The following is a 60,948-nucleotide window of genomic DNA, read 5'->3' as shown; positions in this document are numbered from 1 at the left end:
CTTCGACACCTGCAATAAAATTTCTTAAGTTCTTTACTCTTGATATTACTATAAGGGTATTTTTGAGAGCCAAATCAAAAGAACACTACAGTGCAAATGTTATGGATCACTTTCATAATTAAAAATTAAAATCATAATAAAAAAATTCAGAATAGTAACATTTACATGTGGTTCACACTAAAAAACTGATTATGTGCATATTTATATAAATTACACACAATTCTATAGGAGTATGCAGTGAAATTGCCTTTTTACTTGTCCCTAAGCCACCAATTCCTCATACACACCAATGTTTTTAGCTTTTTGTTTAGCCTTCTAGTTACTTTGTGAACACACTAGTAAATACATATATTAACTTGTAATTTCCCCCACTCCTTTTTCAAACAACCACTTGAATATATTTAAGGTAAGACAAAACAATGAGCTTTTGGTAAATAAAATTTAATACAACCATAGTCAAGTAATAATGGTTAAAAGACATTTTTTATTAGATAGAACTTTTTAAAAATTAAAGACAACTATGCACAAAGTATATTTAAACAAGACATATAAGTATTAGTGTGCTGCAACTAAATTGAAAACAAAGAAATACAAAGTTTTTTTTTTTTCCCCCACTGTGAAGACTCTGGAGCATCTGAAAGCAAAAGACACTTGGCTGCCACAAGTCTGTACAAGCTGTAAAGCACATTATGCTTTTGTTCAACTCTATAATCGTGTTGTCTTAGATAGCTCCAGAAACTCTCAACAAGATTTAAATTAAGAAACCATAGGGAGGGGTGTTGGAGAAAGAAAGACTAAGAACTTTTTCAGGAAAGATAAATGAAAGAGCCTGTAGAAGGAAAAACAAAAGAAACAAAACAGTACATAAGAATGAAACAAAAATAAGTAGACTTACTTTTTTGACTTTAGATGCAGATATTGCAAATGATGTTTACAAGGGTTTAATCAACCTAAGATAGATGTTTTTCTTAATATCTTAAAAAGCACCTTGGCATCAAACAAAAAAAGTCCCCCCAATATAATAAAACTCCAAACACCCAACAACCTTTCTTAACATTTTCTTTCAAGCAACCACAAGGCTGGTGCTCATTAAAGAATTCAAGAAGGGAAATTCACTCTATAGGAAACAAGTATGAAACTTATCTAAGGTAAGCTTTATTTAGATTGAAAGAAAAGTTGAAATAGCACTAGAGAACTTAAGGCATATAAACAAATTCAGATGCAGTTATTTTGAAAACATTAAAACAAATTCTTTTCTTTGGGACAATACATAAAATAAGTTATAACTACTGGTATTCAAAACATTTTTTAATGATGATCTTTAGCACTACAAAAATTTAATATCTAAGGCAATCACACAAATGTAAAACACTCATAAAAAACATTTAAAAAAAGTCTGAAGTATGTTGAAACTGTCTCTGGAATTATCAATTCACACTCCTGGTCAAGTGGTTTCTGATGACTAGCATTAGATGTGACAGTAAGTATAACTAGCTAGTCAAACCTACTGCCTTAAAGGCCAACCAAATTGCCCCATTCTGGTTTCTTGGTATGGTGAATTTATTTAACTAAAAGGAATAATGGGGTGAGGTGATATAAACCTGGTTTTCAATATAATGCACAAGAAATTCTAAGAAAGGCCAAAATTATGTTGAGGTTAACTGGTGTCTTGAGTTTAGGAAAATAAAGGCAGTCCACAGGAAGCCTTTAAGAGACGTTATCTTATCACTTGGCACCACATAAAGAGCAATCTCTTCTCTTTGAAAATACAGTCTGGAGTAGAAGATATCTTTTCCACATATAAATCTCAAGAAACAAAAGGCACACACTGATGATTCAACCCTCTCTTTTCATGTATGGGTTCTCACAGCATTTCTTTTTAAAAAATCTATTGCCATATCCACACAACAGGAAAAAAAAAATACACCTGGTTTGTACACTGACAAAAGTAGTATAATTGAACCTTTATATTTTCCTGAGTTTCATTTCAAAAGGGTATGACAGTAGAGATACATAAACAATTCATATTCACTAAGAGAAAATGTATCAGTCCACAAAACATTTTCATCTTTCTAAATATAAAAAAATGAATGTTTAACCACCGCCATGTGTGAAGCCCCTTTACCAAACTGAATTTACTCTAGAATCATGAACTGCAAGTTACTTAGATATGGCACTTTAAACACTCCAATTAGGCAAAAATGACAAGTTAATACCCTCCCTGAGTATTTACATCATTTTTTTGTTAACAGCTGGTTTAAATGGAGTAAATACCTATATTTCAGTCATCTAGGGGAAAAAAAAAGGTTACTGAAGATACAATAGGCTACCATTTCATACCTGTGCAGTAAAGTCAGTGGGAAGATTAGAGTAGAAAAGGAAGAAGGCCTTTTTGTTGTAAAAACTAGACCACTTTATAGCTCATTCACATATAGGAACACATGAAAAATGATTAAAGTTCATGGAGAAAAAACTGTACATTTCTGTTGACCCACAAAAAATACTTTTGAATTCCTTCCCCACTGAGGTATATCAATGGCTAGGTTTAGCATACTTGTATCTCCCGTCAATTTGTTTTCTGATCTGGTAAAACTGTATGCATTATATAGATTCTGACTGTATATGAGTCATCATACTAATATTCATCATGTACTTTCATATGTAACAAAGTATTCTAGAAATGCCCAAATTAAAAAAATATACTTCTGGAATTGAATTTAATAAGATCAACTAATTTTTACTTTATGTGCCTTTTTCTGATCAGAAACTGATAAAATTCTTGATGTCTGTATGTATGTGTGTAGATGAGCATACCATCTATCTACATATATACACACATGTATTGAATATATACATACACACTAACCCAAAGGCTTATACGAGCATCACCCACCAAAAGAAAATATGTCAACTATGTGATGAGAGCATGAATATAATCTGATACCATTTTGGTTGATAAATCTCTTTTGATATACTAATTATACCCTAAAATTCTTTATTACTTTATCAATGCTAACATCATTATTTATCAAAAATCAGTAAATGAAAATAAATAATTTAAGAAAATTAAAGTATCAGTTGGGTAACTTTAAAAATTGTTACTTTAATTTCATAGGATTCAAACTAAGTTCTTGGTGGCTACTTAATTTATGTAGTTTTAAATTATGTAGAGAAAAAAATTAAGCAATATTGGCATGAGGTCCATGTTTAAACAAATTCTGTTTTATAGGATTTCCAATTTACTACAACAGACACCTGAACATTAAAAATAAATGTATAACAAAATACAAGTAAATAGTTAATACTTTTATAATAGACGAAAGTACTAAAATACAGGTTATGTTGAGAAAGTCTTCTTTGTGTGAAGTGTCTATTTATGGATGGGCATGATCTTACAAATACACATGAAAATAACAAGTATCATTTGTATAATTCTCAGCATTTACAAAACACTTTTCTCATATACCACAGAGAATTTCTGAACTAAATAGGTTCCATTATCTACAAAAGGTATGATGCAGAAGTAGAAGTTTACTCTAAAATTAAAACAAGTATCCCAATTGTATCTACTACTGTCTTTCAACTAAAATGGTAGAAAAGTGGTTTCTGAATTGCTCTGATAATTATCACAAAAAGGTATACATCATTTCAAATTATGATCTGAAAAATAAAAATTCCTTAAAGATTTGTTAAGTGTTTTAGAGTTTTCCTCAGAATTCAGACTCCAGCTAGGCATTAAAAGTTGACTCTGTATAGGTTTATTTCAAATCTTTGCATCATTCTAAAATGAGAAAGAAAGAGTAGTTTATCAATGTTAGGTTTTTGATTACTACCTTGTTTTTAACAGAAATCTGGTGACACTATAATCACATATTTGCATCATTTCTCCTATGGCAAATATATAATTATGATGTGAGACAACAATAGTGCCTGGGGAAGTCGAAATATAGCAGGCTACCTGAACATCCCTAAAATGTTTTAAATTATATCTGTCCACCCAGGAATATCAATAATCACGTACACTATAGTTCCTGCCATTTCATTTGCCTTAGAAAAAGTTTTACACTCTTCTCTGAAAACCAGTAAGCTTTATAAACTGGAGTTGAAACATCTAGACAAAGGCAATTTGATGTAGAGAAGCTTGAGAATATTGATCACTATTTTACACAATGGGTACCAAATGAAAGATTTATCTTAGAAGACTGCAACTACTGCTGTTAGTTTCTTCAGATAGCTAATTTTAAAAGAAATATGGACCCACTGAGACAGGTGGTCCCTGCTTTATCCTTTAAGGGCAGCTTAACAGTAGAGACTCCCAGGATTTTTAGCTGTTCACAAGAAAGTAGGATAACCAGGAAGAGGTCCTCACCCAAAGCACCATAGTAATGAGGTCAAACCCTACTGGGCTACGGAGAAAATCTGTCCCTGTTTTTCACAAGATAATATTGCAAAGTGGATTTCAACTCTTCTGCCATGTTCAAGAAAAGGCGCATCCCTTAGAGGATTTAGAGATGATATATAAATACTTTTGAGAGCCACAGTGGGTCATTTTCCCTTCAATGGTCTTAGATGATTTTTTTTTTAGGAACTAACATGTAATTTTAATCTCCATTTTAAGGGCACTTGCTTTTGTATCTCCTCCCCCCAAAATACCTTTAATATAAGAAAATAATTCTAAGAATGAAGTCATAATAATTCAGTATTTTATGATACTCAGATTGTCATCATTACATTTTTATCAATTACAGAAAAAAACCCACAATAAAATTAATCAACTTGGATGTATTTTTTAGTGACAAAGATTTTTAAAACTGGTTTTTCTACCTTAGAATGATTCTAAGTATTCTAAGCATTATATGAGTCAAACTAAATGAAAACTTGCCATGCAATTATATATATATATGTATGTGTGTATATATATATATATATACACACATACATATATATATATACACACACACACACACATATGTGACAAAGTAAGGAATATACAGTCTTGCAGATAAACATACATAAATGAAGAAACCATCACAAATTCCTAAAAGGTATGCAGGCAGACATTATTTCCTACTCCACATAGGTTTCTTACAAATACTCACAAAGGTACACTCTCAAAGCCCAAGCAAAGACCACTATTACCTTCAACAACAACAAATTTTTTTTTCCCAATTACAGAAAAGCCTTTATTACAGTTTGAAAGATTGATATTTTGGGAAGAAAGGCATGACAATTATTATTTTTACTTTTCTGTGCATATTGCAAAAAGGAGATATGTCAAGTTCCCACTCTGGAGTTTTTAAAACCTCTCATCTTGGATTGCTGTGGCTTCTTGGGTGAGGTATCCTGGTTTTAGAGCTTAAAGCATTTCTCATTGTATCTATGAATAGTCACACATCCATGATAGGACACTGGCCTGGGCATTGCAGCTACCCCTGTGATGATACTTGTTGCAGGATCATAACAGAGAATAGTGTCTGTGGCTTCTCCATTTTCCCGTCTTCCACCCAGGATATATATTTTACCATTACATACAGACATACCACAGTTTTCCTGTTCAACCAAATTAAAAAAAAAAAATTAACTGTTGACAGTAAGGGATTTGGCAGCAAACTGAAAAGTAAAATAAGACATGCTTTAACAAGTCAAAAAAGGAGACATGAAATAATAAGCTCCCTTTTGCCCAACTCCTATGTGTGAATACTAGGTAAATTTGCATGGGTGAAGGGAGTGTTAAGATAGAATACATGTCACTAATTGGGGTCAAGATATGGGAGGTGAAGTGGGGGTGGTGGACTGAGAGAAGGGTTTTAGTTAACTTAATGGTAGTTGAATGAAAACATCCTTGAAGACTTGCTTCTCCTATTACAGGAAGGTCCTTTATTATAGAAAGTGGCTATTACATGATCAAAGGGTAGGAACATTATTCATTATAGGGGATTACCCACAAGTTGAAAGAATGAATGAGAGTTATAACCAAATTAAAGAAGCACTGTTATTAGGGGCCTTGGATGGGGCACAGAAACTCCCCAGATAACATTTTATAGTTAACTTTCCATGCAATGAGACTCTTAGCTAAATTTTACTCTTCTCTGTCAGTAATACAATTATTATATAAAACAAATACTCTTGCAAGGATAAGAGTGATTCTTCAAAGAAAGAAATTATACTAAAATTGTCTCACTATTGCATGAATCTGGTTATGCTGCAGGTCAATTATTCTTCCATTTAAATTTCACTTTAATTCAGAAAGTTATTGTATATTATTATCCTGTTTCCACATAACCAACAATGAGATGGGTTCTACCAGTGAGTACAATAAACATTTTTACTTGATCAGATTTGCTATATATAAATTTCACTCTTGTAGAAAAAATTAAATCTTGGTGGATTTCTATAATAGAGGATAGTATCTTTGGGTCTAGAAGAATTAGTGAATATTTTAAAATGTCTACATTAGAGTTTATATATTATATATAATAATATATATTATATATAATATATATATTATATATTGACTTGGGGCCCATATATATATATATATATATATTATATATTGACTTGGGACCCATTATCATCAGTGAATGACAAACTTTTATGTAGAATACCACCCATGAATTGTACCAATTATGTACCAGACTATAACATTTTCCATTGAAAGCACAATGAGCTCTTTCTATAAATTCTGAAAGTTCTGAACACAATAAAAGACAACATCCTTAGTTTTCAAGTACAAGCTGGCTTGCACTATTGAACTTTACAGTCACTTTGATGATGATTCTTAAACTATATAATTATAGGATCTATCTTGTTATTAACATCATTTCATAAATAGTGCTCAGAATTAAATGAAGCAACCTTCAGAACAGATATTCATTCATATCAGGAAATTACTTGCATAGTAGTTTATTTCACTCTATGAGAGTCTCAAGGGTAATGGCAGCTAGTAAGAAAAATAATTCATCAATACATGAAGTTTTAATGTTATTTTTCATGACTTAAATGAAACACAATCTTAATATTGTAAAATATACCCCTCTCCTTAATTATTATTTTTTATAATGCTTAATGCTTAAATGTTAAAACGCCAATAAAGAAAAAGAATCAGATTTCTTTTCAATTATTATTCTAAACTTTAACGACATTTTAAATACCTAATCCGCTGAAGAAGGGTAAAAAAAAAAATCTTCGTCAGTAAAAAAAAAAAAGTTCCTGATGAAAGTTAAAAAGCAAAATATGTTTAAAATAGCAAGTTGTGGAATTTAGGAATTATGCAAAGTCAAAAGGCATGGAAATGGCGAGGTAAAAACAGAGAAAAAGGCTGGGTCCATTAGGACTGGGAAAAAAAAGCTCATTTTTTCAGTTCTTTTTTTGTCATTCAACATTCTAAGCATTTAAAAACACCACAACCTTTGACTCAAATAGCTGTCTACCATGAAATTACAGTTGATTTATCATTTTTCATTTGATTAGTATTAAAAGGGTAGGCAGGACTTCCCTGGTGGCGCAGTGGTTAAGAATCCGCCTGTCACTGTAGGGGATATGGGTTCAAGCCCTGGTCCGGGAGGATCCCACATGCCGGGGAGCAACTAAGCCCGTGCGCCACAACTACTGAGCCTGTGCTCTAGAGCCTGTGAGCCACAACTACTGAGCTCACATGCCACAACTACTGAAGCCCGTGTGCCTAGAGCCTGTGCTCTGCAACAGGAGAAGCCACCACGATGAGAAGCCCGCACACCGCAACAAAGACTGGCCCCTGCTCTCCACAACTAGAGAAAGCCCGAGCACAGCAGTGAAGACCCAATGCAGCCAAAAAAAAATTAAAAAAAAAAAAAATTTTACCGAGCACCAATCAATCAATGCAAGATACATGAGATGAGTTAGAAAACACAGTATCCTTAAGAAGACTGAATTCCAGTATAGAAATGAACATTTATAACTATAAGGAAATTTATCACTTGCATTATAGAGGTGTTAAGTGTAGTGACAGATCAGAAAAACAAGAGATTAATTCTGAACAGGGCAACCTCAGTTTGTTGTAACTGTGAAGTGGTACTTGAAAGATGAGTAGAATTACAAATAGAGAAGGTAGAAAAGGCATTAAAGGCTAAGAGGACAACATGAATCAAGGCAAGAACACATACCATCTGGATAGCAAATGCAAGCAACAGATACTTAATGTAATTTGGGTAAAGGTGAAGAAAGTGAAGCTAAAAGGCAAGAAAAGGTCAGACAACAGGAGACCTAGAATGAAGTGGGAAAACTTTTAGATTTTATTCAGTACATTTCCAGAGAAGAGACATAATTTGATTTGCTGAAAAATAACTGGTGGTAAAATGGGTTAGAAAAGCAAGACATTAGAGAAAGGAACACTACTTAGAAAATACTGTTTTAGTTTAGGTAAGAACTGATGAGAACCTGAACAAAAGCAAGAACCACAGGAATGGAAAAGAATAGGAGAAACTCTTGAGGACACAGAACTGATACGATGGATTGATTCAATTTAAGAGAAATCAAGAAAAATTTTAAAAATTAAGTTTCTAAGTGTGAAATAATAGAAAATACATATCAGCCTCTGCCCCCAGTTCCTGACACAGAGCTCCTAAATCCCTTGCAATTTCCTGGTTGATGGGAGTGTCTTTTGTTCCAAGGAGGGACTGTTGCTGGGCTCCTAGATGGGGGTTGGTCACTAGAGAAACCAAGCCATAATTAGAAACTTGTAAGTTTCACCCCACCCTCCCTTTTCTGGAGAGGGGAGCAGGGCTGGAAACTGAATTATAACTGATCATGTCTACATGATAAAGTCTCCATAAAAATCCCAAAAGTATAGGATTTGGAGAGCTTCTAGGCTGGTAAATGCATCTATGTCCCAGGAGGGTGGTGTACCTCAAATCCATGAGGACAGAAGGTTCCCTGCTTAGGACCCTTCCAGACCTGGCCTTAGGTACTTCTTTATCTGGCTGTTCATCTATGTCCTTTGTAATATACTTTATCATATAACAAACCTGTAAACATAAGTAAGTGTTTTCCTGAGCATTATTACTGAACCCAAGGCGGGGGGGCTGTGGAAACCTTGATTTATAGCTGATTTGTCAGAAGTACTGGTGAAAACCTGAGACTTGTGACTGGCATGTGAAGTGGTGGCAGTCTTGCGGGACTGAGTCCTTAACCTGTGGAACCTGAAGCAAATTTCAGGTCATGTCAGAACTGAATTGAATTGTAAGACACCAGCTGAAGACAGAGATCGGTTGGTGTGGGAATAAACCCACATACCTGGTGTCAGAAGTGCTGTCAGGGAGAAACAGAGTTTTTCCATTCACTAGGTTGTTTGGAAACAGAAGAAGTAAACTTGGGGAAGAAGGTGAATTCTGTTTTAAAGTCTTGGAATGCCACGGAAAACATCAAATAAGCAGTTGGAAATTTGAGTCTGGAGCACAGGAGAGAGGCTTTAATGGAGAATAAGATTTGAAGTCATCAGTACTGAGCAGTAAATGTGATCACTCAGGAACGGAGTATAATCTGGAAAAAGGGCAGGGAAAAGAGGCTCAAGGAATACCCATATTTAAGGGTTGGGTAGAAAAAAACAAGAGAACATGAATGAGACTCAGGAGATTATTAATGACCTTTGGGAGTACAATCTCTCTAGAGTGGTACAGGTAGAGCCAGATTTCCAGCATCAGAGCCATCAAGCATTTTGATGGTGGAAGGAAAGAGGGTAGAGCCACGAAACAAAAGGCCAAGGGGAGGCCTTTATGGGGCAGGGGTAAAGGCCATATAAGGGTACAAGTGCAGTGTGGATGAAAGAGACCCAAGTACAGCCATTTTCTTTATAGCAAAAACAACAAATTACCTAGTTTCTAACCGCAGAAGGAAAGAAACCAGTTTGAGAGAATTTCTTCTCTTTCAAAAATGTGCTAGAGAGAGGGATAAGAACTGGAGTAGGAGTCTCAAAAAGGTTAAGGGGAAAAAAACCCAACAGCCCAAGAGCAATACCTACTTTACCATGGGATGGTAAAAAGTAAGTTATTTCAGGGAAGGAAGTCCAAAAGGGAGGGGATACCTGTATGTGTATGGCTGATTCATTCTGTTGTGCAGTGGAGGCTAACACCGCATTGTAAACCAACCATACTCCAATAAAAATTAATTAAAAAATTAAAAACAAAAGTAAGTTATTTCAATAAATTCCTTGGAAGGAGTTCAAAACAAGAATACCATATGCTTTATGTGGAGTTTAAACAATTTTTGAGGGACTTCCCTGGTGGCTCAGTGGTTAAGAAACCATCTGCCAATGCAGGGGACATGGGTTTGAGCCCTGGTCCATGAAGATCGCACGTGACGCAGAGCAACTAAGCCCGTGCGCCACAACTACTGAGCCTGCACTCTGGAGCCCGCGTGCCACGACTACTAAAGCCTGCGCGCCTAGACCCCGCGCTCCACAACAGGAGAAGCCACCGCAATGAGAAGCCCGCGCACTGCAGCGAAGATTAGCCCCCGCTCTCCGCGCTAGAGAAAGCCCGGTGGGCAGCAACGAAGACCCGACGCAAACAAAAATAAATTTATTTATTAAAAAAAAATTTTTTTTTTTGGAAATAATCCAAGCATACATGAAACACATAAATAGTAAAGTTACTGTATATTCATACTGGTCCTGTACTTGGTCTCTCCTACATTGATTATTCTTTTGGACTGTTTTATGTTATTACCTGTCGGCTGAATGTATTCTGTACATGCATCCAGTAATCTTCAACGGGATCATAACAGTATATTGCCTTGGTCAGTCCACCAGCAACATATATCAGGTTGTTTAAGGATACGGCTGTTATACACCTCTTGGCAATTGGGATAGCTGCACGAAGTAGCCAAGAATTGGTTTCTGGATCATAAGATTGAACCTAATAATATATAGAAGTACTTAATTAAAATTTCTCAACAAAAATGCAAATTTACATAATAAATAGTCTGCCAATATACAGAAACATGATTAAAAATAAAATCCCATTAATTCACAGAATTAAGGGAGGTTGGCTTGAGAGTAAAATATCTGAATTATGAAATTCTCAAAAGAAATACAAATTTATTACTATCAAGCAGAATAGAGTAAGAAACACAGACCGTTTCCAAGATGAATGGCTAGCAGGTTTGCTTTTTTTTTTTCCATTAAAAATAACAGTCTTCAAAAAAAATAAAATAAAATAACAGTCTTATAAATTCTGTTATATAGGATAAGTATGCCTCAATTTGAATATAATTTCTTCACATGTTTAGGGAGTCCTTTCTTCAGAAGAACACCAGCGAACCTCAATTCAGTATACTTTGAATTATCACAAATTCTGAATTAATGAATTCTAAATATGTAACATTTGACATTATATTAAAATTTAATTTAGAAAAAGAATTTATTGATTGACAAAGTTCAGTAAACTATTGCTAAATGAATTAGGCATTAGACACGTTTGCAGAATAAACGGGGTATTTTCTGAGATGTCAGGATGGCACATGTTCTTTTGTCTCACGAATTCAATGAACTGCAGCAGCTTTGAGCCATCCTATATTTACATTAGAGAGGTTTTCTTTTCTTTGTTCTAAGAATATTTTCAAAGTATGCAGAAAATGACCCAGTTGGAAGCAGTACAGTATCTTACCCTTTGCTAATTCACTTCCCAATTGTTTTATGTGAATAATTTTTTGATTTTGTAAACTATACCAGTAAAAAGTTTTAAAATGGTTTATAGTATAATGCTGAGATCAGTTTCATCTCAAAAAAACTGGATCACACTTTTAACAGAAAATTGTTGGATATGTTATGATCTCACTTTATGATCTCACTTTAGTAACTTGAAACTCAATGTTTTCCTCCCTAAGTATAAAGTACCAGACAATTTTTAAAAGCCCCCTCACTCTAAGGGACCAAACTACCTACTTGATAGGCCTTCCATATTTCTCTTCTTGTGTATATCATTGGTAATTTCTATTTAAAAAAAAAAAGAGAGAGAGCATGGCTTACCTTATCAGAACAAGTATTATCATCAGGTCCTCCACCAATCACAAACAATTTGCCTATACAGCTAGTCACGGCAGGAGAACTCACTGCTTCCTTAAGGGGGGCAACTTCAGTCCATCGATTTGAAAAGGAATCATAACATTCTACACTGCTAAGTCTGTTTTGCCCATCATAGCCTCCAACAACATATACCTATATGTAAAATACATGGAGAAATCTTAATTATCAAAAGTTTGAATTTTTAACTAGTTGGCTAAAGAATTAAGGGATGGGGGCTTCCCTGGTGGCACAGTGGTTGAGAGTCCGCCTGCCGATGCAGGGGACACGGGTTCGTGCCCCAGTCCGGGAGGATCCCACATGCCGCGGAGCGGCTGGGCCGGTGAGTCATGGCCGCTGGGCCTGCGCGTCCCGAGCCTGTGCTCCGCAACGGGAGAGGCCTCAGCAGTGAGAGGCCCGTGTACCGCAAAAAAAAAAAAAAAAAAAAAAAGAAAGAATTAAGGGATCTCTCCCCTTTAAAAAGCCCTTGGTAACTGTAATTGCAATATATTTAGCTCAGTTTCTGGACCTTTAAAAAAAATTATCATTCTCTCACCACCACCAAAGAGCCTTTTTAGACATTTTTTTCATAGTAGCCCCCTCCAGTGAAATTTTTAATACCACAGATATATTGTATATCTGTTTATATATTGTATCTGTGCTTTATACACAAAACAGTATGATTTTTTTTCACCCGCCCAAGAACCAATCTTCATCCCCTTAGGAGCAATATTGCTTGCACTGAGAATTACAGGATTTAGCATAAATGCTCATACTCAGGGATGGTGAAAATACTTGAATATTATAAAGTAATAAAAGCTATGAAACTAAAGTATTAAGTAAGGATTACTAGACTGTGAGATCTTTGAAGGCAGGGCCTATCTTGTTCTTTAATTTAGTCCCTGCAGTACCTAGAAAAGTACCTGATACATTATGAACTCTAGAATGTGTATTTCAAAGGGCTTCCATGTACATTTTCTTTTCACAAATATGAGGAAGGTAGGGCAGATGAACTAATCAACAAGCCATTAATTAAATCAGTTACATGCAGAATAATCCATTAAGCATCACAAGATATACAAGAAACTTTTAACCTATAGAAGCTCTCCTAAAAAAGAAAAAAAAAAGCTCTCCTGTTTAACACCTATAATTCTTTTAATGAACAGTCATCATCAACTCTTTTCTGCATCCATATCTAATTAACTATTAAGTTCTACCAAGCGTTCTTTCACAGCATCTCTCACGTCTGTCCCTTCCTTTTGTTTCCCACTGCCACCATCCTTGGGGTCCATATCATTTCACACCTCTCAATCTCCTGGTCTCCACTCTTGTACTCTCTGAACCACAGATTAATCTTCCTAAAACACCTCATCAACTCCTTTTACTACTTTAACAATGAATGCCTAAGGGTCAAGGCCAAATTTTATACATTGTCATTCAAGTGTGTCCACAAATCTCTTTCTGTACTCTTCCAAATTTCCTCAGCAGCTAATGCTATTTCAATCTTGCATTTCTTACATTATGTGAAAATTATCTGTTGGTGGGTTTGTTCTCCCAACACCAGGCAGCCCAGAGAGGTTAAGTAACTTATTCAAGGTCATGCAGCTAGAAGGGGTATGGAAACTGTGGCACAATGTAGTACTTAAAGGTATGGGCTTTGAAATCAGGAGAGGTAGGTCCATCTTTAGCTCTGCCACTGCAAGTAAGACCTTGCTTGGGCAGTTCACCTATCTTCTCTGAGACTCCATCTTAATTTCCTCAATTTAAAAATGTAGACAATAATAGTACCTATCACATAATATAATTTTGAAGATTAAACTTTATTACTATTCCCCTACCTGCATAAACTAAAAATATATGCTGTGCGCCTTAAGATAAAAAGCCTCTAGATTAGGAAAATCTGAGCTTTTACCCCTGCTTTCTCACTTTCTGTGCAACCTTGGGCAAATGACTTGATCTCTCTGGATTCAGTTTCTTTGTAAACTAAAGAAGTTACATTAAATATTCTCTAAGATGCCTTCTTGCTCTAAGATTCTATATTCCAAATCATCCTAGGTTTCCTTAACAGAGTGCATTTACAACTTTAAATAACTTTCTGTGTTTGAATTCAGCCTATATTGTAGTTTTTGGGATAACTGTTTTCCATGAATTGAGTACTTGCTGTGTAAGGTAGGAAGGATTCCTTTTATTTCTTGATTTAGTGCTTCCAAGTTTTGGGCACCTTCAAGTCAAATATACTAATATTTGTCAAATAAATTTGTGTTCATCAATCCATATACGATATTTGAGACATCAATCTTTTTCACATGCCTCTGTATGTTCAGACTAAATAATTATAATGTTTTTAGTAAGACCTCATCTCTTTTCAACACCTTAATTATTTTAGCTGCCACTTTCCAGTAATATTTTGTCATCCTTGAGGTATAGCTACCAAAACTGTATATAATATAGTAGGTACTAACAAACCAGTGGTTTTAGAAAATACTCTATTAGTATTTTATTTCCATTACATCTACCTCAAAGTCCTCATTATTTCATTGCTCTTATAGACAGCAGCAACACAGTAGATCAATACCCTTAGGAATTAACAATACCTTTCAAACTGCGCTTTGAGAAGCTCTAGTATTCTATAGTATAGCGATTTCAAGACCTTTCTGTGGGGAGATAGGAGGAGGGAATCAGAACTGATGGGTGGCTGAGTAGGAAGGGTTCCTGGCATTATCTCTGTTCCAACTAGAGCAGTTCTGCTTTCTCACTGGTGGCTCTAAAATGTCTTCAAGAGAGGGCTTAAGAGGCAGCAATCTTTTTAGAAGAGAGTACTAGGGGACCAGACAAATATGTACGTGCAGTATATTCAATATCTTATGATAACCTATAATGGAATATAAGCTGCAAACAAACAAACAACACCCCTAAAACACGAATCACTATGCTGTACACTTGAACACAATATTGTAAATCATCTATACTTCAAAAAACAATGTGCGAGCAAGTACGCTGCTTTTATTTAGATTGCTCATTAATTTGAAGTGGCTTTGGAGGAGATGATAGAGACAGAGGCAGGGAAGGGCTACAGAGTCCAAGTTAGCCCTTGATACACAGCTGTATTTTTATCTGCTTTATGTAATAGCTTTTTATATTAGATTTAACTTCAAAAAAGTTACTAGTCTACTAGTGATTCAAAAATCACTAGTCTACAAGTGATTCTCAAGTTCCTAAGGACAGTAAATGGTCCAGAATCAAATTATATGTTTTTCATATTTATTAGCTGCAGCCAATAATAAGTTTGCTTTAAAATATGTTGGTGAGTTTATCTTAACACTTGTTTTGTCCCTACTTGTACAAATAAAAAAGATAAAATAATATCACTCTACATAAATATATCTTGGCCTGAATGCCAAAGTCAGTAAAAGGAAAAAGATTGCTTGGATTAGACATTGGCCTGTTTTTGTACTTGATGTAACTGCTTTATTTTCCAGTGCTTCTCAGTCATTTAGACCGCATTGGTGCCTGAGAAAAGAAATGTGCTGCACTGCTACAAATTCCTAGTTGGGAGAACAAAATATCCATTCAAAAGTACAGTGTCAAATTGTTTATATCTTCAGTTTATGTATTGAGGTTAGAAATGGAAGGAAATACAATCTGAGTTCAAAATACCCAGAGGGTGAGTAAAATCAAGGATTTTACTCATTCTGGAAACGTAACAGCAATAATAATAAAAAGTGGTTTCTCTTACTTTACCAAGGAGGACAGCCATTTTGTGACGCCATCTGCCTTTATTTAGAGAAGCAACTCTGATCCAAATATTCAACTGTGAGTTATAAATCCAGACATCACGGCCATTGATTCTTCCACCTTTAAATGCAAAACAATGCACACACACTAACATGTGTATCACCAAGGGATCTTTGCCAAAGGCATAGATAATGAAAACATTGAGTTATTCACCCAGTCCGAGAATTTGAGGATTCAGTTCAATAAATGAAACAAGGACCCTCTTAAAACTTAAAATGCAAATGGTTCTACAGAGCAGATTTAACTTTGTCAGTTGTTATCCTGAGAAATAATAACTATATGTCCCAAATAATAAAATGCAGAATATGAATTTACCAAATGTGTAAGACTGTTCATTTAAGAGTCAGACAACAGAAGCACCCAGACAAAAGAGTTACTCTAGAAAGATTTTTAAAAATCACCCGTTTTTTAAAAAGCATACCATTGTACAAAATAAAGTATGCGTTGTTATATTATTCAACGTGTAGTAATATAGTAACCTGCAAAGGTGGTAAAATTAAATTTAACTAACAAATTAATCAACAAACTTAATTAAACTTCAGATTATAGATCCTATAGCTATACTTTGTATATAAGTCTGTCACTTTATTGTCTGTTTGATTTTAGAGGTAACATATCACATATTATAATAAAAGTTCAAGTTAAGAATTTTAAGGAAAATCCTATTTCATAAACGTTGGGGAGAATTTCAGAAAACATGGGTGGATTAGAGATGATTAACTGAGTACTTTTCATTTTGCATACGTTACTGTGTTCCTTAAAACAAAGTAAACAGGTAAAAGTTTTAAAAATTGTACCATATTCTATATGCATTTGAGAGCATTTAAAATACGATATGGCCTATTGTTTAGTGCAGGGAACATAGTCAATATCCTGTGATAAACCAAAATGGAAAAGAATATGAAAAAGAATTTATATATGATAACTGAATCACTTTGTTATACAGTAGATATTAACACAACATTGTAAATCAATAAAATAAATTTAAAAAATATGATATAGTTGAAGGCATTTTCTGGGGAATCTTTTGTAAATCATTCTGCATCATCTTGTGCCTGTTTTTAAGAGCAAAAAGTCATTTTCAGTTTTATTTGTTGTATAATATGATCTGCCTAAGGTGGGCATATCTACTTTCACTGTTTTCTTTTGACACTTATGGTTTAAAATGGCCAAGCTGTGATTAAATTAAAAGTAGCTACTGTAATAATTCTTTATTTACCTGAAACAAGAATGTCATTCCTTAGAGCACAGACCGCATACTCTGATTTGGTAAATTCTGGAAGCTTAGCCAAAGACTTCCACTCTCCTGTCACAGGATCATAGCACTCAGTGTATGGAAGATTAAATCCTCCAACTCGTTCACAGCCTCCAACGACAACTATCACCTCAGAATAGCCAGTTGACCTAAAATAATTATTATAAGAATGCAAAATTAAAATACCCTCAAGATTGTTTAAAACCCTAAAAGCATACCATTGTCATAAAGAAAGTAGAACACTATTATAAAGTGAACTGTTTATTCTCTCAGTATATGCCAACTAATACAGCTTGCTAATTTACTGACTTTGAGAACATTTACAAGGGACTTAGTGATATCATCTTTCCACAGAAAATTTCTATGGGTATTTTTTTCTATGAGTTTTACCTTAAAAGTTATAAAATGGTCCAAAGATCCTACCTAGTTCAATTGGAACCCTGGTAATATCAAGGATGACTTTCAAATGCAGTCTTGCAGCAATTCAGATATGCATAACCACACAAGGTAAGATAATGCACTTTTTCTAAGTGTAGGAAAATGGAGCTTTTTCATCAGATTGCTAGTTCTAAAAAAACATTCACAGTACAATCTAAGTACCCTTTAGAGAAGTATATGTACTTGTTCAGACACTAGTTTTAAAAATAAACTTGGGCTTCCCTGATGGCGCAGTGGTTGAGAGTCCGCCTACTGATGCAGGGGACACAGGTTCGTGCCCTGGTCCGGGAAGATCCCACATGCCGCGGAGCGCCTGGGCCCGTGAGCCACGGCCGCTGAGCCTGCGCGTCCGGAGCCTGTGCTCCGCAACGGGAGAGGCCATAACAGTGAGAGGCCCGCGTACCGCAAAACAAAAATAAATAAATAAACTTTTTTTTGGCTGTACCTCGTGGCTTGCGGGATCTTAGCTCCCCAACGAGGGACTGAACCTGAGCCCTAGGCAGTGAAAGCGCAGAGTCCTAACCACTGGACTGCCAGGGAATTCCCTAAAAGTAATTTTTCTAAAGTTAAGTAAATTAAGGTAATCCAGTTCAAGGTGCTGGGTGGTCACTAAAGATGTTAACAGAGTTTATAACAAAGAATGCTAAAGGAAAAAAGCAAGATGAAAAATTGTACAGAAGGTCTGATCAATACTATGTAAATAATGTGTCTGGAGAGAGCATACCAAAGTGCTAATGATGGTTTTCTCTGGATTGTGTGGCTTCCTCCTTTATATCAACACAAATTTTCAAAACAATAATGAGCATGGGCTACTTTTAGAGTGGAAAAGACAACTTTTAAGAGCACTAAGGGAATCCAAACTTTACGTTAATTACTGGCTTCTTTTACTTTGTAGTTTAAAAAGATACTGACAGGAAAAACTAAAAGCTTATCCAAGACTTTTCTTTTTGTTCATAAGGCTCATGGAAATGAAAAAGTCTTGTAATTGCATTTTATGACTGCTACGATATTAAGTCTCACAAAGAAAAATGCTAACAATGCCTCTTCTCTTACTTAAATGTGGAGGGAAAAAAGACAACATCAGAACACTTATTTGTAGTTTTAGAGTGATGTTTTACAATTACACTAGAAAAAAACAAAGTAAAGCGACATTGGTATGTCCCTTTAACAGAGCTGCTATATTCTAGCTACACTTACAGCTATTTCAACTAACAATCATTCACCTAGTCCATGCCAGGCATACTTTTTCCATTATAAAATCAAAAATATATACTGTAGAAAAGAATTTTGTTCACAGATGCAATAAAAATTACTTTCAGGAACCCAGCAAATTATATTACCCTAACCTAGAATATAGTAAAATATTATCAGAAGGACTCAAATACTATCAATAATATTTACTATTTTCCAAATAATTCCCAAATGAAAATATTAAAAGTAAATAGTGGACAACACCAGACACTTAGTAGTATAACTAATGACTAATTTATCCTTCTTTCCATAGAAGTATTATTTCCTAAAATCTTACTTAAAATACTTCTGAGACAAACCCAGGTGATATTCCTCAAAGTCTTATTTACTGATTGAACAAAACAAAAATTGTTAAATACTGTCACTGGGGTTCAGTCACTCCTAATAGTTTTAATACAAAATGAAGTTAATTATTACATAGAATTTTGTTTTATACTTTCCTTATAGCAGTTTACTTGTTTTATACTTTCCCTTTGCTTGCACTTGCTTGCTTTTTCAAGACTTCTTAGCCCAGTAAACATATATTGTCTGTTTTGCACCTTGGAACAAGAAGAGAAAACAGCACAAAAAGCTAATGGCTAAAACATTTAGTCTCACTAAATAAGGGATTATTTTAGTGTCTATATGTGTAAGTATCTGAAAGGATCAGCAAACTAGTAATTTTGCCTGACTGAAGGTCTTATTTGCGACCAAATGGCTTTTAACTTAATTAGAGACAAATCTGGTGTTCTCATTAGAGACTGTTAACTCAATAAAATAGTTATTTTTATTTCTTGAGCTCAGAAAAATACTTATCTCAGGCAGGAAGATGATTGCCTTAAAGGAAATGAGTTGCTGCAGCTGATAACGGTGACTAGAATAAAAAAGTGGCCAAGATGATAGTATAGGATGAATAAAATTCTGGATACCCATGCAATCTATTTTTTAGGGTGAATGTTACTTTATTAACCCTTTTAAATGAAAATTCTGATTTTCTGCTGTGACAAACTAACAAATATTTGCTGCTTTAGTATTACGTCTCACCATTTGTTCCTATGAAAGTGGGACAAGCAAATTCTCTTTTTTCTACATTGGTAAATATTTTTTAAAAAGCCATCACACTCTTTTATCATAAACTTGAGAAAAGATCAAATTAAAAAGTCACATTCTTTGATTTATGTGAAAAATAAAATAATTATAAATCCACAGAATATTCTAAACCTAATCAGTAAAATGGATAGTAATTACCAGGTTCAGTTAAAAATCTCAAAAGGTGAAATAAAGGACTTGCTAGCTGAAATAACAGACCTACTTATTATCAATGCAAACATGCCAGAGACAGATGAACTGCCAAACTAACTTTCATCAACAAAAAGGGTTCAGGGCTTCCCTGGTGGCGCAGTGGTTGAGAATCTGCCTGCCAATGCAGGGAACACGGGTTCGAGCCCTGGTCTGGGAAAATCCCACATGCCGTGGAGCAACCAAGCCCGTGCACCACAGCTACTGAGCCTGCGCGTCTGGAGCCTGTGCTCCGCAACAAGAGAAGGCCGCGACAGTGAGAGGCCCGCGCACCGCAACTAGAGAAAGCCCTCGCACAGAAACTAAGACCCAACACAGCCAAAAATAAATAATAAATTCATTTAAAAAAACAAACAGGGTTTCCCTGGTGGCACAATGCTTGAGAGTCCCTCTGCCGATGCAGGGGACACGGGTTCGTGCCCCGGTCCGGGAAGATCCCACATGCCGTGGAGCGGCTGGGCCCATGAGCCATGGCCGCTGAGCCTGCGCGTCTGGAGCCTGTGCTCAGCAACGGGAGAGGCCACAGCAGTGAGAGGCCCCCATACCGCAAAAAAAAAATAAAACAAACAAACAAACAAACAATATCTTAAAAAAAAAGGGGGGGTCAAAAGGTGATCCTGGCTAATAAGAAAAATAACAATATATTTAAAACACACAAAAGGAAATGTTTCCATATAGTGGGAAGTTGGAAGGGAGAAGGGGGAGGTGTTAGTGACACAGTCTATTTACCATTCCAAGACTCAAAAATACCTGAAAACCAAGCCATCACACCAAAAACTGAACTTAAATAGAGATATGATACTTTAAGCCATAAAGAGAGCAAATGGCTCTCTAGTCTGCAGGATGTGACAGTTAATAAACTTAATATATTAACTATATATCAAAAGAGGGGATTGGTCAGCCCTAGAAACAATAAGTAAATGAGTGAACAAATGAATGAAAGAGTAAATAATAATCACAGAGGCAAACATTTTCTGTGCCCATTCAAGTTATTGTCTAAAGGAAAAGAGAAACCTTAGCTTATAAGCTAACTAGAACATTACTGGGTTTTTGGTAAGAATATTTTATGGTAGGTGAGACTTTCTCAAGCCATACTAGCTGAGAAGACTCTGGTTCTAAAGACCTACTAGATCCCTTTGTTTGGATTCTAAACAACCTTTTTGAAAACTTTGGTTTCTCAACTGGTAACCTGCACATAGTAAGAGAATATGCTGGAAAGGGTGACTTAAAATATCTAGTCTGTTTGACAGTTCCACTTCTTATTGCCAATACATGTATATAAACTAAAAGATAAATGAGTTAATCAGTCTCTCATAATTAACATTAAATCTGCCCCTAACAGTCTGATCTTACTGTATCAAAAAAAAAAAAGTTTCTAAGCCTAGAGGAATCACTGGATTATGGTTCATCAATATAAACGAATATAAATGACCCCTTAAGAGGCTTATGCCAGCCATAAACCTAATGGCTTTCTAAACTTAGTAAGGACAGTTTCAGCTTGTGTGGTAAGGCTTTCCACCTGAAACTGGAACAGACAGAATGGGTTCTATAAAGAAATGGTTGTACTGAAAGATTCAAAATGTTTACTCTTAAAAATAAGCAATTATATAAGAATTTATTATCAGGAGCTGATCACAGATGTGATTATATAGCCACAAAGATGTTCATCTCACTTACTGGTAAAAAATCAGAAAGAGTTCAAATTTGGGTGGGATGGCTATGGTTCACTGTAGATTTCATGTCATGAAAACATGTTTACCATCTATTAAATAATAACAGCAAACTATGAAATAGATTACAACTTTGTAAAAGAAATAATAAATTCCTAGAGAATAAAAGGGAAGAATAAAGCCAAATGCCACAGTGCTACCTCTCAGAGATGGGAATATGGATATTATTTTTTATCTACAATTAACATAAATTACTCCACCCCCTCTTTTTGCCTCAAGTTAAGAAAGAAAAAAGGAGAAAACCCATACCTTTCTATTAATAGCCACTACTGGGTTGTCTGCTCTTACATATGGGACAAGCATTTCTGCTATCACTTTTCTGCTACATGATCCTGCTCCTAAGGCCACAGGTAACCGTTCAGAGAAGGCTGTCTAGCTGAATCAGAGATTATCTCTCCACATGAGATGGGAGACATTCAGTCTCTCTTAGTGACTGAACTTGTAATATAGAAACCAAATCCCATGAGTGGTCATATTCAACCAGACTAGTGAGAGAGAATGATGCAGACATGCAGAGAAAAGCAGAGGCAAGCGTGAAGAAGACACAGCTTGGTTTCTGATGGCTTTTCCGTAGCCTGTTCTAGTCTTCTTGGAAGTCCTGTTGAATTTCTGCCCTCAGGTTCTACAAGATAACGACTTCCTGGACCCTTTTAATACATATATCTGCCTTCTATGCTTACAGCTGGTGAGCTGGTTTCAATTACTTGCAATCAGAATTCTGATACACTAGAGTTCAATGAACTGCAGAAAAAAACAACCTACAAATGGTTTTCAAACTCAGGAAAAGAGGCTCAATCTTCCACATTAAAGAAAGGCAAATCAAAATTATGGGATATAAATTTTCACTTTCCAGAGTAGCAAAGATTTACAAAAACTAATAATACACTGTGCTGGGAAAGGAGTGAAGAAATAGGGACTTTCGTATTTTTAGATGAAGTATAAATTGGAAGTCAATTTTTACAATATCTACCAAAATTTAAAATGCACATAACCTCTGACTGAGCAATTCCACTTCTAGTAATTTATGCTATAAATTATCAGACATATGTATAAGAATATTCACTGAGCACTGTTTGCAATGAAAAAAATCTGGAAACAACCCAAATGTCCATCACCAAGAGATGGATTAAATAAATTATGGTATCCATAAATGTGATACTATACATCTCTTTAAAAAGAATGAATTTGAAATTCTCCATAATGAAGAGTAAAAAAAAAAAAGAATGAAGACCTATAAGTGCTAATATAGAACAACCTTCAAGATTTTTTTTCGGTACGCGGGCCTCTCACTGTTGTGGCCTCTCCCGTTGCAGAGCACAGGCTCCAGACGCGCAGGCTCAGCGGCCATGGCTCACGGGCCCAGCCGCTCCATGGCATGTGGGATCTTCCCGGACCAGGGCACGAACCCGTGTCCCCTGCATTGGCAGGCGGACTCCCAACCACTGCGCCACCAGGGAAGCCCAACTCCAAGATATTTTTAAGTGATTAAAAACAAGGTGCAGGAACTGTGAGAGAAGTACACTATGGTCTGTATAAAAAACAGTAGAGACGTATGTGTACATACACACACACACACACACACATACTTCTATATGCAAAGAATATTTCTAAAAAGTTAAAAAATACTGGTAACAGGGAGATATCCTTTGGGATGAGAACTGATATATCGAGGGTCAAGTAGAGTGAGACTTAGGCATGTATACAGTACTTTTATGTAAAAATGAATTCAAAATAACAATGAACTAACATGTATAAAAATGGTAAATCATGCATCCGATGATATAGTAGATTATCAGTCATAAAAGGGACTGGAACAAAAATTCAGAACACTCAGTTCTAAAATTTTATTTCTTAAAAAAAATCTTAACCTTAGTCTTCTCACTGATTTACTCAATAAGAACTTGAACCTTGTCCTCATTATGACAATCAGGTTCCTATTTTCATTATATAGTAACTGCTTATCAGACAAGAGGTAGTAGAAAGTATTAGAAGAGACAAGTACTTAATTAACCAATTCCAAACTCAAAGTGATGAACTTATTAAATCTTAGCTATCTCTATTGTTTAATGGAGTGTGGCAGGTATTTTTCCATAGTATGAACAATTTATACTTAAAATAAACCATTTGATAGCAAGCATTTCTGTCTCTCAAACCACATTTCCTATTCTATAACAGTATAGCTCAAATTTAAAATGTATTTTGATTATTCACAAAACCAGCAACAATTTTTATTAAGCATTTTTGTGTCAAATACTAGGTTATGCATTTTTCATATGACAGTTCTAGTCCTCACAACAATCTTACAAGGTAGATGGTATTATGCTTATTTTACAGATGAGGAAACTGACACATAGAGAAATTAAAGTGCTTTGCCCAGCATCACAGAATTAACTAGTTATTAGAGCTAGGTTCTAGTCCAGAGGTCTATCTGATTCTGAAGCCAGTACTTTTGACACATCGTGGGGCTTGCACTATGTGTTTATTAAAAACACTATTATACATTAGTACAGAAATTTAAAGTTGTATAACATATATTAGTAAAAACAACTATTCCTAAGCTTTACTCCTTCTGTGATTGGTCTCCACTATTTCTTCTTTATATACCCAAGGTTTACAACTGGCAGTACCGATTATCAAAGTTTTCATGGTCTTATGTTCTATAGCCTCTTCCTAGAAACCTGCCATCACACTCCACTTCTAATATAATGTATCTTGGGTTTTTTTCTGCCATTTGAGACACATGGATGTATACAGGCAGACTATCCAGTATGGCTTGAGCTCTGGAAAATACTTGGCACACAATAAACACTAAAGAAATACTGGATGATGTGAAGAGTATAACCTAACTGCACAGTGGTGGGATGGGACTGTCACTACCCTAATCCAGAGCTGATCTTTGCCATCACTAATGGTGGAACAACCAGATACGCTGTGTCTCCCAACGTGATGCAATGTGATATATACATTACCTAGGATGAATTCTAATCAAAAATATTTAACTTGTCTCCATCGAGCTGAAGCTAACTTCCAGTTTCCAGGAAACAGCTAAATGCAGCTAAGTGACACCATAAGGAAGCAATCAGACTAATACAGAAGGTGGAATATTTTTCTGGTCAACTTGACCATGAACAAGTCAGAATCATAAAAAAGAAACTTTTGAAATAAAAGACTTCATGGAAATAACCAGGTGCAATAAGTAGTCCTGGACTGGATCCAGGTTCATTAAAGGACAGTTTGGCAAAGACTGGGGAAATATGAATATGGATTGGATATTAAATAATATGAAAGAATTATTCTTAACTTTGAGGTTAATTTTGCCTATGTTATTGTTTTAAAGATGCATCTTCAAGTAAATATATATATTTTATATATGTATAACTATATGTATATAATTTAAAAAAAAAACATTGGCTGAATGACTGAACAAATGAAAAAGTCTGGGCTGGAGATATAGTTTTGATAGTCAATAGCAAGCATGGTAATCAAAACCATGAGAATAGATGAGACCATCTAGGAAAGTATCAAGGCAAGACGAAGAGAGATTAACCAAGGGAATATCAACATTTCAGACACTAGAAAAAGTGCTATCAAATTGAAAATGAGTAGCTAGAGAAGAGGACCATGAGGGAAATTGTACTCCTGAAGCTAATGGAAGAGAGTTTCAAGACAGATTAAAGCAATTAAAAATGTCAGATCCTAAACAGAGATCAAGGTGAATAAAGACTGAAAAGAGGCTAACAAATAACGAACAGAAGGTCACTGATGACCTGATTGAGAGGAGTTTCAGTAGACTGACTGGAGCAGAAGTCAGAGGAGTGAGCTGCAGTTGAAGAAGTGGAGGCATCACTCCTCTTACAAAGTTTGTAGCTTCTCAGAAAGATGAGAACCTGTATAAATAATACATATTGTTCAGATAAGGAAATTCGTAGTGATTAGTACTAACATGCAGTAACAGGTAAGTGGAAGACAGAATATAAAGGATAGAAGGTGATGGCAGAGTTGTAAAATAAAGGATTCCTCCAGATTCCTCACGTAATACATAAAATATAAGATTTACATAAAATAAATATCTGCTATTATATTTACAATAGTTTGCAAATTCAATAAAACTATAGTTTGATTTTTCTCCTGCTGGCCTCCTAAAGAAAAGTGATATCATAATCTTATATAGCTGTGTTTCACTGTATGAAATGGATTGGTTCCCTTAAAAATTGGATCCCTTAAAATTGTAATTTTGTAAATCAAATAACTAAGAAAATCAGAAAATTCTCTAGTTATAACGTAAGGCTAATTACCTTTAGGCTGTACTCTGATTTCATTCCGGTCATATCTTTATAAACAAATAATTTTAATATAAATGACTTTTGATTCTACAACATATATTCCTTGGTCCCTATTCTAATCTTATGCAGATGGGAGATATGGGGGATAGATATTATTAACTCTATTTGACCCAAAACCATTCTGTCTGCCACAGGGGATTCTGTTTGTAAAAGTATACGATTCTACCCTTGGAAAGACCCTGTTTGCCCAGAAAAGTTCTGGAACAGTCCCAAAGCTGTTTAGCTTTCTTAAGTAATACATTTAAGAACCTTGGTCTGTCACATTCTCAGGCTCAGTCGAAGTCTCTTAACAGTCCTAAATGGAAGAACTTAAAAAAAATCATCAGTATATTTTATAGAATAAAACTGCAGTTTTTGTTCTTTGTTAAAAGACTAGGAGTAAAGTATTTTATATTTCTTTTTTTTAAATTTGTTTTATTTTTTTTGGCTGCGTTGGGTCTTCGTCGCTGCGTGCGGGCTTTCTCTAGTTGCGGCAAATGGGGGCTACTCTTCGTTGCGGAGCACAGGCTCTAGGCACGTGGGCTTCAGTAGTTGTGGTGCACAGGCTCAGTATTTGTGGCTCACGGGCTCTAGAGTGCAGGCTCAGTAGTTGTGGCTCACGGGCTTAGTCGCTCCACAGCATGTGGGTTCTTCCCAGACCAGGGGTCAAACCCGTGTACCCTGCATTGGCAGGCGGATTCTTAACCACTGCATCACTAGGGAAGTCCTTATATTTCTTTCTTATAAAACAATTACTTTTAACTAAAGTAGCCTGACTTTGAAGAGAAAATGCACTCTAACCCTAATACGAAGAAATATTACATTAATTTTTTTTAAAAAATAAATTTATTTATTTTTGGCTGTGTTGGGTCTTCGTTTCTGTGCGAGGGCTTTCTCCAGTTGCGGTGAGTGGGGGCCACTCTTCATTGCAGTGTGCGGGCCTCTCACTGTCGCGGCCTCTACCGTTGTGGAGCACAGGCTCCAGACGCGCAGGCTCAGTAGTTGTGGCTCACGGGCTTAGCTGCTCCACGGCATGTGGGATCTTCCCAGACCAGGGCTCGAACCCGTGTCCCCTGCATTGGCAGGCAGATTCCCAACCACTGCGCCACCAGGGAAGCCCCTACGTTAATTTTTGTAATAATAGTTACTCAATATTGTATCCAATTTATAAAGAAGTTCAGACTGTAAAGTACTGGGAGTTTTCTTAAAGTGGGTCAGACCAACACTACACTATATAAATAATAATGGCCAATAATTTTTAAAGCACTTCCTATGTACCACTTTCTATGCTGAGAAGCTTAAGGATTACTGCATTAAATAGTTTCAATGGCAAAACCTGTGAAGTAAGCACCATTTATCATAATTTTCATTTTACATATGAAGAAACAGATTAAATATTGCTATATCCAAACTAGTGTAGATTTTAAAGACATGTTATCTCACAGTATGCTGAATTTTAATTAAAAACATGCTATCTCACAATATGCTGAATTTTAATCACATGCCAAACGAATGATAATCAAAATCAATGCCAAAAATGTGGTTTGAGAGCTACGCTATAGTAAATTTATAGAAAAAGTGGAGGTGGTATGGGAAAATAAACATCAGTTTCACACAATGTGAATATATTTAACACTATTAAACAGTACACTTAAAAATGGTTAGGATGGTAAATTTTATGTTATGTGTTTTTTACCAAACACACCAAAAAAGTTAGCTTTGTTAGAAAAATATTTAAAAGATTCTTTACTATAATATCTCTCACAATAGCCAATTTTGGCTTATTCACAGTAAAACACGTTTAATACTATTCCTTCCCTTATTAAGGCATAGAGATTATTTTTCTACAATTTATGAATTAAAATCTATAGGTGTTTCAAATCTAGTAACTGTGGCAATGAGAAAAGATCTGAAGCCTTGGTTTTACATCTGAGAACCCCCTCAATCTATATTAGCTTACTTACTTCACCTCTATATTTCATGCTATCTGTTAGGAAAACGGTTAGTCTGTGAATATACAAATTGTTTTTTATACGTAGAGGCAGTCCAACAGAGTCTAATAAAGTCTAGCTACCTTACATCCAAAGATCTTTAGGGGGAAAAAAAGTGGAATAAATTTGTTACCCTACAAAGGTTAAGAGAAATTAAATATGTTGAAACATACATAGCTGCAAAGACCCTCTGCAGTGCCATCTCGTAGCTCAGAATAACAGTAACGAAAAATGCTATTGTTGAATCTAGTCTTCACTGGGAGAGAAATTCTAATGATTTGTAATCCAAAACAAATCTCAAATTATATAAAGCAACATGCAGATGATACATATAAATGACTACACTGAGATTACACTCAGGAAGTTTTAAAATATTTTAAAAACAAAAATTTTTGTTAATTATATTGTAGTTAATATGTAAACAGTCTTCTTACCTGCGTGGCCTTGTCCTTGGGGACATCATTTCATTCCCAAGTATGTGGTACCGTCTTGCTTCATGCAACAGCTGATAACACTCAGGAGAATTCTGGATCAGTTGGTCCACCTCAACTGTCTGAACAAAGTAGTTGGGATGCAACAGCGGGAGTCTCACATGTGTCAGGAGCTCATGTAACAGTGGTCTTCTCAGATCAACAGCACGATAGACCCAACGCATGACGGCTTCAAAAACCATCTCCTCTTTGCCAATGACAAGTTCATCACTACAAATATAATCAATAAGTTCATCTTTGTCAAGCTCAAGAAATTCTTCATGCTGGGACACATCCTCAAAAGTCTGTAATGCAAAATGCTTGCATTTTGTGAAGAGTGTTTTGAGGGAATGGGTATCAGCAAAGCGCTGGATTCCTAAGCAATTGCAAGGATCAAGTTGCTCCTCCAAGAACTTGGCACATGCATCACGGAGAACACTAATCTGAAAAAGGCTTGATGTTTCAAAGAGATACTGTACATTCTCTGTAGTGATCTTCACTTTTCCAGTATAAACATACTGCAAAAAACATTCCATAGCTTCAGCTAAAATACCATTGATCTCAACCAACATTTCTCGGCTTTCCCTGTGGTCATTACAAAACATAGCTCTGAAGTAGCTACTACAGGCTGAGAGAACAGCTCTATGGCAAGGAAATTCTTTTCCTTCCACACAAATGATAACATCTGTGAACAAACGACTATCTCGGAATTCATTAAATATCTGGAGTATGTTTTCAGCATGGGATGATCCTGAAGAGAAGTCAAAAAACTCACGGCCTGTCAGAGATTTAGGGTCCATTTCAAAAACTTTACGCTTTGTTGCTGGTGAATCACGCACTCCGAGATCCTCTCTGTTTAGTCTTCGTCCCAATATTAGTACCATTGTTACATCAGTTGACTATATAATTGTTGAGAAATAACTGTTAAGGATCTTCCTTATGTGGCTAAAAGTAAAAAAAATTAACCCACTTCAATATGTAGAAAGTTCAGTACTCAACTGACATTTCATTTTGATGTAAACACTACAATAAAATTACACAATCAATATATTTCATACAGGCTTTAGAGCACTATATCTCATTTTAATAAAAACTGATAAATAAAAATTTATACAATTAGAACATTAGGGGTAATTTGCAATAGTAGTCCTTAAACCCCCCCAGTTGAAAAGATGCTATGTAAGTTGTGAATTACTAATAACCTTCTGTTTCCCTTTTACACAACTGGGTTTCAGTTACTGAATGTAGAGTTAAGTCAGAATGCTGTAAGACACAGAACTTGAGTACATTCAAACCCTAATATAAATGTTTATTATTTTAACATAGTGCTGCTAAGAAGAATTCAGCTATATCTAACAATGGCCTTTAAAAATATGTATGTTGTTTGAACAGTAAGTAGATAGATTGCTTTCTAGCAATCTATCCTAAGGAAATAATCAGGATTATACGGAAAGATTTACCTATAGTTGTTCAATGCTGTATTAATAGAAAATACTTAAAACAACCTAAGTACCCTACAATAGCGGATTAGTTAAACCATAGTACATATTAAGGATGGAACACAGTCCCTGCAGCCATTAAAATCTATATAGACTATTTAATGACATGGGGAAGCATTAACCAGGTAGTAAGTAAAAAGCAGATATCAAAACATATGCAAAAGGGTATAAATACACTACCAAATGTAAAACAGATAGGTAGTGGGAAGCAGCCGCATAGCACAGGGAGATCAGCTCGGTGCTGTGTGTCCACCTAGAGGGGTGGGATAGGGAGGGTGGGAGGGAGACACAAGAGGGAGGAGATATGGGGATATATGTATATGTATAGCTGATTCATTTTGTCATACAGCAGAAACTAACACACCATTGTAAAGCAATCATACTCCAATAAAGATGTTAAAAAAAAAACTGAAGCAAGAGTTAGAGCTGGACTAGGGGTATCTGATAAGAATTTTTCTCAGATTCTCCCCATTCTAGGTAGGTCTCTAAGAATTTTTATCTAAAGCAGCTGGGAGACTTATGAAGCTCTCTGTATGCTACGTAGGCACAAATTATAGTATAGATGTATGTATGTATAAATGTTTTTACTGCTGGAAAAGGAAAAAAATACACAAAAAACATACAAACAAAAAACATATGCAAAGAGGGGTGCAGTGGATAAGACTCTGCACTCCCAATACAGGGGTCCCGGGTTCGATCACTGGTCAGGGAACTAGATCCCATATGCATGCCGCAACTAAGGAGCCGACATGCTGCAACCAAGAAGCTGGTGAGCCGCAACTAAGGAGTCCATGTGCCACAACTAAGGAGCCCACCTGCCACAACCAAATAAATAAATATTTTTAAAAATACGCAAAGAAAATAAAAAAATTTAAGTATCATTACATCTAGGCATAGAAAAAAGGAGGCACGTATGTCAAATGATAAGTATTTATTTATCTTCTGTCTGCCTCTATTTTACCCAAAATCTGCACTATAATTATATAGTACTGGGTTTTTAGATTTTTTTAAATGTATGTTATTTATGCCCTGCTCCCTTTCACTGATAAGAAACATACTCAAATCTCCCTCAAAAACGGCTCTGAATAGGTAACTGATGGATTGAGGCACTGGACTATAGCTATCAATTCTCTTAAATTTTGATTTTTAAGGTGGTTCTTCTACTCCTACTCTCTTTTCACAAATCTCTATAAGTTGATATGTGATCCAAAGTGTTATTTGTAATTGGCTTCTACCTCCATACATTTAAAAAATATATAAATTTATTTATATTTAATTTTGGCTGCATTGGGTCTTCATTGCTGTGCGCGGGCTTTCTCTAATCGCGGCGAGCGGGGGCTACTCTTTGTTGCAGTGTGCAGGCTTCTCATTGTGGTGGCTTCTCTTGTTGAGGAGCACGGGCTCTAGGCACATGGGCTTCAGTAGTTGTGGTGTGTGGGCTCAGCAGTTGTGGCTCATGGGCTCTAGAGAACAGGCTCAGTAGTTGTGGCACATGGGCTTAGTTGCTCTGTGGCATGTGGGATCTTCCCAGACCAGGGCTCGAACCCGTGTCCCTTGCATTGGCAGGCGGATTCTTAACCACTGTGCCACCAGGAAAGCCCCCATACATTTTTGCTTTCTCAAAGTTTAAATGAAAATGTGTTCAGAATGCAAAACAAAATAACGTACTGCAAGTACTAAGAATTTCCCTTTGGCTAAAAGTGACAAGTAGGAAAACATAAATGAAAAGACACTCTGCTTTCTGTATCCAATAATTTTACTGTATCTGGTATTTGTTATCTGGTATCTTATTGTATCTGTATCTGATAAATTTGGGGATAGCATATTGAGTGAGTTGGATTAATATAAGGCTGATTAAAATTTTATATAAGTTAAAGGTCTTTTTATGCTATTTTCTGCCCCTGAATTCTCACGGCTATTTTCTTTGATTGTTGACTGCCAAGAGGTCTTCCACTGCTTTACCAGAAAATCCTGAATTAGAATAGCTATAAAATCACCTGGTATTAAATGCATTCAACAGCAACAAGACACTTGTCTACTGCTTTGTATGTAAAAGAGACTATCTCATAGATCTGGGCTATTTCCTTCCAAGAAGCTTCTGTGTGGCTTTTTGGACAGCCTCACTTTCTCTGGACTTTCTGAGAACTCTTCCATGAACTAGTCCACAACAGCACGAAATATAAACTCTTTGTATTGATGACACACTAAATGATTTATGCAATTGTGTCTTAGGAATATGAGATGCATTTCAGAGTGTATCCTTTGGGCTTCCAGATGTAATTCAGTAGACTTTAAAATTAGACTGAATTCTTCTAAAAATTTAGCAAATATCAAAGCATCATTATTCCCATCAGGAAAAAGTAGTAAATAAGTAGGCAAAACATGACGACAATGTTTGTTCCCAAGAAATATAATGACTGAAAATAATACCTACATAAGTTAGTGGATGCAAGGGTGACTGGACTCTCAATGACTGACTGCCAAAGACACATAATTTGTCTAGAAAAGGTAGTATCCCTTTCTTTCTCTCATTTCTTTCAGGAGCTTTATTCTTGGAACTAAACTCTCACTTGAAAGGAAGAATTTTAAGAGAAAGATTCTTCTGGTTAAGAGTACTCTAGAGTTTATTTCCAACTACAGAACTCATAAATGTTGTAGACCTAGTTTCAGATTGCTAGGTAGATTTTAAAATTACCTGTTTTTGGCCTATGTCCCAGAAAAATGAAGGGAGATAACTTATTTTAGTGTCTTTTGGACTGGAGAAACGGTAGAATAGGGACTGAGGATATTCGGAAGGAGTAGAAAGGAGTGTGTAAACAGTTTATCTGGGGGCTTCCCTGGTGGCACAGTGGTTAAGAAGCCGCCTGCCAATGCAGGGGACATGGGTTGGGTTTGAGCCCTGTTCCGGGAAGATCCCATGCCACAGAGCAACTAAGCCCATGAGCCACAACCACTGAGCCTGCGCTCTCAACTAGAGAAAGCCCGCATGCAGCAACGAAGACCCAACACACCCAAAAATAAATGAATTTATTTAAAAAAAAAAAAGAAGTTTATTTGGTAACAGAAAAGTCTGTGATGCTGCCTTCCTATCTGATCTTGAGGATAGAATTGTTCCCTGTTACTCTGATGGTCTGTGACCCCTGGTTGAAGGAAAATGATTTACATTTTCTAATAACAATGCTTAGAGAGTTTATAAACGTTATAAATATAATACCTTTTTAGCATTTGCTTGATCAAAGCCCCAGTTTTTCCACACCTAAAATAAATGGAAAACAGCAACACATAAATCAGATAGTAATCACTTTGTGTATAATTGGTGTTATTTACTAATATGTTGAAAGAAGGTTTTAGTAGATTTCAGTTTGTGACTGGAAGTTAACTTCTGCATAGGAAAACCAATCCTGAATAATCCTTAAAGCAAATTAATAACTTTATGCTGTATCTAAAATAGTTTCCTTATTTATCAACTTCCTTACTTGACAATTTTATCCTGCAGTAAGGTTTCTTGAGTGAAAGATGAGTAAACAAATATTCATGTCAACATCAAGCTAACGGTGGAATTGAGATGAGGAAACATATCCTATGATAACTCTGCACTGGATATTTGAAGAATGTCTGGTAACTAATGTTTCATCTGAGTTTGGGGTCATTAAATAATTCTGAGTTGGTCTATCAATACTACCCAAAGCAAACAGTTTAGTCATTATATATTTTATATAACTGAAAGCAATGACAAAATCTCAAGTATTCTGGGTAATTCAGGAAAAAACATTTCAGTTTTTAATTCTTAGTTATCTAGATTATCCATATAGAATCACCATGCTTATCAAGTAATTATGTTAAATCTTTTAGTATATAAATGCATATTTCTTCTGCTTTTTTGATCCTTATAGACTTTAGTACCTGTAGAAACCAACAAATTCAGCACAATTTTTCATTGTTGTTGTTGGAAGGGGAAGAGAGGAATGCTTAAGAGAGAATACTGGAACCTTGAACTGTACACAGAATACCAACAGTATTTAAGCACAAGTGATTCTGGTTTCTGGCCTAGATATCTATAAATAGAACTCATAAATTCTTAACAAGTTTAGACAAATTCAAAAGTGGATCCAGAAAACCAAGATATGGACTACTGATTTTTTTCTACATGTATACACAAACACACATCTCTATACCCTGATTATTGTTTGATTGCGAAGTGAATGTTATCTTGCTTGTTTCCTTATTTGCAAAAGTCAATCTAACTTGTGTATATCTTGGTAAAGAATATTTCAACTTGGTCAAATTAGGGGACTGTTAGTCCTAGCTAAGTAAGTTTTTCCCCCAATAAGACAATAAGATCCTGAGCCAATGTAGGGATTCAAGTCAATTCAAGAAACAATTCTAGAAAGCCTACCCCCTGTCTGCCACTGGGGTGGTGAATATTGGATTCAGATCCAATTTTAGATGCTGTGGGGTTGGTTAAGATTAGAATCAAACAAGAACTCAAAGATTGATACTACAATAGATTCAAATTCTCAGTGTTTCTCTAGCAGAAAACACAAATTGTTTTTCTGCTGGAGTGCAAATGGGAATACATTCTCTCATGACTGATCTAGTCTAGAATTATACCTTAAGGAGTAGAAGGGCAAGGCAACTCACCCGGGCATTTTCTGCAGGGTTTTTAGGTAATACTTACCAACCTAATCAGTAAGGGCTAGGGACCAAGGAGGTCAGTGTAGGAGGTCCAAAGGTGTTATATAGTATCAGAATTGATTTTAGAGTGTAGAACTGCAATCAAGCTTATTTTTCCTTTAGCATGCAGGACCCCTATACAAAGAAACAAGTTACTATTAGCCTTAAGATAGCATGGATTAGTGAGGGGTTTACAAAGACTAATAAACACCAGATGGTAAAGGAAACTAACAACATTTTGACTAACATGGTCCCTGCAACTTGCAGTAATGAATTGCTACATGCTATGCTCCACACTACTACTCCATTTTCTCAAATTGAACTTTGAATGAAGAACAACATAGCAGAAACAGCAAAATTACTAAAGAATTAAGAGTTTTATCTTTAAAGATATACAGTAACTCAACAGAAGGAAGTCAGAAAACACTGTAACATAGTAAATCTATTATTTAAAAATAACTAGGAAATATTTAACATGGAAGTATCTGAAACCAAGCAGTTTTTTTCACCACATTTTCTCAAACGCTAATTTATTTGAACCATTCTATTTAATGACCACTTTTTAAAAGTTGTAAATTTATACTCTTCAATTTAAACCTTTACTCTTGGAGTAGTGGTTCCTGAACCAAATTTTACAAATGCAACACCTAAAGTCCAGTCTTCAAGCTGTTATTTTCAACATTTCTCTTTTTCTTAATGAAACCACCAATAACATACTTACTCACCATAAGATATTAGAAACCAAAAAAAACCCTTAAATTTCTTTGTCTAGAATTATAGCAAGTGATTATCCCTTGTTTACATGAACCTGAAATAGTCAATACATTATTACTTTGATTAATGAGAGAAAGAGAAATAAGAGGTATCTGATGATGAAAAATTCAGGAGTTCTTAAGCAATGTGTCAGACTAAACAATTATGGTTCTATAACTGAAAAAAGAATACTGTCTTCTCCCAAATCACAGAACAAAAAAATTGAACTTATCCATTCACTGTTTCGCTCCCTTGCTTTAAAACTTTTGGCTACTAATATTCCCCAACCCCCAAAGGAAGGAAAAAAAATTGTTAATCATCATACTTGATATAAAGCTGTCCTACTGAACCTACTTGACATGTAAACTTAATGTCCTTGGTTTTATCTTGCTAGAAGATATCTAATGCATTGTTTTATTTTAAAATCTTAAGACCTGTAGATATATAGTTATCTTTTCTTTTAGCGAAATTGTTTTTGGGGGCTTCCCTGGTGATTCAGCGGTTAAGAATCCACCTGCCAATGCAGGGGACACGGGTTCGAGCCCTGGTCCGGGAAGATCCCACATGTCGCAGAGCAACTAAGCCCATGTGCCACAACTACTGAACCTGTGCTCTAGAGCCCGCGAGCCACAACTACTGAAGCCCACGTGCCACAACTACTGAAGCCCGCACACCTAGAGCCTGTGCTCCGCAATGTGAAGCCACCGCAATGAGAAGCCTGAGCATGGCAACGAAGAGTAGCCCCTGCTTGCCGCGACTAGAGAAAGCCCGTGCGCAGCAACGAAGACCCAACGCAGCCAAAAATAAAAATAAACAAAATAAATAATTTTTTTTAAAAAATTGTTTTTGGTTCTCTTATTAGAATTAATTAAATCTGCAAGGACATGACCCAGTACTCTGCCACTTGAACAAGTTTGAGATCCAACATTTTTCGTGACCTCTCTATGGATAAAAGCACTTTGAAGTCAGTGATTTTTATTTACCTTAGTGGTGATACAAATTATTTACAGAAGTAAGTTTTAGAAAGCACTGAGTAAAGAGCAAAGCCTAATGACTTTTATACATCAATTTAGCAGACTTTAAGATGTGCCAAATGCTGAAATATTGTAGCCCCTGGGTGATGAATTTAGGCAGAGTGACAAACTTTAATTTAAAAAAGCTAGTTTAGCTATTGTTTGTTTGTTTGTTTTTTGCGGTACGCGGGCCTCTCACTGTTGTGGCCTCTCCCATTGCGGAGCACAGGCTCCAGACGCGCAGGGTCAGCGGCTATGGCTCACGGGCCCAGCCGCTCCGCAGCATGCCGGATCCTCCCGGACCGGGGCACGAACCCGTGTCCCCTGCATCGGCAGGCGGACTCCCAACCACTGCGCCACCAGGGAAGCCCCTAACTATTGTTTTTAATAGGAGAAAGAATAGGGTTTTAAAATATCAACAGTTGTTAAATGGCCACATACTCTTTGTTTCAGTCACAACAGAAATAGAATCATACAAAATATATATGCTTATATATTTCATATACTTATGAGGATATACTAGGATATTTTATTTACATTTTTTATACAATCCATACCTAAATATTTATTGAAAAAGGATGTCCCAAATTCCTAGGTAAGAAAAAAGTACATACAGGGACTTCTCTGGTGGTCCAGTGGTTAAGACTCTGCGCTCCCAATGCAGGGGGCCAGATTTCGATCCCTGGTCAGGAAACGAGATCCCGCATGCTGCAACTAAGAGATCCCCCCGTGCTGCAACTAAGACCTGGTGCAGCCAAATAAATAAATATTTTTTTAAAAAAGGAGTATATACAAAAAAATAACTGCAGTCCCTCATTTAATGAATAGTATTTGTTTTTCACAGGCTTGACCTTTGGGTTTTAATAAAATGGCAGAAAAACAAAGAAACTAATACAAAGTTTTCTGAAAAAGCATTAAGGTTTTAGCAACTTGGACAAAAGCCAAGAAAGTTTAAATTAAAGCTGATAGTAAACCCCAACTCAGAATATTATTTCTTCTTCCTGTTTAGAGACTAAACAGGCTTTGTCTGGATAAGCAGGCTTTATCTGGATAAGCAGGCTTATGAGTGGTGGTTTTATTTTTTACAAAGGTTAGAGGTTTGCAACTTGTACTTATTTAGAAATGTTAAATGCCTTCAATGCACAAGAGATGAGGCAGTTCAGGATCACAGAAGCTGCTCCTTCAGGCATAGTCATCCCAACTTGAATTTTAAAAATAAATTAAGAATGCATACAATGAGAACTGTTCATAGTCAATTCCTGCTTCACTCAGGGCGCTCAATCTACCTCCTACAGAAATGCACTGTCTTGGGTGAATTCCTACAGATTTATAGGAAAATAAAATCTGATAAAACCCAAGTTACCTATTAAATCACAGATTAGGAAAACCGCATCTTCAACACACTGTGGCTAAAATGATTGTTCTTGTAGATTTTATTACTGTCATCATAGAAGAGTGAGCTATAATCCCCCAAACAAGGAAACAACTCATCTAAACCGGGGTATAGAAGAATCTTAACTTTTTTGGGGGGGCGGGGGGGAGGATATCCTCAAGTTATTTTTTTAAAAAATAGAATTCTAATTTTACATCTTAGTCGACAGCAAGCAGATTTTTCATCTATTTTACGTATTTGACAAAAACCAACCTCGCCGGTGGACATAAACAGTCTGTAGCTGCAAATACTAAGAGATGATTTTTAAAAAGCTGTTCAAGAGAGCAAGTGATTAATCATTAAAATCCACTAACATTAACTGCGAAAGCTCGCTGCCTCAGGAGTGACTGTGAGGCACTCTAAAATGTGGCTTTACGGTCCTTATTTAGCTATTTAAACCCTGTTTACAGAACAGGCAGGAACTAATTCGCCTGATGGCTTTCTTCCCACCATCTGGGTAGACAGGGCGACAGGAGTTAAAGAGGGATAATTTTCCGGTCCTCCGCGGGCCCCAGAACAGGCTCAGGCAGAAGCCGCGGCAGCCACCAAAGGATAGCGGGTCAGCTGGGCTTAGCTCCCGAGTCCCCCGGCTCGGCAGCGCGCGCCGCCAGATGCTCCGCTCGGGTCGCAGCTGCACAAGAGGCGAGCGCGCGCTCTCGCGTGTCCTCCAGATAACCTTCAAGGGGGCGGGGAAGAACTGCCTGGGCAAGTCCACCTCGCGACAAGACACCCACCAATAAACACTCGGAACTCGCCCAGTCGTTCCGCCCGAAAGCACCCGCAGGGCCCCAATCCCCGCCGCGTTAACAGTCTTCGCCCCGAGTGTCCAGAACCTGGGGGCGGGGCCATTAGGAACTAAATTAAGAAACCGAGGCCTGGAGTGGTGGGAAGGGGAGATTAGGCGGGGACTCCGCCGGCGGAACGCCCGCTCCCCCGCCCGCGCCCACTTCCGGGGGACCTTCTTTCTAGGGCCCGGCTCCCGGAGCGGGCCCCCAGGCGAGCGGTGGTAAACAAAGGCTCGCTGGCGGTGAGGGCGGGGGTAACGGTCAGGTGACGGCGCCGAGCACATTTCGCAACTGCTTTAATGGGGATTCTCTAGCCTGCAGCCCTGGGACCTAACTTGACCCGTCAGTCCTCCCTGTTAGGATCAAACTGTCGCCCCCACCAAGCGGAAAGGTTTGATTTCAGACCTTCGCATTCTCAGCGCTACCTTCGATTAAAAAAGCGACGTTCCGTTCGAAGCCCATCGGCAAAATGCGGGACCCCTCTCCCCAGCCCTGTCCGCCAGCTGCTCCCCGTCCCCCAGGGTGACCCGCACCTGCTACCCCCCGCCCCGGCGGCCATGCCCCTCCCAACCCGCCCCCGGCGGGTGCGCCAGCAGCGCCGCGGTTCCGGGGCGGTAGTGTCAGGAGTTGGGGGGTGCCCTTCCTTTCAGAGTGTGGTTGCGGAACCGGGGCTGACAACCCCCAGGGGAGCCCCGGAGACCTCTCGCCCCAAACAGGGGCCCTGCAGCCCCACCCGCAATCTCTCCTCGGACCCCTCCTCTGGCTCCGAGAGGCCGACCGCCGCAGGCTTCCCTCCTGCAGACATCCCCGTGGTCAAGACCTCGGCCGCCCCTCCGCCCCCGGCTCTGGCCGGTTCCTCGCCTTTCGGCCGGTCCCGGAGCTGTCATCCCCAGGTACCTCTCAGCGAAGGCTGGAGGCGGCCCCCGCCGTACCTTAGCTTCCGGCGGCGAAGCGCTGTCTCCTGCGCCGGCGTCTCCTCGAGCCACCAGTCCCTCCGCACCTCACAACAAAGGAAACATGTGACCGCCCGGGCCAAAACACTTAGCGTCACGCAACCCTGGCCAATCCGAGTGGGCGCCCCCCGCCCCGGGAGACCCTGGGAGTTGTAGTTCCTATTCCGGGGGGGAGGGTGGCCGCCCCGGCAGCTTGGATTTCCCGCTATAGGGCGGGTGTCGGACGTGGGGCTTGAGATCCAATCCAAGGGCTATTGACTCGGAAACAGTTTTAGGTAGAGATAGGTTAAGAAACTGCATCCGTGTTAGGAGCCTAGTGGGAAACCTCAGTCGGATGTTTATTGCCACGTCCCTAGGCAAAAGCACATAATCAAGAATTCTCAGAACCCTAGAGTTTGGGACCAGGCTTTAGAGACCTTTTAATTTGACCCCTTGGTATAGAATCGGGAAATCTGAGGATCTGAGAGATGAAAGGGACTACAACCCTAGTAGCTAGACAGCACAGGGAAACTAAATTTCACTGTAAATCTATTACTGTCACCTGTATCATCCTGGGTTAACTTTCTATTTTAAAAGTACATGCAAATCAGACAAAGTTTTCACAAATCCCTGTTTTCTGATTCCCCAAAAGACAGTATTATTTTTTTAATTTAATTTAATTTATTTTTTTGTACAGCAGGTTCTTATTAGTTATCCATTTTATACATATTAGTGTATATGAAATAGAGACACAGATGTAGAGAACAAATGTATGGACACCAAGCGGGGGAAGCGGCGGGGGTGAGGGCATGATGAATTGGGAGATTGGGACTGACATATATACACCAAAAGACATTATTTTATCTTTTTGTTTCAGCAAATATTTTTTTCAAGGTTGAGTACACCTCCAGATTTTGAAACATTTAACTAGTTTTTGGTTTCTGATATCAAAATTATAATTTCTCTCTCTTCCATAATTTATGAATACAGTCATGCTTTTATTAAATAAGAGGATGTGTTCCAGTGATCAGAGGTGTATATAATATAGAAGGCTTGTGTCCAGGCCTTTTAAACAGGCATTTTAGTTCTCTTTTCCATCTGTTATTAAAAATGAAAATACCTACCATTTATTGAGTTTCTACTAAGCTCCAGACAGAGTGTTAGGCACTTTACGTATATCCTTTAATCTTCATAATAACCCAGCAAGATAGTGTTATAATCCCATTTTACAGGTGAAGAAACTAAGCCACATAGGGGATAAACATTTGGCCCTCGTCACTCAGTTATTAAGTGTTGAGGCTGGGGTTGACACATTTAAAAAATATATATATATGTATTAATATAGGTACATAATTGTCTAAAAAGTGTATTTACAAAGTTAAATATTACAAGTCTAGTAGTACAACTGGAGTACCATCTCCCACCCTTCCTCATTCTTCATTCTCCAGAAGCAGCCACTTTCAACAATTTGAGCTATTCTGATATTTACATTTATCTTTCCATATAATGTATGGCTATTTCCCATTAAGGGAGCTGTCATCCCTGTCCCCCATCCTTCCAATATCTTACATTTCTGCTTAACTAATTATTTAATGTTTATGTTATTAAGACTATGTATTTATTGTTCAACGATGAGTTAAACAGTATACAACTTCCCGTCTTGGATGGCTTTTCATTTTTCCTTGGGTAGAAAGGCAGCTAAGCACCTGGGGGTCCTCAATACCATCATAAAGTTCCAACTCCCTGAGAGAGCATTTAAGGGTCTTCCTGATGCACCCTGGGGCCCAACTCTGCAGCCTGAACACCAGCCTCAGTGAACTTCCCACAGGACTCTTGCCCAAAGGACTCTCGCTGTCTGTCTCCAGGCCATTCCCATCCATATCCTGCTCCCTATGCCCCTTATGCCCCCTCTTCCCCTTCACCCCATTCACTAGGTTAGCTCCTGCTCTTCCTTCCAGGAGTCAGCCTGTGAGTCCTCTTTCCAGGAAACCCTCCATTCATCCTCATTGCCCTCTGGGCTAGGTATCTCCCCTCCTTCTTCCCGCAGCAGCCCATCTTTACCTCCTTCCCAGCAGTTATCATACTAATTGTGTGACATCACACTAATTGTGTGACATCACACTAATGCAGGGGTTAGGGGCTCTCATCCTCTGCACACCTGAAAATCTGTGTATAGTTTATAGTCAGTCCTCCACATACCCAATTCCTCTGTATTGCTTCCACATCCACAGAGTCAACCAACCCTGGATGGTGTAGTACTGTAGTATTTACTACTGAAAAAAAAATCTGCATATAAGTGGACCTTTGCAATTCAACCCTTGTTGTTTAAGGGTCAGCTATATATTTACATGCCTTTCCCAACTGAGTATCCTCTGAAATGCCTGAGGTCAGGGATGATGTCTTATTCATTTTGTGTTGCAGTATACCAAGTAGATGTTCCATATGTATCTGTTAACCGGTGAGTGATCTCTACTTCTTGAGGTTAAGGGGCCTTGAGAGAAATAAAAGTGCCTCCAGACCACTTGGGACGCCCTTGGACTGGCCTGCATGATGAGGTCCTCAGATTCTCTTGGGGCAGATGGATGCAGGGTGATCAATCACAGTTCTGAGAGTGGAAAGGAGTGAGGGGACTCACAGGACAGCAGCCCCGGAGACAGGCAAGGGCCTATTGATGGGTGTGGGAGCTCCTCAGGCAGCCCCCGGAATAGAGGTGGTTTTGGCATTGGTAGAGGGCCCTGGGAGTTATGCGTACCCCACAAATCAGTGAGCATGCCTGCCTGGCAGCCTTTTCCTCAGCTGGCACTGGAACAGAAGCAGAGGTGTCAAGTCCAGGGGCAATCTGCTGAAATTGAGTGATGGTAATATGATTTTAAAAAAAATTTTATTGGAGTATAGTTGATTTATAGTGTTGCGTTAGTTTCAGGTGTACAGCAAAGTGAATCAGTTATACATATACATATATCCACTCTTTTTTTTTTTTTAGATTCTTTTCCCATATAGGCCATTACAGCGTATTGAATGGAGTTCCCTGTGCTATACAGCAGGTTCTTATTAGTTTTTTATTTTATATAGAGTGGTGAGTATATGTCAGTCCCAATCTCCCAATTCATCCCTCCCCCCTCCCCCTGTAACATGATGTACTTTATGCAGTGTTTACCATCCAGGTCAGTTTGATCATTTGAAGTAGGTAGCTACTGAGGGGAATCCGAGGGTCTTCAGACCAATTTCCTCTCCTTTCAGGGATACAGTATATTGCTGCATATTCTGTCTTCTTGCACACACCACATGGAAGTTCTTGTTCTGCTCTCCAGAGCATTCGTGACAGCCTTTAAGGTCTGAAGGTGGCCAAGCGTCCGTAGCTCCTCCAGCCATTCTTTTATTTCTCTCCAGCCTGCTCCTCTTCCCCACGCAGACAACAGTTGGGACATAGTAGATCATCACTCCCTAGACATACCACACACTTTCAGACTTCCCTGCCTCTGCTCTAGGTCTCTTGCACTTGAAGTCCCCCTGTCCCAAATTCCAGTAGAAATATTGGTCATCCTTTAAGGCCCATCTCTGGTGCCACCTGTTCTGATCCTCTCCTCTCTCCCTCACCCGTTGTGAAGCTGTGCACACCTCCCACATCCTTTATAATGTGACACTAGCACTGTGTTTATACCCAGCCCTTGAATGCAGCTGGATCCTTTGACCACCTACGGGCTCGGCACATTTGCCCCTTCCCTGCAACAAGCCCCAGCTGCAAATCACTTGATGAATGGAGATTTTACTGAAGGTTTCACAAAGAGAATTATACAGCATCTCACATCGCAAAACTCCTTAACAATTCCCTTTAAACATCTCTGTTCCCTCACCTCAGCTCCTCCTTGGTACCAACTACTCCTCTTTTCCCACCATACACCCTTTCTCTGGGCCTCTCTCCAGCCACAAGATTGGGGTTCCTCCCCTTCCATGATCTCTGCCACCTTCCCCCTAGACAATCCCCTCTACCCTTCCACCCCGCCCCCCGCCATCTCTTTTTCAGTACTTTGCATTTTCACACTCATCACCTTTCAAACAAGAGAGTTCCACTCTTCAGAAGATACAGAATACCATAAATAACAAATTATCTCAGCGCACTCCACCCCCACCCTTTTTTCCTCCACAGACATGTTTAACATCTCAGCAAGTCTGTTACACAATAACTCCTCAGAGTGCTGAGTGGAGACAAGAGTGAACACAATACACTATTTGCTCGTGGCACCTGAGCCTCTCCAGTCATGAGGCCTACCCCTTCCCTCCCTTCTCTGGTGAAGAGAGATGTGACTCATCTCTGCAGCTTTTTGGATACAGAGGTCTGACTCTCTCTGACTCTATAGTTACCAGGAAGGCTGTCTCACCCAGGCCCAGAGAGTCGTGGGCCCTACTAGGCCAGTTAAACCTTGGAGTCAAACACAGTTGTATTAGGATTTAGCAAGGAAAGACATAGATGGAAAATTTTCCATTTTGAGATCTGGGAAAAGAGGTAAGTCTTCTGCCACCTAGAAGGTGAGCTCCCTACCCCTGCTCCCGAGCTTTTCCTTCTGAAACAAGAAATGTTTCTCTTGGGAGTGGTATGGGTGTAGTGGCAAGGCTTGCTTTGTTCTCGAAACCATCCTTCACAGGTCGAAGTCGATGAGGTGCCAGGAATTGGTACCTAGGTGCCTCGGATCCTGTTTGTGACCAAACTTGCCACACCAGATGCAGGTAAGGATGACTGCTTACCACCGTGAGCCCTGGGCTCTGACTTCAGGGAACTGAGGCATACTTGCATCCTCCCTGCATGTGATGCTGGTCCCTGTTTTTCTCTTCATTCTTCTGCCCCAAGGACATCTGATTTCACCTCCCTCTCTTCTTCCTGATTACTTCCCCAGTAATGAGAATTTAGGTGGCCCCCTGGTCTCTGAAGAAACCTGATGTTTTGGAAGTTACTCCTGCCCTGACTGCTCTAGGTAGGCCTGATTCTCCAAGGGACACCTCATAGCACCTTGTCCTATGACTTGCTGCAGAACCCTCTCAGGTATGAACACATATGGAAAGTGTCTTCTGCTCATGGCATCTGGTCACAAGTTTAGGCCAGTTTTTAAAAATGACCATAATCCCACAGGCTGCTCAGCAGTCTGTCCCACAGATGGCTATGAGTCCACATAGAATTCCTGCTGCTGGTCCCAGCAGACTTTGACTTCATCTCCAGTTTCTTGCCACCCTGTGACATTTAAGAGGCATGTACTAATTCCAAGTTGATGTTCCTCTGCTGTCTCTGGCACTCTTCTTCCAAATGCCTGCAGTTTAGGACAGTGTGTCTTGTCCATCTTGTGTCTTGTCCATCCCTTTTGCTTGATGGGCAGCCTTCCAAGAATCCTTCAGTAGGTATGAAAGGGCTAGACCTGACCACGAGTATCTGCAGCAGACGTTTCCTATTCTTGAAAGACTGCATCCAGTTTCTTAGGAAATTGTGTTGGTTGAGGTTGGCCCACCTATCTCCAGCCCAAGAATTCTCACTGCTCATTGGATGCTCTGTCTGAAGCATCTGTTGCGAACAGTGCAACCTCCTAAAAACTTTAATGCAGATCTCAGAGCAGTTCCCACACACTGCTAGTCCAGGACCACCCTAATTTGTGCTGTTATTTTTCACTCCCTTACATAGCTTAGCACTTTGACAGTCATGTTCTCTATCTCCCTATGAAGATTTGAAACCTACGTGTTTCCACTGGCACTTTAGACTTGAAGAGTCTAGGTTCAAAACTTAGCTTTTTTTCTTACTAGCTATATAGTCTTGTGTAAATTACTTAATCTTTCTCAGTTTTCTCATCTGTAAAAATGAGGATAAAAACACCTACCTCATAGAATTGTTTTGAAGATGAAATGAGAAAAAAAATATAGTGTCTGGGATATAGTAAGTGCTCAATAACAACCAAATTTATTACTATTATTACTGTCCCCTTCCCCACCAATTCTAGCTATGTCCTCTATGCTCTGTCCTTTGCTTTAGGAGGGGTAAAGAAGGAAAGAAAGGAGGAGTAAAAGAATATATAGCCTTTGTAAACTATATTTGATAAAAAAAAGCCTGAAGACATGATGTGATTTCGAAAAGCTAGAAACCAAAGCCAGACTTTTTGAACATTCACCAGGGTGCTGTCCTCTAACTTCTTTTGTCTTTCCCAATGGGCATTTATAAGATTAAAAAAGAGAGAGACTGCCCACAAGATGTAGAAAAGCAATTTGCCTCTGCTCATAAAATATCCACACTCAAAGGCCACATCACTGAACTTAAACCATGGTTGCCTTTGAGATGCAGACCAAGGGACTAAGAGTAGGGGGTCGAGACCTTTGTTTTTTTCAGTAAGCTTTTGACAATTAAAAAAAACAAAAACAAAAACTACCTACATATATACACTTTTCAAATTTAAAAAAATGTTTTAAAAAGTGCTTGCCTGACTAATGTGATTAAAAATAAGCACCTGTGCTAACTATTGTGCAATCTCTTTTGCTTCCAGCCCCAGATCTCTCTGCAACTGGCCTAGAAAACAGCGAGGGCTCCTAGGTCACCAGCACACAGGGACAGATACTCGACGCTGCTTGTGACAGCATTGCAAGCACATGCCTGACATACTTTGGAAAGGCTGCCTGGTTCTATTACTGGTGCATGAAAGTTTTGCTCCGGTAGGAAATCTCTAAATTTAGATGATTTTCAGGATGAACTCTGAGTGATCTTTGTCCCCAACACGAGTAAGGAATTGGAGGTCACCTTGCTTTTTACTATTTATTTTTTAAATTTATTTACTTTATTTTAAATGCCAGAGTTGATGTTTTATAATGCAAAACTTTTGAAGATTGCCATTTAAAAAAAATAAATTTATTTATTTTCAATAATAATAAATAAATAAATAATAAATAAATAAATAAATAAATTTATTTTTAATAAATAAATTTGGATCTTCGTTGCTGTGCGTGGGCTTTTTCTAGTTGCGGCGAGCGGGGTCTACTCTTCCTTGTGGTGCGTGGGCTTCTCATTGTGGTGGCTTCTCTTGTGCGGAGCACGGGCTCTAGGCATGCGAGCTTCAGTAGTTGCGGCTTGCAGGCTCTAGAGCGCAGGGTCAGTACGGTTAGTTGCTTAGTTGCTCCGCGGCATGTGGTATCTTCCCGGACCAGGGCTCGAACCCGTGTCCTCTGCATTGGCAGGCAGATTCTTAACCACTGTGCCACCAGGGAAGTCCCAAAGAATGGAAAATAAAACAAACAAACACAAGGGAGTATCTAAGATTTCTCCTTTACGGTTCTTATAAAAATTTTACCCTGAGTTCCTTTTTTTTTTGGCTTGAGTGTGCAAATCATTATTATAATAATACATCATAATAATACTTTGCACACTCAAGTGAAATAAAAACAAATCCAAGGTAAAAGCTCTATGGAGGTGTTTAGGATGAATCCAGTTTAGGGATTTAGTTCTTATATAATGTCAAGATGCTTAAAGGTTGCCATTTTAATTGAAGAAAAGACAATTTCACTAATGAGATAATTTTTTTTTTTCTTTTGCGGTACGTGGGCCTCTCACTATTGTAGCCTCTCCCGTTGTGGAGCACAGGCTCCGGACGCGCAGGCTCAGCCGCCACGGCTCGAGGGCCTAGCCGCTCCACAGCATGTGGGATCTTCCCGGACCGGGGCACGAACCCGTTTCCCCTGCATCAGCAGGCTGACTTTCAACCACTGCGCCACCAGGGAAGCCCACTAATGAGAGAATTTTAAGGAATGCTGAATTTAATGGAGAATCAGCTCCTTGAAAGATGAGACTCAACAGAGGATTTTTTGGTATGTGTACAGTCAAGGTATTTTTATTTATGTACTTTAAAAAAATTACTGGGGTGTATTTGACAGTACAGTTTGTACAGTTTAATGGTTTGATATACGTACACATTGTGAAATGGTTACCACAATCAAGCTAATTAACATACCTATCACCTCAGATAGTTACTGGTTTCTTTTTTCCTTTTTTTTTTTAACATAAGTTTATTCTTAAATGTAGAATAGGTTCTAAGACTACACTTCAGGGACTTCCCTGGTGGCACAGTGGTCAAGAATCTGCCTGCCGATGCAGGGGACATGGGTTCGAGCCCTGGTCCGGGAAGATCCCACATGCCAGAGCAACTAAGCCCGTACGCCTCAGCTACTGAGCCTGCGCTCTACAGCCCGCGAACCACAAGTAATGAGCCTGTGTGCCGCAACTACTGAATCCCATGCGCCTGGAGCCTGTGCTCTACAAGAGAAACCACTACAATGAGAAGCACGCACACAGCAATGAAGACCCAACGCAGCCAGAAATAAATTAATTAATTATTTTTTTAAAAAAAGAATAAGACTACACTTTTCTAGCTATAGGTGGCAACCGATGTTATGGCAGGGGATCCAAATGTTTAAACAGGAATGGAATTAAGGACCATCGTTGCCTCAAGCACAAGGAACAGCTTACTTTTTGCCAGATTTCTTAATTCCACCTGTGACCTGGGGGCCCTTCCCTGAGGCCTTCGCTTTTAAATCCCTGAGTTTCTTCTGCTCCTCTTTCTGTTTCTGCTTAATGCCTTATCTTCCTCATCCATCTCCTTGGCCTGCTTCTTGGGCTTCTTCTTACCACCTTTGCAGCTGGACATGGTGTCTGCCACTCCTTCCCCAGCTTCTTTTCCTTTCTTATGCAGTGAGAACACTTAACATCTACCCTTTTAGCAAATTTCAAGTATACAACAAAATATTGTTAACTGTAATCATGTTGTTCTACATTAGATCTCTAGAACTCATTCATCATTCATAACTGGAACTTTACATCCTTTGACCCACATCTTTCCGTCCCTCTGCCCCCAGCCCCTGTTAGCACCATTCTGTTCTCTGGTTCTATAGCGTCAACATATTTTAGATTCCACACACAAATGATATCATGCAGTATTTGTCATTCTGTGTTTGGCTTGTTTCACTTAGCATAATGTCCCTCACATTCATACATGTTGTTGCAAATAGCAAGATTTCATTCTTTTTTAAGGCTGAATAATATTCCATTGTGTATATATAGCCAACAGTGTTTCTTTATGGAGAATCAGGAAGGTAACTTTGGATTCAGATGGACTGGCTTCAGATCCTGACTCTGCTACCACTGTCAGGGTGACAGTGGATGGTTTATTTAATTGCTCTGAAGCTCAGCTTCTTTGTGTGAAACCTAATAATACCTTCTTATTATGAGAATTAAATGCTTATGAAAAGAGCACATAGACCTCAATAAATGGTTAAGTATTATTCAGCCAGGACATAATGGTTAAGTATTATTTTGTCAAAATATAATGATAATTACTATTATGACAGGACATAATGGTGCATTGACAGATCCTAGCAAAGAAAGATTCTTCCTGTTTAACAAAGAACAACATGGGGTAATGGAAAAAATACATAGAAAAGAGAGGGATCCTGGGGAGCCCTGCCATAACTTACTCAGTCACCCTGGACAAATCACCTAATCTCCTTGAGTCCCAATTTCCTCATCCCTAAAAGGAGCACTGTGCCTTCCACCGTGAAGGTGTTTGGGTGAACTATTTCTAAAGGCCTGTCTAGTTTTAGAGGTACAGGAAGTTTGTGTATTTTTTTTTTTGGTACGCGGTCCTCTCTCTGTTGTGGCCTCTCCCGTTGCGGAGCACAGGCTCCGGACGCGCAGGCTCAGCGGCCATGGCTCACGGGCCCAGCCGCTCCGTGCGGCATGTGGGATCTTCCCGGACCGGGGCACAAACCCATGTCCCCTGCATCGGCAGGTGGACTCTCAACCACTGCGCCACCAGGGAAGCCCCTTGTGTATTTTTTTGATTGAAAGGACTTCAGTGGAAAATTTCTTTTGGTTCAACAAGCACCCAAATCAAGACATTCCTGGGAGCACATAGAATTCTTTGGGAAGGAGTTGGGTGGCTGTAAGAGGCTACGAATGACCAGAAATCAGTTTCCAGCTCTGGGAGTGAAAAGCCTGCTTGATAGGCTAATGGGATTTGGGGGAGGACATGGCTGCTTCCTTTGTGATCAGACTGAACTCGGTTTCTCTACTGAACCTTTAAAACAACTCTCCCACTCCTGAAGCAATACCCTCCACAAAGTCTTTCCAAGCTGGGTCCCCGGACCAGCACGCCCTGTTTATGTAGCCATACTCTTAAGGGTGGACCCCAGTCAACCACCTTTCCCTCCAAGTCACCCCACTCCTGTACTTCACCTCAGTTTGCCCTGCTCACAGCCCTTCTTGTGGGACTCATTACCCCCCCAAATTCAGCCCTCAGCTCTTTCTATTTTTAACTTCCAACTCAGTGACTTTTGGGAGTGAACAGTCACATGTGCTGGGGAATTTATGACATTACTGGCTCACACTTTCCCTCTTACCTTCTCACTAATAATCCCTTGCTTTAAAAAGGAGAAATTAATAGTTTTTAAAGTTCCCTTCCTCCAAATTTAAAAGTATTACATGCCAACTGTAGGAAACTTTAGAAGGGATAAGGAAGAAATTGGATATCATCTATGATCTTCCAACCCTAAGAGAGCTACTGTTAGCAATATATTTCCAATCTTTTATTTCTTTGTATTTATATTTATAGTGTGTCTATAGCTATTTATACATATTTTTGCATATTTGAATTAATACTTACATGCAAAATAAACTCTTATATATCACCATTTAATAGGTGGCTTTCTGTTTCCTTCTCTCTGATCTGTCTTGATCTTTCACCTCTTGGCAGTCCCAATGACACTGACCTGCAGCTTGGAACTAGCTTACATCAGCATGTTATTACTAAATATTGAGAAGAGTTAGAGTTTTATATGCTAATAAAAAGATATCTGTCTGCAAAGTGAAGATGATTTAGGTTCATCAACTCTGCAGACATGAATACCAGGACAAATTTATTGATGTTTTTTGAATTTCTCAGCATACAATTTCTTTCAGTGTTCCCTTGCTTTTTATTTTATTTTTATATCCCCCTTTTCATTTTTTATTAAACAGAAATTTGCAATAAGGTTAAAGTAAATCTTTCATTAAAATATTACTCATAATGCCATTATGCTACCAATACAACTATTTAAGCATTTCATATACATTTCACATAGGCTCAGAATTTGATTACATACTATTATATAAATATATATATTTTTAACTTAAGACTCTATGAGGAATATCTTCTGTGGTGTATTAAGTCCACCCAATTAACTGTTTTCTTTGACTTTATATTAATAATGAGAACAGTAATGGCCAACATTTATTGAGCACTATTCCAGGTGTTTATTAAGTGCTTTGCCTGCATTTACTTATTTAATCTCCACAGCAACACTGTGAGGTAGCAACTATTATTAGCTAGCCCCCGCTTTTATAAACAGGAAAACTGAGATTCAGGAACATTAACTAGTTTGCCCAAAGGCTGGAGCGTAGAAAATCTGACTCTGGGGTCTGTGCTCCTTCTGAATCATTATACAGTTCTTTTTGCTTAATAATGTGCCTTGGTAGATATGCTATACTTTGTTAAACTACTCCATTGGTTTTGGATACTTATGTTGCATCAAATTTTTTCCCCCAATTTCAATAACTCTGCAATGAATCAGTTTCTGCATATAGATTTCTGCTTCTACTGCATGATTTCCTTATGGTTAGTTCTCAGAAATGGAAATGGAAAATAATTTTATTCAAAGGGAGCTTATTGGAGGAGCTGTTGGGAGAAGACAGGAAAATTTATTCAGTTTTTTAGCCACAGGCTCTGTTCCTGAACCCCACACTATGGAGTTGAAGGAGGTGTGGAGGTAGGGATACTGGGGCATTATGGAATCTCGTCCCTTTCAGGCTGTGTTTGGGGCCTCTCCTACTATGGAACACTGGACTTCCTGTTATTGTAATGTTTATTAAAGACATTTAAGCTTATTTTATTTTGTTACCCCCTAAGAAAAGGACTGTCTATTTTTCTTTTTTGTATCCCAGGGCTTAACATAGTGCTCATTACATAGTAAGTGCTTTGTATATGCTTGTTGAGTGAATAATGAAGGTTAGAGAAAGAAAGACCTCTCTTAACTGTGAACTCTCAGTTTCAATTGAATTAACTGTGATAGTAAGGACTAATACCTAGTCAGCGTATGTATTAAGAATCGGGATGGGTTAAGTCTTTTTATTTTTGACACTTTTTGCAGCTTAGCTGACACCGGAAGTTTGTCTTCCCAGGGTTAGGAAATTCCTACAGATAAGCAAACAATTCCCCTGGGAAAGCAAACCAACCAACTCAAGATCACACCCCAACCACCTGGTTTATTGGGTGCTCCCAGGACTCTCACCTTTGGGCCACTGTTCCCCTGTCCTAATCGCCTCAGGGCTAGGTACCTGGCAACTAGAGACGGCCCCAACGCCCCAGAGTCTGCTGAAATTATTCAAACTAGACAATCCTAAACCTACGTACCCTGCCTCACCTATTCCTTCCTGTGAAAACCGTAATAAAGGGTCTTGTCCACATTTTCCCCTTGATTCTTCTGCCCCCTGATCCACACTAGTGCTTCCCCTTGTGGCCCTGTGTGGCGTGATGTGCCCCCACCTTTTGGGAACTCTGAATAACGAGTTATCTTTTCAATGGCAGTCACCTCCTCCTGTGCTGGCCTCACTATACTTGAATAATAATGAAACCTACATCTTAAAACAGGTACTAAAGTTAACAGTGACTGAGATGATGGTGGGTGAAACATTGTGACGATGTAAGGGGACAGTAGGGCTGCAAGATGTAACTGACAGTAGTAGTAGCATTAACTAACAAGGTATATGGTTAAAAGCCAGGGAGAGGGCATGATAATTATGATAATTAATAGCAATAATAATCACATAAACTTTGCACTTTAATAATATTAATAATCTCACTATTTTATACAGCACTTTCCTACTTATTATCTAATTTGCTTCTCACAACACATACCTTTTAGATAACATTATTATCCTGTCTGATTACAGAATGACCTAGGCCCATTCATAGAACCAGAAATAAGATTGAATATCACCAGATCCAATCTCCTCAATGTACTTGAGGAAGCTGAGGCCCAGTGAGGGTGTGATGGTTAATTTTAAGTGTCAACATGATTGGGCCATGGGGTGCCCAGACATTTGGTGAAACATTATTTCTGGGTGTGTCTGGTAAGGTGTTTCTGGATGAGATTAACGTTTGAATCTGTAGACTGAGTAAAGCAGATTGCCCTTCTCAATGTTCGTGGGCTTCACCCAATTGGTTGAAGACCAGAATAGAACAAAAGGTGGAGTAAGAGAGAATTCTCTTTCTGCCTGATGTCTTTGAGCTGGGACACTGGTCTTCTCCTGCTGTTGGGTCACTTGGGCTGGAGCTATACTATTCATCCTTGCTCTCCGGCTTACCAACTGCAAATCCTGGGGCTTCTCAGCCTCCATAATTGTGTGAGCCAATTCCTTATAATAAATTCCATTGCTTCTGTTTCTCTGGGGAACCCGGACTATTACAGAGGGGAAAGGACTCTGACTTTGCTTTACCCCATCCCTCCTAACTGTGGTCGTAGATATCCACTGCTGGCTAAACCCAACCTAATTTAGGAGCCCTCTCAGAGCCCAGTAGGAGGCGGGGCAGAACCCCAGCAGCTGGTGGTCTTGGGATCAGTTTCTAAGGCTCCCGTCCCATTGAGGTCTGGCTGACATCCCTTGGTTACCACCCAAGGTCCATCCCATTTACCTTAGGCCAGAGGTAAGCCAAGACCCCAGGGTGGGTCCTCTTACCTCTGCTCACAACACTTCACAACAGCACCTGTCAAGGCACCTGAGACAGTACTTAAGAAGGACATGGCTCTTCTGTAGGGTAACTGCCTTCATATCCCTGGGATGCCAAGCTGGCTTGGACTTGGGAACTCAAGAAGGGGATCAAGGTCATCTGAGGTTTCAAGACAGGGGCTTGGTTATAAACCATTCCCATTCCATTAGTGGGTTCAAAGTGGAACTGGCCACAAGATGAGGATACAGAGGCCTGAATTATTGGTCCAGGTACCTCAGACTTCCCAGGAATGAAATTTGCCCTAGAGTGTAAAGTGAATTCGCAGCCTAGAGGGAGGTAATGTATAAAGCCCTACAGAGCAGGGAGCTGGCCAGTGCTGCTAGAGACCTTTACTTCTGTTAGTTTCACAAGTTCTCAACCTTTATTAAAGAACCACTGGGAGCTGGAGGACTCAAGGTCCAGCTGATGGGTCTGACTCCGCTCAGAATCAGAGAACTTCTATTTGAGACAACATTTAACGGTGACACCAGAGCTTGGTGGGAAAAGAGAGGCAGCGGAAAGTGCAGACAAAGAGAAAGAGCAAAAATGGAGAGCACGCGAATTGCCTGAGCTAGTTTCTGTGCTGTCAACTCTAGCCAGGAGCTACACAAACTCCTGCTGATGTCACCATCAGAAATAAAATCTGACTCCGTTGCATCTCTGCCTTCTCTAACAAAATGTTGTGTCTATCTGTGTGCTGAGGACAAGATCAAGAGCTGGTGTGAGTGTGCTGGCTGGGTGGGTAGCCAGCAGGGGCAGAGCAGGGAATCAGGGGCTTGGCAGAAGCCAAGGGCTGGGTCACCGAGGGGCTCAGACAGGATCCGGGGGAGCTGTGGGCATAAAGAGGTATCAGATCAGTAAACCCTCAGAGGGAAGCTGAGTTCTCTGATTTACAAAAAGATTCTGAACCAGAGGAGTGGATAAGGCAGAAATGGAGGCTGCAGGGCTGGAGACAGCACCAGGGAATTTCTAAATTTCCCTGAGAGGAGGGCACAGCCCTCCTTGGATCAGGATTTTTCTCCCTTTGCGGAGCACAGGCTCTGGACGCGCAGGCTCAGCGGCCATGGCTTACGGGCCCAGCCGCTCCGCGGCATGTGGGATCTTCCCAGACCGGGGCACCAACCGTGTCCCCTGCAACGACAGGCGGACTCTCAATCACTGCACCACCAGGGAAGCCCTGGATCAGGTTTTTTTAGAAAAAGAAATTGGATTAAGTTTAATTAATCAGGGATGGTTCAGGTTTTTGCATTTAAATTTAATTTTAAAACGAATTAAATTTCACAGACAGCTGCACGCACAGGATGGTCTTTCTAGGCCTGCAGGGACCAGACCTCTCAGGGAAGCCCAATGCCCACCTCCATCCTCACTTCCCCAGAGGCCCATGACAGATGGCAGGCTGTACCTTTGGGCAGAGGGGATTCATTTGAGGATCAGGGATCATCTTTGGATTTTTCCTTCAGCCTCCCACCTTTTGGGATAAGAACAAGTGGTGGAATTATAGAAAATATAGAAAGCAGGGTAAAGAAATGGAATAAGCCGCCCACAATTCCACTCTTCAGAGGCAATCACCCTGCTTCTGCACCTGTGGAGTGGGCATAATTACTATAATGGATTGTCATGTTAGATGAGGGAGAAGCTATTTTAACATTTTGGTGTGTTTCCTCCTATTCTTTTCATTAAGCATTTTAAAATTGGAATCACACTGTATATATAATTTTTCCCCACATTTGTTCCTTAATAAATATCATGGCTATTCTCATAGCCACAAATATACTGTGTGTGTGTGTGTGTGTGTGTGTGTGTCTGTGTGTGTCTGTGTATGTATGTTCCAGTAAAACTACCTACAGAGCAGATGATGGGTCAGATTTAGTCGTGGGCGGCAGCTGGATGACTCTGGGTGTAGAGAGTCCAATGCCTGGCCTGCCCCAGTGCAGAACAAGGGGCAGCCCCTGATAAAATCACAGCTGACAATGGAAATGATGATGCTCTCCTCCTCAGGGATTCAGAGGTCAACTGGTCACATTTCTACTTACAGGAAACTCACCATCTAAGATGTGTAGGGTGCTGGGGGTTAAACCAGCAAGAGACGAGATTTAAACAGATTGCATTCTGTTTAAATCTGTTTAAGCCCCATTTAGTCTGGGGTTCCCTGGGTCCATATTTAATACCTAACACAGTGGCATGAGTTCTCTGAGAGAGGAAAGTGAGGACCTTATCTCATAACTGAAAATTTCCTGGAAGCCCCAGAAGAGGTGGCTGATTCTTGCCCTCTGTGGCCCTGCCTCTCATCATCATTTTGGAGGATATCTGGACCGTGCCTCCAGGGCAGGGGAGTGCAGGCAGGAGCCAAGGACTTGGCAAAAATACTTTTTTCAACTGTCACTTTTGATAATTGCTTTATATTCTATCACATGATCAAAATGTAATTTATTTATCCCTTTTCATTATGTGGACTATTTAGGTTGTTTCTAGTTTGCTGTTAAAATACTATAAAGAGCATCTTGGTACATAAATCATTCTCCTAAACTTAAGCTCTTTTGTGAGTATTAGATGGGAGGAAAACTATCTTAACATTTTGGTGTGTTCACTTCTAGTCTTTTTATTTGGCATTTTAAACATGATTGGAATCATACTGAATAAATAATTTTATTCCACCTTTTTTCTTAATAATATATCACAACTCTTCTCATGGTTATGTTTTGTTTACAGATACAATTATGTTAGCATCTGAAAGCTTAAGGCTCTTACTACATATTATCAAGTTGCTTTCCAGATAATTATACTATGCCATTTATTTCCAACAAGCTTTCGGTCTCAAACACAGACTTTGATTAAGCTTTTTTTTTTTTAAATGATTAAGCTTTAACAAGGATTTTTCAACTGAGAAAACCTGGGCTTGGTTTCCTTACTTCCATTTCAGACCTGAGTGGAAGAGCTTGGCCTCCTTGCTCTTGCCTGTTGGTCATGTCCTCTCTGGGGAGTGGGAGTTTGAGAGGAGGGAACACAGGGAGAGACTTGGATTTCCTTTCCCCACCCTATCTGGTACGACTCATCCAGAGCTGAACCCATGTTCTGATCTTGTCCTCATCTCTCAATCTTGAGCTCTTTTCCCTGGAAGCAGTAGGCTGGTGTAGAAAAATCTTTGGGTTCAAATCCCAGTTCTGGGACTTACTGGCTGAGTGAGGTTAGGCAAAGCTCCTTACTATCTCTGAACCTTAGTTTCCAAATCTGTGAAAAGGGCATGATAATAGGCATGTAGTGAGAAGTAGATAAAAGAAACTATGTGAAGCATAGGTGTATTTAACAAATGGTAGTCCTTTCCTATTCTGTTCTTCTGTTATCCAGGGATGGCCTGGAGTTGCCATCTCAGATGAGGCACTGGAATCATCGTTCTCATAACTGTGGTATGATTTGAAGGGGAAGGAAGCCACATTCCCTCCAGGCTTTTGTATGTTTTGTTCCCCAATTTAGATCAATGATTCTTAAATTATACTATGCATTAGAATCACAAATACTGATGGGCCCAAAACGTAGAATTTCTGATTCTGTAAGTCTGGGGAAGGGTCTGGGAACCTGCATTTCTAACAAGTTCTCAGTTGATGCTGATGCTACTGGTCTGGAAACACATTTTGAGAACCTCTGGCCTAGACCATTCTACTACTCTTCCTATCCTTTTGGCTGACTCCGACTCATCCTTCAAGTCTCAGCTTTGATTTTATTACCTCTAAAAAGTCTTTCTTAAACCTGAAGTCCAAATTAAGCATCCACCCTCTATACTTTCAAAGCTTCCTGGACCTGCTTGCTCATAGGACTTATGACAATGTTCTGTAATTGTCTTATGACTTTTCTGTATCCCCCAGTAGACTACAACTTATTTGGAAAAGTGACTCTGTCTGTCCTGTCCATGGCTGTGTCTACAGGACCTTGTTTAGTGCCTGGTACATAGCAGGTGCTCAATAAATGCTTGTTGAATGAATGAGTGAGCCAGACCCTGGGTGATTGGAACCACAGCCTAGGGACTCATGAGGGTGGGGCAGGTAAAGGAGTAAGTTCTAGTGGCCAGTGTCCAGGCACATCTAGGAATTCAGTGCTAAGGAGATAAGCAGAACATTGCAGGAGCTATAGGTCCAGGGACTGGACCTCAAGAGCTTAGTCTACCCTCTGGGTATGGAGAGCAGGGCAGAACCCAGTATCATAGAAACTGAACAGGAACTTAAGACTCAATTTCTGATTAAGATGCTTGATCCATGGATGAACCTCAAGGGCATTATGTTAAATGAAATAAGTCAGACAGAGAAAGACCTAAACCCTGTCTGGGGTCTTTACTGAATGACCCAGGTGCTCAATGGGGTTTCTGCACTCTGCCTGATCAGAACTCAAATGTATCCTAGATCTAGGTGAGCTCTGGGGATTTTCCAGCCTGCAACCACTGATAATTTCCCAGGATTGTTGTAAGGATTAAATCAAATTATTCATATGAAGAATATTGCAGGGGGTTGTTACCAAGAAAGGATACATGAGGGGCTTCTGGGGTGCTGGCAATCAATATATTTTTTTTTATCTGGGTGGTGGTTACATGTGTGTTCACTTTACTTGTTAAACTGAACATGTTCTGTGTATATGTTATATATCACAATAAAAATTAAAAGAGAGAATATAGCATTGTGTTGACATACGGTAGGTGCTTAATGAATGGTAGTCAGCCTGATTAAATGAGATAAGATATGTAAAATGCTTGACACAGAATCCAACACACAATGGGTTCAGAATCATTTCCTGTAAGTAAACTTTTATGCAAGTATAACCTACAAAAAGACAAATACACAAAGCATAAACACACAGTTCAATGAATTTTTCTTAGTGTGAACACACTTGAGTAACCAATAACCATGTCAAGGAATAGAACTGAATTGCTGTTATAAAAGGGTATGAAATGGGATTTTTCTGATGTCTCAGAATTTGGGCTAAATTCTCAAAGCCAGTGATAAACACCTCTCCCCCTTCTAAAGAATGTTGTTAGACATACCTTTAGGGCCTCCTAAAAGATGGCAGAGATGGTCCTGTGACTATCAGCCTCTGTCACCCACCTCCAGCCTCACAGGAGACTAGGATTTCAAAGGCGGCTCATTTGAGAGTCTGCTTAGGAGGGAGTGATGTGGTTAAGTGATGGACTGACAAGAGATTACAGCCCCCATGCTTCCATAGAACCAGAGTTTAGGGCTAAGAGAGTTTGAGGGAAGCCTGAATACAGACCCTTGGAGTGAGGTTAGGGACCAGTGTTTTCTTCCAGCCTGAAGAATTCTGAAAGTAGGAGGCAGGCTGGAGACGATTATGATGGTGTAGTTAGAGAGAGGGCAATAGTTTGGTGGGGTAAGGATGGTGAGTTCCCTGGCCAAATGGAAGCTGAAGTGGGCAGTGGGCTTTCAGTTGCCTTGCTGGGGTCCTGTCCCAGAGGGCTACCTGTCAGGACTCCAGCAGTATGAGGAAGTGGTGGTTATCTCCAGAGGTCAGGAGAGGCAGGGGTGGATTGTAGTAGATTAACCAGAGAGTACAGGACATCACCCACATCAGGGAACCATGCACTACAAAGATACTATGGTGGCCTCTGAAGAACCCACAGACGTTTCCCCTCTAAAGACCTAGTATGTGAACCTCAGCCAACTAAGTTAGTCAAGAGAGACCACAGAATGCACCAGCCTGAGTTAAAAGAACTTTCCCTTCCCTTCCCCTTCCCTTTCCCCTAAACCAACCCTAGAAGAGCCAGAAGATGAGGTGGATGAGGTGAAACAAGGGTTGACATTGCAGACCACACATGTGTTCTTACCCAGTGTTGATTCCCAAGCCACTGGTCAAGCCTCGGGGAGAGGTGGAGAGAAGTATTGAATTGGATGTGAGTTTTTTAACTTACTATGGACTGGACTTTTTTAAGGTCCCCAGTAGAGGCTATTCCTATAACCACAAGAGCCTGAAAATCGTTAAGATCTTCCTGAGATTCTGTCCAGGGGCTAAAAAAAGAGATCCGGTGAGGCATGTTAAAGGACAGTGTTAGGAGAAAAATAAAGCCATTTCCTGTTTGTACCTCTTGAGTTCAGCCCAGTGTGTGTGTGTGTGTGTGTGTGTGTGTGTGTGTGTGTGTGTGTGTGTGTGTGTGTGTGTGAACCCATACGCACATGCACCCATTGCATTAGCTTGGCTATGACAGAGCATGGAGAATTTCTCTTCCACTATAAGGTGCACTTTTGTAGGGATTAGAATTCATTAAGTCCTGTCTCTCTCCTGCGGACAGTTCTAAGTAAATGCGGGTAGTTTCTTTCTCTCCTCTTTCATTATCAATCTGTATCTGAAGGTTTTCCTGATGATTCTCAGATCATTTAAATATCTACAGTTCCTCCCCAACCAGTTACATTTTAAATTCATGTCTTCGACATATCAAAGGCATTCTGGGTCCCTTCACAGAAATTGATGAAGCAATTACATTCATCAACAATGCATGTACAGGTTATGATTGCATAATAGCAATATTGGTCTTTCTGTATTTATCTCAGAATTTGTGAAATAAAATAAAACCATTGAAACTACATATTTATTATATTTCACATAGAAAAAAATTTTAAACATCCCACTAGTCGCTCCTGGTGTGGCTGTGCCCTTGGACTTCAGTTCCCTCATCTGGAGAAGGGGGCTGTCATCACAGTGGTCTCCTGGAGTTGCCAGATCCACCGGCTTCAGTGTCTTTCTACCCTGCTCAGCTCTCAGGAGTGAGTTTTCAGGACCACTTGTCGCAGCAGTTTTGAATTCTCTTTCCCAGCTCTTGAAAGATGTGCTTGGTCCCTTCCGCAGCAGAGAGATCTGCTTCTTTGGTGGGGAGGCATGGGGGATGGGTAGATGTGATGGGAAGAGGCAGGGAGAGGGGCGACTGGTAGGAATTGATTGAATAAGAGGGAGGATTTGTGACAAGGGTGTCAAAGAGGCAGAGAAAGTACAGAGAAAGGGTTTGGAGAGAGGGCCAAGAAGGGCGCATGAAGCTTTTGATTAAAAATGGTATTACATCAACAAAAACACTGGTATTTAGGTGATTAAAAAAGAGTACAGTGTTGAAAATTTGTATAGCAATCACAATTACAAATCTTGGGGCTTCCCTGGTGGCACAGTGGTTAAGAAGCCGCCTGTCAATGCAGGGGACATGGGTTCAAGCCCTGGTCTGGGAAGATCCCACATGGCTCAGAGCAACTAAGCCCATGCGCCACAACTACTGAGCCCACGTGCCACAACTACTGAAGTCCACGAGCCTAGAGTCGGTGCTCCACAACAAGAGAAGCCACCACAATGAAGCCTGCACAGCACAACGAAGAGTAGCCCCCGCTCACCTCAACTAGAGAAAGCCCGTGCACAGCAACGAAGACCCAACATAGCCAAAAATAAAATAGATAAATTTAAGGAAAAAAACTACAAATCTTCCTGGGAAGATCTCTATAGGCG

At 39.0% G+C, this 60,948-nt stretch overlaps 1 protein-coding gene and 1 pseudogene across 8 annotated transcripts; both read right to left on the bottom strand.

Moving 5' to 3' along the window:
• Window positions 1-461: 461 nt before the first annotated feature.
• On the bottom strand, window positions 462-39,777 carry KLHL24 (kelch like family member 24). Of its 7 annotated transcripts, XM_079922683.1 has the most exons (10): window positions 39,653-39,777; window positions 34,742-34,872; window positions 33,278-33,319; window positions 30,244-30,316; window positions 28,529-29,509; window positions 17,049-17,233; window positions 15,771-15,889; window positions 12,002-12,190; window positions 10,701-10,889; window positions 462-5,550 (listed from the first exon to the last, which is right to left on the bottom strand). In XM_079922683.1, exons 5-10 carry the CDS (start codon window positions 29,446-29,448, stop codon window positions 5,350-5,352), a joined length of 1,803 nt encoding a protein of 600 aa, XP_079778809.1. In that variant the 5' UTR covers window positions 29,449-29,509; window positions 30,244-30,316; window positions 33,278-33,319; window positions 34,742-34,872; window positions 39,653-39,777; the 3' UTR covers window positions 462-5,349. The 7 variants fall into 7 exon arrangements, with proteins under 7 accessions (XP_079778809.1, XP_079778807.1, XP_079778808.1 ...); XM_079922681.1 differs by lacking the exon at window positions 30,244-30,316; XM_079922682.1 differs by lacking the exons at window positions 30,244-30,316; window positions 39,653-39,777 and adding an exon at window positions 37,118-37,196.
• An 8,356-nt stretch (window positions 39,778-48,133) lies between these two features.
• Window positions 48,134-48,315, bottom strand: LOC307186322 (translation machinery-associated protein 7B-like; annotated as a pseudogene). Its single transcript has one exon. The product of its transcript is annotated as a translation machinery-associated protein 7B-like (transcript).
• Between the last annotated feature and the right edge of the window lie 12,633 nt (window positions 48,316-60,948).

Source organism: Stenella coeruleoalba (genome assembly GCF_951394435.1).
Source record: "Stenella coeruleoalba genome assembly, chromosome: 5".
Lineage (NCBI taxonomy): Eukaryota > Metazoa > Chordata > Mammalia > Artiodactyla > Delphinidae > Stenella > Stenella coeruleoalba.
This window is presented reverse-complemented; position numbering and strand designations above follow the sequence as displayed.

Bases quoted from the DNA above. Each gene is read 5' to 3' on its own strand.
- KLHL24 (XM_079922683.1), bottom strand. From the start codon at position 29,448: ATGGTACTAATATTGGGACGAAGACTAAACAGAGAGGATCTCGGAGTG. The intron at 10,890-12,001 runs GTAAGCCATGCT...ATATATTATTAG, and splicing joins ATAATACTTGTTCTGATAAG to GTTCAATCTTATGATCCAGA. The intron at 5,551-10,700 runs GTAATAACATAA...TTGGTTGAACAG, and splicing joins AGAATACATTCAGCCGACAG to GAAAACTGTGGTATGTCTGT.